This window comes from Talaromyces proteolyticus, assembly GCF_021365285.1.
Source record: "Talaromyces proteolyticus strain PMI_201 chromosome Unknown BGW36scaffold_6, whole genome shotgun sequence".
Classification (NCBI taxonomy): domain Eukaryota; kingdom Fungi; phylum Ascomycota; class Eurotiomycetes; order Eurotiales; family Trichocomaceae; genus Talaromyces; species Talaromyces proteolyticus.
Genome location: NW_025764282.1, coordinates 2,494,191 through 2,565,623, shown reverse-complemented (window position 1 = coordinate 2,565,623; position 71,433 = coordinate 2,494,191). Strand labels below are relative to the sequence as shown.

General features: G+C 32.9%; 13 protein-coding genes across 13 annotated transcripts in view; 6 read left to right on the top strand and 7 right to left on the bottom strand.

Moving 5' to 3' along the window:
- Positions 1-116, bottom strand: part of BGW36DRAFT_342199 (general substrate transporter) — a gene marked incomplete at its 3' end in the record, with an annotated part of 1,705 nt that extends 1,589 nt beyond the window's left edge. Inside the window, exon 1 of the mRNA XM_046213119.1 lies at positions 1-116. This exon is cut by the window's left edge and continues 23 nt beyond it. Coding sequence (XP_046072701.1) covers positions 1-107 — 107 coding nt within the window. The 5' untranslated portion in view covers positions 108-116.
- Positions 117-1,877: 1,761 nt separating this feature from the next.
- BGW36DRAFT_359765 (uncharacterized protein) lies at positions 1,878-3,250 on the top strand (the record flags this gene model as incomplete). The annotated part of the gene is made up of 3 exons (XM_046214111.1): positions 1,878-1,908; positions 1,964-2,267; positions 2,320-3,250. The coding sequence occupies 3 exons, from the start codon at positions 1,878-1,880 to the stop codon at positions 3,248-3,250; spliced, it is 1,266 nt and encodes a 421-aa protein (XP_046072700.1).
- Positions 3,251-4,312: 1,062 nt separating this feature from the next.
- On the top strand, positions 4,313-5,852 carry BGW36DRAFT_379836 (uncharacterized protein). The gene is made up of 5 exons (XM_046216263.1): positions 4,313-4,439; positions 4,504-4,980; positions 5,033-5,236; positions 5,293-5,427; positions 5,484-5,852. The coding sequence occupies exons 1-5, from the start codon at positions 4,371-4,373 to the stop codon at positions 5,571-5,573; spliced, it is 975 nt and encodes a 324-aa protein (XP_046072699.1). The 5' UTR covers positions 4,313-4,370; the 3' UTR covers positions 5,574-5,852.
- A 585-nt stretch (positions 5,853-6,437) lies between these two features.
- Positions 6,438-8,036, top strand: BGW36DRAFT_450812 (putative MFS maltose permease; the record flags this gene model as incomplete). Its single annotated transcript, XM_046221815.1, has 1 exon — positions 6,438-8,036. The coding sequence occupies one exon, from the start codon at positions 6,438-6,440 to the stop codon at positions 8,034-8,036; it is 1,599 nt and encodes a 532-aa protein (XP_046072698.1).
- Positions 8,037-8,620: 584 nt separating this feature from the next.
- Positions 8,621-10,946, bottom strand: BGW36DRAFT_450811 (alpha,alpha-trehalase TreB/Nth1; the record flags this gene model as incomplete). Its single annotated transcript, XM_046221814.1, has 5 exons — positions 8,621-8,735; positions 8,790-10,516; positions 10,569-10,690; positions 10,756-10,828; positions 10,890-10,946. The coding sequence occupies 5 exons, from the start codon at positions 10,944-10,946 to the stop codon at positions 8,621-8,623; spliced, it is 2,094 nt and encodes a 697-aa protein (XP_046072697.1).
- Positions 10,947-12,591: 1,645 nt separating this feature from the next.
- On the bottom strand, positions 12,592-13,480 carry BGW36DRAFT_320562 (uncharacterized protein). The gene is made up of 3 exons (XM_046212634.1): positions 13,281-13,480; positions 13,194-13,218; positions 12,592-13,106 (listed from the first exon to the last, which is right to left on the bottom strand). Exons 1-3 carry the CDS (start codon positions 13,384-13,386, stop codon positions 12,755-12,757), a joined length of 483 nt encoding a protein of 160 aa, XP_046072696.1. The 5' UTR covers positions 13,387-13,480; the 3' UTR covers positions 12,592-12,754.
- Positions 13,481-34,951: 21,471 nt separating this feature from the next.
- BGW36DRAFT_342194 (uncharacterized protein) lies at positions 34,952-36,233 on the bottom strand (the record flags this gene model as incomplete). The annotated part of the gene is given in 4 exon segments (XM_046213118.1): positions 34,952-35,205; positions 35,255-35,974; positions 36,004-36,022; positions 36,036-36,233. 4 exon segments carry the CDS (start codon positions 36,231-36,233, stop codon positions 35,072-35,074), a joined length of 1,071 nt encoding a protein of 356 aa, XP_046072695.1. The 3' UTR covers positions 34,952-35,071.
- A 1,631-nt stretch (positions 36,234-37,864) lies between these two features.
- BGW36DRAFT_359761 (uncharacterized protein) lies at positions 37,865-38,625 on the bottom strand (the record flags this gene model as incomplete). Its single annotated transcript, XM_046214110.1, has 2 exons — positions 37,865-38,227; positions 38,287-38,625. The coding sequence occupies 2 exons, from the start codon at positions 38,623-38,625 to the stop codon at positions 37,865-37,867; spliced, it is 702 nt and encodes a 233-aa protein (XP_046072694.1).
- A 2,883-nt stretch (positions 38,626-41,508) lies between these two features.
- BGW36DRAFT_272295 (uncharacterized protein) lies at positions 41,509-42,462 on the bottom strand (the record flags this gene model as incomplete). The annotated part of the gene is made up of 4 exons (XM_046210155.1): positions 41,509-41,810; positions 41,861-41,999; positions 42,051-42,205; positions 42,414-42,462. Coding segments are annotated over 4 exons (645 nt in total), but the record flags the coding sequence as incomplete, so codon positions are not given.
- A 3,186-nt stretch (positions 42,463-45,648) lies between these two features.
- Positions 45,649-46,738, top strand: BGW36DRAFT_407885 (uncharacterized protein; the record flags this gene model as incomplete). The annotated part of the gene is made up of 2 exons (XM_046219064.1): positions 45,649-45,931; positions 45,990-46,738. The coding sequence occupies 2 exons, from the start codon at positions 45,649-45,651 to the stop codon at positions 46,736-46,738; spliced, it is 1,032 nt and encodes a 343-aa protein (XP_046072692.1).
- A 1,012-nt stretch (positions 46,739-47,750) lies between these two features.
- On the top strand, positions 47,751-49,916 carry BGW36DRAFT_450795 (MFS transporter; the record flags this gene model as incomplete). The annotated part of the gene is made up of 8 exons (XM_046221813.1): positions 47,751-48,064; positions 48,145-48,544; positions 48,603-48,632; positions 48,679-49,069; positions 49,133-49,203; positions 49,259-49,397; positions 49,451-49,728; positions 49,762-49,916. The coding sequence occupies exons 1-8, from the start codon at positions 47,912-47,914 to the stop codon at positions 49,914-49,916; spliced, it is 1,617 nt and encodes a 538-aa protein (XP_046072691.1). The 5' UTR covers positions 47,751-47,911.
- A 92-nt stretch (positions 49,917-50,008) lies between these two features.
- Positions 50,009-51,983, bottom strand: BGW36DRAFT_177599 (uncharacterized protein). The gene is made up of 3 exons (XM_046209695.1): positions 51,291-51,983; positions 50,949-51,229; positions 50,009-50,895 (listed from the first exon to the last, which is right to left on the bottom strand). Exons 1-3 carry the CDS (start codon positions 51,827-51,829, stop codon positions 50,102-50,104), a joined length of 1,614 nt encoding a protein of 537 aa, XP_046072690.1. The 5' UTR covers positions 51,830-51,983; the 3' UTR covers positions 50,009-50,101.
- A 16,612-nt stretch (positions 51,984-68,595) lies between these two features.
- Positions 68,596-70,499, top strand: BGW36DRAFT_397559 (major facilitator superfamily domain-containing protein; the record flags this gene model as incomplete). The annotated part of the gene is made up of 11 exons (XM_046218316.1): positions 68,596-68,622; positions 68,646-68,798; positions 68,849-69,059; positions 69,123-69,177; positions 69,231-69,570; positions 69,724-69,804; positions 69,859-69,969; positions 70,005-70,074; positions 70,160-70,271; positions 70,330-70,413; positions 70,475-70,499. The coding sequence occupies 11 exons, from the start codon at positions 68,596-68,598 to the stop codon at positions 70,497-70,499; spliced, it is 1,269 nt and encodes a 422-aa protein (XP_046072689.1).
- Positions 70,500-71,433: the final 934 nt, after the last annotated feature.

Genomic DNA, 71,433 nt, shown 5'->3' with positions numbered 1-71,433 from the left:
ATACCTATACCTGTCAATACTCTTCCGATCATCATCTGCACTCTCTCAAAGCATGATCCCATCAAAACCGACCCGACGATAATAAAGACTGAACCTAATAATACCATATATTTCCTCCAAGCGATTCCGTTAAAAACGCCGCAAGAAGCGCACCTAACAGAGCACCAAGATCGTATAGTGCTGTGATCGTGCTGACCATGATTGTCGATGGATTACCCATTTGTTCTAGCCAATATTGTGATATGACGATGCCGGACATAACACCCTGATTGTGGCCAAATAGTAGAAAGGAAAAGGAACAGACGGTGATGATGGTGTTGATTAGGACTGGGCCTTTCAGCCGTGCAGCCCCGGTGCGGTTGCTCATGTTGGGCATATTATTATCGGAAACTTAGTGATAGTTCCTCGTGAGGATATATAACCGCTCAATGTACTGCAGATTACGGTACGTGTGGTTGGATGCCGGGATTGATTTGCTGGTTGATCCGACAGCAACCAGGTGAGAATACCTAATGCGCCCAAAAATCCGTGTTATCTACCCGCCGGTTACAAACCCACTATCAGATAATACGGAAATATGCCATACATACCTAACTAATCCTCCTTCCCATATGATTTCACCTAGATAGTAATCTATTGGAAAACCCCGTCAAATTTGGCCATTTTGAAGCTGTTCGTGACTCGTTGACCATTACTGAATACGAGGTAGGACGTTCTTATAGGTGAGCTATACAGCAAATAGCAATATCTAAGCCGATACAGATGCTATTCCTCGCCAACAATTGATCATATCTTTTGCTTAATATCTCACCACTTCCTTGTAATTGCCATCCTATCTCAAGTGGACCATTCAATTCGACACGCAGGAGTCGTGTTGCCGGCCGTGAGCGGCATGACCTTTGCGGGATTACCCTCCTCCCCCCTATGGGATTCGATTAGTCGGAGTGGTTTCTAAGGCTAGCACAATCGCGCCGGCCTGTCCCTTCCCCTCTAGCACGGATCGACAGGCGGCTTCTATTCCTGGACGATAGAGGATATACGTGTTCAATATGGTGACTGACCAAACATTAGCCAAAAGTTAATCAGAAAGTCAATAACACTATCCTTGTCCGGGCTTGTTCGGTCAACAGCAACATTGTGAATTACCTTCCTAATCGGGGCTTAGATTCATCTAACATATGGTCATATCACTCTCACACCTCCGTCATAGTTTCTCGTTCATTGGCATCCAGCCCCTGGTCGCAAGTTGGGCTGTTCATTATGTTCGCCGGTCCTATCTTCAGCAAATTATCGGTGCAGGCTGGCTCGCATGCGCTTACAAGCATACGGTGGACCTAGTCAACAGGGTCTAAGTAGCAGTCTATTGTGGTCCCGCTTGCCGCTGTCACTATTTCTACACGCTGGAAAGGAATGATAACCGTCTATCATTAAACTACGTCATTTTTGCTAGATAGGTTCCTGACACCCCTAGTATTCACATCCTAGTATCTTCGCGGTGTCTTTGATTGTGAAAGACTATTTTAAGTGTCTTCATCAGTGGCTGAACCAGTCCAGGGGGTAGCTACAGGAGACCAAATCTTGACTCCATATTCGAGTTATGGATATAAAAGTGAAACTCATATCTCTTTGCGTATAATATCGTCTGTCACTCACATTTTACCATCCAATCGACTATACAGTTTACATTGTCGATATTATACACGAGCAGATTGTCATCAACTGCGACTAAAGCAGGCGACAATAGCAGACCTTGTTCCACTCGGAATGAACGCCACCTTCACAACAATGGCCGGAGCATGTTTGAATTGCCACCGGAGGAAAACTAAGTGTGAGAGGCATGGTCGGCCTTGCGCCAATTGCGAAAACGTTGGTCGACCATGCATAGTGCGATCAAGAAAGCAGCCGATAGTATGTTGCAGGTGCCGTAGCAAAAAGATGATATGCGACGTACCAATAAACCAAGGAACATGCATCAGTTGCGACGAATTGAATATCACATGCTTGGATAAAAATTTTGCCGGAGAAGCGATTGAATGTCCATTTTGCCACCATTCATTCGAGGGTTCTTTGCTTTCTTATCATGAGCGTACATGCAATTTCAAGCAATCGAAGTATCAGACAGGACAAGGTCCTGATCCCGAGGTCAAGTCACCCGATGGAATAAATACAAAATATCAAATCGACATCGTTCGCAATGTATCCGAATTGATCAGTACGGCATTGTGTTCTCTAAATATCGACGACAAGAGAACGTTAGTTACTAAGAAGTAAGTGTGTTCAAGTATTTTTTTATATCAAACTTCATGTTAACGTAATCAGGCACGAGATTAATGCACAGGTTAAGGGCCTTGGTAAGGCCAAATACTGGTTGTTCTCCTCAATTATAGCTTGGAGACAATCATCTGTCGCAAAAGAGAATTATGATGTCTTCTTGAATCAACCACCGGTTGAGCAGTATCGCACTTTTCTTTTACTATCGCTGGGGTCTGGATCCAGCCGCAATTTAATCCTCTCTATCATTCACTTACTCACCTTGATATGCCTTATTCCGAATCAAGATGATGGTGTGGAGGGCGAAGGACCGCCTAATTGGATAAGCGACATCTCGCTAGTTTATGAAGTACTTGGTGGTAGAGGTTCGTTATTCAAGTCTGATGTGAGTTGCGTTCTCCTCCGCCTTGGCTGGCGAGCGTCGCACGCCTTAAGACATTCGGAATCCCAGGTCCTGCGTGAATGTTTACAGTTACCAAAACTGGATAAGCAACATGACATCTTCGACCGCTACGTGCATATGTGGTTTTACAAGTCACAGTTGCCCGATTACGCGATGGCCGCCGCGCTTTCCCGACCGCAGTCATGCATGATATTCATGGACCATGCAGAGGATATTTTTCAAAATATACTTACCCTACACCAGGGAAGACGTTTCCATGATGAATCGAGAAGCTTGGCTGCAGCTGCACAAGAGACAGTCAAATCTTTCTTCCGCGACGGGTTGAAATGGTCGCTGAAAGAAAGATCTCTCGAAAACATCATTATTTCATTCAATATTAGCCTGGACCAGCTAGAAGTCGAAGAAGCGCTCAAAGCAGCCGTAGCTTTGCTACGCAAGATGCGACTTTTTTTCCAATGTATACCCAGCGACCTGTACGTGGATGAGAATCCAGAGCAATGCATCCTAACATTTGCAGAGCTATTCAGCGAGCTCTCAAAACTATGGCGGAGAATATTCTTTCTCGTTGGAAAATGAGTGATTATTGATAGTCTGTAGTTGGTCTTTAGCCTGGGAATGAATTCTTCATATTTTGTAAAAGTGATGGTGTGACGGTTCGGTTGTAGGTCCGGTGATTGTCACTTAGTTTTCTCACGAGGAGGCACCATAATAATGACTGGTCCCATCTCAGATAGTGATGGAAGGGGTGGCATGCAATGACCAGTATACATTGGACATAATCATCCTTTGGTGCCAGCCAAAAATGATACACGAATTGGGAGGTATATTTATCGAAAGCTTGTCATGCGTGGTGACATGGATTGAGAGACCAATGAATGGTTTGCCTAACAAGCAGTGGTGAGGATTATTGGCCCGAATTCGGATGTAGCCGAGATTAGTAGTAAATTGCGCGAATCGATTCCTGTTTTCCAGCGGTTAAAGCCTATTCGAAGACAAGGTATACTACGTGGCAAATGCCTAGGCACTTAAGATCTCAAACTAAAGTTCGAAGAGAAAGAACTCTAGGCTAGCTCAATTTCAAACAGTGAAGACATTTTTAAGCTAGTCTGATTGTTGACCGAAAAACCACCATGCCAAAAAGTGTTTCCCCTTTTAGTGAGGGTAATTAATTTGGCGCTTATTCTGGCTGACGCTGATCTAGACCAGGGTCTACGCTTTAGCAGAGGCCTGACCGCATTTGGGTCAGTGGCGATGAGTGAGTATTTTCAACGATCGTTCACCGGCGATGCATCCGGCAAGTGGGGCTTTTTACTACGGGGACATTTTTTTGAGAGTGTGACACTGTAATCATTCGACTCGTTATAGTGCAGTTATGTCTTAGTACCGTATCTAATGATAACCGGCAACTATCTTCCACCCCGCCCCAGCCAAACTTCGACACCCCGGAACTAAGGGATTTAGTGCACCATCTAGTTCCATGCGTTTTGTCTGCTCAAAGCCTAAAATGGGTTAACTGATTGGAAACAAGAATAGGTGGACCTTGCCCAATAATTCGGAATAAATGAAACACGTGAAGTGGTTTGCCTTACCCAGTACATTTTAAAAGGATGCATTCATATCCACTTCGCATTTCGCATTTCGCATTTCGAACACTATACTTCGCGGATTACAGATTGTGCAAAACGTATTGATACCGATGTATAGACCGCCTAGGCGACTCTCACAAGTAAGGAAATGCAGGTTTTGTCGCAGAGATAAGCGGAAGGTAGGCATTGCGTGACTAAGCCCCATTTTTACTTGCTAAACTGGTTGTTTCGATTTGAATTTAGTGCATTCCTGCGGATCGAGTATGGCCAGGCCAGAAATGTGACGCTTGTGTGCGATATGGCTATGACTGTTCAGACGGCCTTAGCGCTGTGGACGAGGATATTCTCAACAGACAAAGCCGAATAAGCAATCGCCTCCGACTCAATCAAAATATTGATACATTGCCTTCCATAGTCACTGAGTCTCGACGGCCCGTCCTATCCTTTGGACCTTCCAGCTCAGAAAATGTAAGCACTGGTGCAATTCGCTTGGTAGGAGAATATGAACCAAGGGGAAGTAGCACCGAACCGTTGCCTCATGGTTCCCTCACCAATTATCAACCGTCGGGGCCCAGTGGAAAAACAAGTCTAACCACTCAGCTGGAAGGGAGTTTGTTTCGGATATGGGCCAAGGAAGATATATATCGAGATATCTGTAGCCCACGCCTAGGGACAACAGCGGCGGAAATATTTGTTCACTGCCGACAAATTGCAGAATCGGCAAGCCCCCTTCCCCAGTTTCGTTGATGGGGTCTAATAGAAGAGCAACCAGGACGATATGGTCTTCTCCTCTTTGTTCGCCTTCTGCGCGGCTAACTTGTCCGTCTATGCTAAACCGAAGATCTCCTTGGAGCTCGAAGTAGCCTCGCGAAAGTACCTTGGACGGACGCTGAACTTATTGAAGACGCAGATGAACCTTCGACATGGAAGAATACTTTCTCTACAATATTCACTTTTTCTGTTAGCATGCTATGGGGTACACAATGACGACCACTCCCTGCCAACTAGAGATCCATTGACATTAGAAGATAGACTAGTATTAACGACCCGGATATGATAAACTTTGCGGCCATATTACTCAATATGACTCGAGAAAGGAGCGCATCCTTCCCTTTTGCATTACAGTTACTTATGCCGCCTCCGCGAGGGTGGCGTCTGCGTATTTATGTGAGTGCAAGTTTCAAGGATCGTTCAAGGATGTAGATATTCTAACTATAAGATAGCTTCCGGATGATCTATTCGACCCTGGCGTGATGATTGGGCACGATACCACAGTTTTCAAGTCAGCCATGATTGGTGCTCTTGATATATGAATTGGTATATCTAACACAGTTTATGACCTGCTGTCAAGCTACCGGGAACTTCTGAGATTCAATTCAAGGAGAGAGGCTGGAGAAAGTGAAACTCTTCAGATAATATACTATTCTTAACTCCGTTTGATAAATTCCGTACCCCCAGTCTCACACTTGTCATGTTGATAGGCTATTTAATTTTCGTCCTGGTAGACCGTTAGATAGACGATTATGACACCAGAAAAGCGAGTTGTCCTGAGGCAATAGCTCTATCGATTGCAATAGCCAACCTTCTCTTAACATGATCGCATTTCTCTATGAATTTTAGGCCTCTGAAGCAGGCTTTGGTGCTGTAGATGTACGTAAGGAACATACAATCAATATCAGCTGCTCGTAGAATTAGAGTTCAGCAGACTGACCTCGGTAACGGATTCAGACAGGCCTGGCCTTGCGTTAAGATAATATCCCGAGTGCATAATGTAGAATAAAGTTCCAATGAACATTTCGGCTGACACACTGTGTGAGGGGCGGTTTTCAGACTGTCAGATTTTATTCTCCAGTCTACTTAGCTCCAACAGTGTTGAAACTGGTTTCTGGCAAATGAGAAAAATCCCTCAGTCAACCCCAGGCTGAAAACTCGACATACTAGGTACGTAGAAATGGTACGCTGCGCAATGACCTTTTCGTTAGTCGCTTGGACTAGTTACAGGAATGAGACAGGCAACCGTATGTCCCCAGACCTCGGAGGCAATTAGTCCTACCCTTATCCCTAGTTCCTCGGGCAGCTGCTTTAAAGATGGCCAAACCCGCCCCAGACTAGAATATATCTATCCAGTCTTCTAAATTCATTGATATTCCCTAAAATTCTCTTTTATCCGACTGAACATGGAGAAAGAAGCGTCTACAAACCACCTGGAGGCTAAGACCGCCCAGGTGGAGTTCCTGGAGGAGGCCCGGGCCGCTGCGGAAAGAGAGCGCTCAATGACTCTCATGGCAGCAATCTACCGCTATCCCAAGGCAGTGGGCTGGTCTATTCTTCTATCAACAGCCATTGTAATGGAGGGATATGATCTCGTCTTGCTGCCCAACTTCTTTGCGCATCCTCGGTTTCAACAGCGATATGGGACCCTTCAGTCAGACGGCACTTACGCTATATCAGCTCCGTGGAGGTCCGGCCTCACCAACGGAGCGAATGTGGGTGAAATCATCGGTCTTCAGTTGTCAGGCATTGTGCAAGACCGCTTTGGTTACCGCAAGACTATCCTTGGGGCCTTGACGCTTATTATTGGTTATATCTTCATTGTCTTCTTCGCTATAAATCTCCCCATGCTGTTAGCTGGGGAGATCTTGTGTGGTGTTTGTTGGGGTGTTTTTCAAACGTTGACAACCGCTTATGCTTCGGAAGTTTGCCCTGTGGCCCTGCGGGCCTATCTCACCACATATGTGAACCTTTGCTGGGTGTTTGGCCAATTCATCGCAAGTGGTGTCTTGCGTGGAGTTTTAACACTGGATTCCGAGTGGGCTTATCGCATTCCTTTCGCAATTCAGTGGTTCTGGCCGGTTCCTTTGATCATCGGTTGTTTCTTTGCCCCCGAATCTCCATGGTGGAGTGTCCGACGAGGCAAATTCGAGAAGGCAAAACACGATTTGCGTCGGCTGACCAGTTCATTGGAGACCGATGCGGATCTGAACCAGACCATTGCGATGATGCGATACACCAATGATCTTGAGCTGGACACCGTGGCTGGATGTAGTTATTGGGACTGTTTCAAAGGGGTAAATCTGCGCCGGACGGAACTTGTCTGCATCACCTGGTTAATACAGAACGTCTGCGGGACCACATTGGGGAATTATTCCACCAATTTCTATGAGTCAGCTGGTCTCCCTGCTTCTGATTCCTTTGACTTGACTATGATCCAATATGCCCTCGGTGCGGTAGGTACCATTTGTTCTTGGTTTGTTATGATCTATCTTGGCCGCCGTACCATTTACTTGTATGGCTTGGTCATACTCGGTGCTTTACTTTTCGTCATCGGCTTTTCTTCCCTGGCTCCAGATCACCCGTCTCGAGATTGGGGTATTGGGTCCATGCTCATTGTTTTCACTTTCGTTTATGATTTGAGTGTCGGGCCAGTATGTTATTCCCTGGTGGCAGAGCTATCGTCCACTCGTTTACGGGCCAAAACCATTGTACTGGCGCGGAATGTGTACAATGTCGGTGGCATTATTGTTAATATCCTATCCAACTACCAACTAACGACTACCGCTTGGAACTGGGGAGCCAAGACCGGATTCTTTTGGGGTGTAAGCTGTGTCTTGTGTGTCATCTGGGTATTTTTTCGCCTCCCTGAACCGAAGGGCCGCACCTTCGCCGAGCTAGATATCCTTTTCGAGAAGGGAGTTTCGGCTCGTAAATTCAAGGAGACTACCGTCGATATCACCGAAACCTCCGACCGCGAGTCTGGTCAAAAGGAAACTATATGAGAATATGTTATTTCTTAATATCCAGCGTGGTTATTCTGACGCGTTCACTCTGCAATGAGCATTATTTCTCAACAACCAGCCCCTCAAGAAATGTATAGTTAGTCAGTGACCTGAAATTCACCAGAGTGAGAATTGCCTAGTCGGGAGACTGAATTCAACGCGAATAGTAGAATGTCCGTCCCGGGAGAAGACTCATGTGACGAAGCACCCTAGAGCTAACATCGATAAGTTCTATAAGGACTAATTTTTGCAGAAAACAAGCGAACGGATTGCTCCCAACTAATCCCGTTGAAATTTTTAGTTTCATTTTCTCTCCTAGTTTCAAAATTAATATTTTAGAGAGTGATGCTGCTATTCTAAAAGCTAGTGCCACAATTAATATTTCAATACTTGAGACCCTCCAGAAATTCGGATTTGTGCAGCTTTTTCAGATCGTCAACCCGGTAGATTAACACTCCAGCCTCGTTATTTCTTATTTTTTTGCGTTTTTAGCAAAGGGTTGGTATACTAATGATTGTTGCTCAAAAGACAAAAATATATTTTAGTGTAGGAAAAATAAGTCTACGATACTAATGTACGTTATTCTATTTGAGAGCTTTGCTAAACGTCTCATAAGGTGTAACTGCTCCTAGGGCCCGTCTCTGGTGCGTATTGAGGATCTCTAGCCCGTATACGTAACTGGCATTAACCCAACCGAATCTATGGCAGTCAGTGTTTGTATTTCAGTGGAAGACATCGAATATCAAAGCTTACCCCGTCTCCTTCGAACCCTGATTGCCATACTCCGCTTCAACTCGGTGAGGATCGATCGGTCGTGTGACATCATATTTCTCCACGACCAAACCGCCGAAATCAACGAAGATTTTAGTGATCATATATAGCCACTTATATGCCAGCCTCTCAGCCTCATCTTGATAGCCATACCGCAGAAGACCAGTCCATGCTAAGATTTGATGTGGAGCCCATCCATAAGGGAAGTCCCACTGACGATTGGGACGCGTCAAGCTGATCACTCCACGTGACTCTTCGGTCCCTGAAACTAGGCCACCATCCTTCTCCAGCCGTGGAAGCGCGTTTTTCACCAGTTTCATGGCCTGTTGTGGTGTGGCTACACCCGCCCACATTGTCCAGAACATGGTAGCACTTTCATAAGTTGTGCGTCTCTGTTGAATAGTATCGTAGTCAAAAAACGTGCCCCTTTGCCTATCCCACAGATGTCGATTCATAGCTATTTTTCTGTTCCGAGCCCGACGATTCCACGTAGATGATGTCTCGAATTCCGTATCTTTGCTCTGCGGGGTGCGAAAATCCGGCGGAATTTCCAGCTTGTCGTTAAAATAGATGCAGATGATTCGTGAGATGTCTATTTCGTACTTGTATAGCAAAGAGTTCAGGTCAACAGTTGCCAGATTTGCACAGGTTCTGTCTAAACGATAAGACGTATCATGACCAGACTCTCGTACCGCGCGATCATGTAAGAGGTATTCGTCGAGATCTGGCTCTCGGATTGTCCCATTATTGTAAGCGGTTACGAAATCGGCGACCGTGATCCCGTGTTTCTCCGCATATGGCGTGAGAAGATGAAGGAAGTGTGTGGCTTCTGTTTCCGGAGGAATACCGAACCCGTCTGGACGATATCGCGAGAGACACGTTACAGGGTCGTACCGTGGTTCGCTGGTCCAGACCCCATAGTACTCTTTAATTGCTGCTAGCGTAGCGTTACGTAAAAAGCCAAGCGCGCCTGCCTCTGCCTTGATCTTGTCATATACCTGCATAGCCATATCAGTCAAGAAAGGAGGTTGTGACCGCATCAAATAATATGAGCGATTCGCATTTAGGATTTTTCCATAATGCTGGATGCAGAAGCAGAAATTTATAACCATGGCCTTTGCCAGGTCTATCCGATTGCTGGCAAGAAGACCAAGGCATTCCATATAACTATCCCAGCCGTAGAATTCGTTGAACCGACCCCCAGGGACAACAAAGGGAACTCCCCTTAGTTCAATTTCCCCCGTCTCTGGATTGATCCATTTCTCCATCTCCAGAGCCAGAAGACCAGGTTTTTGATTCAAACTTGCCACATATTCAGCAGTGAGATGTTCGTTTAACTGTTGAACATCCAGCCCTATATCCGGATTTTCATCGGCAATCCGTTTGTAATAGTGTAATTGCTCTGGTGCTCCCTGTGGAATGTAAATGCGAGGTCGGGAATCACCTGTCCAATCTTTTGGGTCCAGGCCGGAAAGCGCAATATTAGAACCATCAATGCGACGAGTCAACGCATCCCAAAACGTGGTTTTGATAAATCGAGATAGACGGTTTACCGGGTCCTCGCGTAACTGTTGCTCATCCACCACAGCTACCTCACAGCCACGCTTTTGTAAAATTCTGAGCTCTTGGAGAAGGTTCGACAACATGTATGTACCACGAATGTCGAATTTGTTGTATCCCCCAGACGCAACCGTTCCAACCCGCAGTACCTATAGCTGTTACCATTCTATTATTTAGAGTGGAGAATTGTGGATTTCCTACCTTTGGGCCGACGCCCTCGATGGTTATCTCCAGGTTTTCGTCGGTATCTTCCGATTCCAGGAGAGACATAATTGTAGAGTTGACGTTGACAAGATACTGGCGGGAAGCAGAGTAAAGTTCATCTATTCGAACAAATTTGAAAATAAGCAAACAGGAAGAGAAAATCAAGAATACCCACCTTACATACCATGGCTGCTTCTTCTCATTGGTAGTTTTCCTGAGACCGCATCGGTATTACACTTTTTAACTGATCTCAAGTCCTAGGTCATTCCGTTAATAAAATTAGATCCATCCAAGCTCACTGCTATTATGGAAACTCACTGTTGAACATGTACGGAGGTGGTTACGACCCCCCCGCATATTGAAGAACGGGACCATTATGGAAAGATCAGTCAGTACGAGGCTTGTTAACTCCCAGTAGTGCGTATTGCTTGCGCGCGCTTCGCTCCTGGGGTGTTCGGTAAGAGCAGAGGGAAAAGTCTGCCTTGGATGTAAGAAAGACATTGCAAGGATCGGGGGGGGGGGGGGGGGGGGGGGTCTACTCTGGTGCAAAATTGGCGCAGTTTGATGACAGGTCGTTATCATGTCTTTCCAGAAAGCAAAGGGGGTAGACCACGCGTGGGAACCAAACTGCGCCAGTAATTGGCCGAAGATAGGATCAGGCAATAGCAGGAACAACTGTAAAATTGGGTACAAGGAACGAGTATTACACTATACAGCCAGCTGAGAAATGAAAAACTTTAATCGTTTTGTCCCAAAATCTGGGTTGTAAACGTCATAGTCAGGCTAGGGTCGGGCTAGTATCAATTGGCGTTGGCGGAGAGGGCAGAATTTCGCTCAATGAGTTTTTAAATTAAACGTATAGGACTTAAAAGGCCTATGCACATCCATAGTTGGAAAGTCAGTCCTCGCGATAGTCAGCACTCAGACGGCCAATCTGCGATCAGCCTGTGACGCATGCTATAAGGCCAAGGTGCGCTGCCAAGGAGGAACACCATGCATGCACTGCAAAACCTACCACCGCAGCTGCCATTACAGCTTGGCGGCACGAATTGGCAAACCCAACGGGAGTCACAACCGTAAGACGATGTTGCGATTGAGAGATGCGGTCTCCGTGACCAGCCATCAGTCCCGCCTGAAATACCTGGCATCTAGCACGTTGCCAACGTCAATCGTCACCAAGTGGAACGCTGTTGGACACTCCGGGACATTATCCGGCCAGGTGCACACCCACATGAAAGCTCCAATATACAATCAGCTCAATCCCACAGCTAATTCCTTAGTGTAGCATGGAAATAGCTCCTCAGCCAATTCCAACACCTTCAGAGAACGTCCATTTAGGCTGCAAGCCACTACCACTCCATTACGATCCCTTGATATCGCAGATTTCCCACACAAAACCCTCACGCTCCTCTCCGCACGCGCATACTGACGATGTCTACCGGACCAGCAGCGGCTTTCCCAGCTATCACGAGTCCTTTCAATCAATGTCTTGCGACTGTTTCCAGTGGCAGATATCGATTGTGGTCTCACTTTAGGCTTTCAAGTCTCCGTCGCAGGCTGACCAACACGACACCCTCGATGAGTCGCTGTAGTACACTACAGCCACCTTAATTGCATGTCAAATAACAGCAGGGTGCTTGTCATGCGAAAAAGACTCGTCACTAGGCCTTATGTATATGCCGAATAATGACACTTAATTAGTAGATCGATGTCGAATTCTGCGGACTGAGCCAGTCAAGACTAGAGAGACATGTGGTTCCCTATAATCCATGTCCTCGCTAGTAATAAATTATATAATATTAGTATCAAATAACGGATTTTCGACGACTAGTCGCCCAACATCCAGGCGGTAAGGTTACACCCTCGTCCTCATGGCTGTTCGGCCAGCCATCTGGGGTCGACTGCTACTTAGAGTGAGACTTCGCTCAGCGAGATGAAGTTGAAGTTGGTAAGACGTATCTGAGATAAATGATGTGTTCTAAGAATTGAAATTGATTCGGGATTTGGTGGCATTGTAACCATCTAGATAATGTTGTAGTAATCTGCATCAGGGTATGTCACAGCTTGACCCGCTCACTTTTTTACAAACGTCATCCGTAAATCTGACAAGAGTTGTTTGTAAATGAAAAAATAAAAGTTGAGAAAGAATACATCGAAAATATTCAACAGGTCGTGAAGATAAATCAAACGATAACCGCTAATGGTCTCCCACTGTGAAACCCCCGTTCGTGGCGCTTCATATTACTGCGAACGTTGAACGCCTTGCCGCAACCCACATGGGTGCAGCGGAACGGCTTTTCACCCGTGTGACTGTACGAGTGAATGCGCAGACCGGATGGCCGCGAGAATGCCTTACGGCAGGTTCGACAGACGTATCGATTAATGGGAGTAGGAGGAGACATGCGCAATTCCTGCGAGACTGAGCCTCGCTCTGAAGGTGGTATTAGGAGAGAAGCTGCAATGGCTGGAAGTGTAACCTGTGATTGTGATTTTTGTATAGATGGCGCATTACTGATTGAGGCCGAGTAAGATTGTCTGCAGAAAGATGAGGATGAAAGATCTTCTGTTAGTTTGGAGTAAGGATGTATGAGTGATGTAGAAGATAGAATGATGTGGCTGTACTTAGTAGAATTGTGATAAGCTTGTTCTAAGGCTGTCTGTTAGCTAAAAGTCCTATGTATTTAATAGAATTGAATAGGTTGGATATACTGGTTATTTGAATACTGTCTGTGTCTTTTAGTAGGCTGAATATCGATGGCTGCGAGCATTTGTGCTGACTCTTGGTGGGAGGAGACAGAGGTAGTTGTGGCGACATTTGAGTGTTGAGTGGCACAAAGTATGAGTGTGAGTATGAGTTTGTGTATGATTGCACCCTCTCCTCATATTCATCGTATTTTCTTGTAGTGTCGGTGATCGGGTTGGGCTGAGAGCCAGACGATGAGCGGCGACGAGTGTCGGACCACTCGGTGGTCATCAGACTGGCGATCTTCATGGCAGGTGTGTTGATTGTATCTGTTCCTGATAGTTGAAAGGAGATAGACTTTGTCACTAGATCAACGCCAATTTGTTCCAGGGTCAATCATTCCATATATTCTGACAGAATAATCTTAAAATCTTACGTATTGTGTTCGGGTGAGCCCTAATCGTGAGCTTGAGTACGCCCCTAATAACGAAGAATCTCTTATCAAATTCTCGAAGCTACAAAGAGCACTTGGCGATACATCGAGGATAGAATGTTGAATAAATTGGTAGAAAGCATATTGATCGCTTAATTCTCGGAAATCGCATGGAAAATAACGCATAATTACCATGGTTTTACATACCGTTTCATGGTGCGGTAGACTCCGCTGATTAGCCGACAATTTTTCTGCAGGACTAGTGGTCAGACTGATCCTTGGGTTGAACCTAAAATCTTCCTACTTGAATGGTAAGTCAACAGAGCATGGACCATGGACCATCTTGCCCCACGTGCAAGGAAATTGTGTGCCTCTACCCCGCAGAATTAATCCGCAGCGAAATTGGGCGTTGGCTTTTTATTGCGAACCATTGCTCTAGTTTCGATTAGACTTCGGAAGGAGGCTGGCTAAGCCATAGCTGGCGTTCGGCAGAGCTGATCAATGGTCTTCTTGGGTTTCCATCAAAATCCACTTCACTATATTTTCAGCGAAACTAGGCTGTCATTCCAGAAAAGATATGACGTGTTTCCGTATCAACTCGTAAAACGAGTGGAGTGCGAAGTGCGAAGTGCGATGAACCAGACAAAAGCTGACTTGGGAAAATTTGCTTAACATTGGATTGGTCATTAAAAACTACGCTAAATTGCTCCACTAGCGAAAGGGTAGGCCTGGAGCAGAATCGACGCCAGAAAATGCATGTAATCTACCCCACTGATGATAATACCAATCCCAGTTTCGCATATGCACCAACTCGCTTTGTGGGTTGATACGGAAATAAACCATACGGACCTAACTATTCCTCTTTTCGTCGTCCTCCTTTTTCACCTGTATAGTAGATATAGTGTAAAGTCTTCGTTAAGTGAGAATAAGCTCTAAAATTTAGCCATTTTGCAGCTGTTCATGACTCGTTGACCATTACTACACATACGGGTAGACAAGCTATCCACTCCAGGCAATAATCTAACACTTACGGTACGTGTTACAGGTAACAGATTAGGGGAAGTGTATCGATTGGATGTACGCATATCTATTGCTTGGTTGTCTCCTAAAGTAGGAGCTAAACACTCTACAGCGCCAAGACGCTAACGAAACGTGCCTTGACACTCTAAGCTTTTACAGGATCCATGGTATCGAGTGTAGTTGTCATAATAGCAACTATTTTTTTGAGTAAACGTGCGATGTTAAGCTTTATAGTTGAAATTCGTTCCCCATCGCATGGCCACAGCCTTGATCAGGGCTGTCACCATGAGATGATATTGGTTTGCCACTGAATTATTCTGCTTAAATGTCGTTGAGTGTCTCAAACTCCAGCCCGCCCGTGGTATTTGTAACGGAGAAGCCTGTATGGTTGCCTAACAATCTAGTCAGCTGTAGTCTTCTAGCCAGAAATAGCAGAGCAAAATCAGCTTTTACCTTTGATACCCATCCTAATTAGTCGGTCTACTAGCCTCACGGAATGTTCAGAGTGGATAAGCACTGCAACTGGACTCTATACATGGACGGGGTCAACATATTTTGCGCAGACCGGTTTCCGTAGCTGGTAATTATTCAACCAAGTCAAATAACGCCGTTACCCACTTTTACTTTTATTTATCTGAACATGAGAAAGGGCTGAGATGGCCCACCTCTAGCCACCAGTTGCAGTAGCTCCACTGTCATATAATGAAGAACACACCTATACTATAATAGTTATTGGTACCTACTACTTAGTACGGCTAGATCCGAGTCCAGGCAGATCATACGCTGCCCGAAGCAAACGACTACATCGTTTACTGGGCACTGATCGACGAACCCTGAAGCGGGTCTTCGGGGACTATCCGGGGACATTGCGTATCTATTAACGCTAATGGGGTTCTCCACCTGGTGGGACGCCACAAAGATTAATTCAGCCGCTGGATGATATGTGATTGATCTAACCGAATGCGGTAATATCTTTCAAAAGTTTATCACTTGCAGCTGTTGCCCATTTGCTTCCGTCTAGTCTTTCTGAGCTCAATTAATTCAGCCGGGTTTTCTATGAGGGCCTCGGCATGGCCTTCAACAGGGGAGATTTAATGGGTATTGCCGGCCGTACTAATGGTGTGGTAACAATGCTATGCGTAAGCCCTTGGAATGAGGCCGATAGCAGACAAAGTCTCCCAGTCTTTCGGTCAACCAAAGAGAGTTGGCTCGGCTGCTAGGACTAGCAAGATACACTTCAGGTGCGGGGTTGAAGCAGCCCAGCATGCCTAGTTGGTGCACATCGCCGTGCAGATGGTTATATCACGATGAAAATATATAATTTTCACGTATCATAAAACAGCGAACTAGCACTTGATTTAATCATGCTAGGAAGTCCATAAATTGCCAGATGAAAATAACTTTTTTCCCCAAGGAATTTCGCAAGTTTCGAATAAGGCCCAAATTATCTCGATATAATTTCTAACTCATGCCTTTTTGAATACATATGCTCACACAATCAATCAGTGCAACTCTACTCCGCCGAGACAACACTAGACTAACCATTTGACAGCCCAGAGGTCTCCTATGTCCCAACTTATAGTTACATAATAAGCTTATTAAATAAACCTAACTTTAGATTATACTCCCTAATTATAGTATCTGATAAAATCTAATTCCTAATCATAAACAGTATATCAGCTTTATTAATTATATAAAGTTAAAAAGAACATATTAATACATAATAATTAAATATCTTTAATAATAATTATCCTTATAAATTATACTAATAATATTATTAATAATATCTCTATCATTATCTTTTTAATTAACATATTAGAGCCTTTATTTTTAATCTTATTTTTAATCGTAAAAACAAAACTAAATAAAGTCTTATACATAGAATTTCTACTAGATTTAGCTATATTATAAATTAGTCAGCTCGACATGCTGTCATAGACTTATATAAAGTTAAATTGAATAAAATAATTATTAGATGAGTTTAAATTCAGAATGAAAATATATTTATTATAATAGGAGACATAAAGAGTTAACAATGATGATACAGCTACAGCCGTAGAAAAGGAGTAGGCAGCGAGGTGTGCTTGGTTGTGTTCATTATTTATGACAACCCATCAGAAATATCAGGCAGCTGTAACAGGGATAGACCCAGAGAGCATGTTCAAGCCTAATCCGGCAGGACTGGGGGGCTCAGGGATACTCTGGAGGCAATTATGATATATCACAATTGATATCATAAGATCTTAGACATGATGTTAGTATCTCTTATCTTACTATATATATCTTTATCTAATTAGATTAAGTATTAATAATCTAAAATAAAGACTTAGATATATAGACTTAATTTCTTATCTAAAGAAAGAAAATTAAGTAATATCTTTTATATAATTTTTAATATAACTTTTAATATAAATTTACTTAACTTTAAATAATCTTTAATTTAAAGTCTTCTTTAATTATATAATTTAAACTGATAATTTCCTTTTTAATAATATTACTCTATAGTATTAATATTAATTAATAAAGCTTTAACTTATTTATATTAAGTCTATCTAGATATTCTTAGATATAGTTCTACTAGATTATATTATATTAGATATTGCTTTCCACTCAAAACTAAATTAATTTTAATAAAATATCTAGAAATAGTATAATTATTAGGTCTTAATAGATAATTACTAAATCTTTTAGCTTTTTAATTTAAGAAGTTTCTAAGACTTAATAATCTAGAATTATTTCTAAATATAATTAATAATTAATTAAAAAGTAAGACTGCTTAGAATAGATCTTAATAGATTAAAATGTTCTAGAAATATTTTTTAATTAACTTTAGTTAAATAAAAAAGAGTTTATTAATAACTAAAAGAAAATTAAAGTTCTTAATTTAATATATTTTATTATTAAGCAGATCTATAACTTTAAGATTTGGATAGAAGATATAAAAAATAATATTTATAATTATTTAAAAGCTTTTTTAATTGAAATTAATAAGATTTGGTATACTATAATTTAGTTTATAGAAAATCATCAGATTTAATAATATGAAAAACAACTTTTAATTAATAAAGAAAATTTTATTTTCTTTTAATTTAAGGTCTAATTAGAGAATTAGATTAAGTCTTTATAAAATTAAGAAATTAATATTATAATTAAGCTTAATGAATTAATTTAAATAAATAATTAAGATTTTAAATCTTTTTATTCTAAATTCTTATTCTTATATAAGAAAGCTAGAGAGAGAATATCTTCTAAAATATAGATTAATTGTTAGGCATAAAGCCTGAGAAATGCATTTGATTTGAGGTTATTAATTGTTCTAAATATATTAAGATGCCGGCAGCGTGCACAATAGCTAAATACCAATAGATGATATAAATGCGGAAAGCTTAATCTGATATAGGTTAATCTAGTAGAATAGTAATGGCGTAATAAAATCCCTTTAAAAAGAAAAACTCAATATTCTTATTGAAAATAGTCTATAAAGATATATTATTAATTCTGTTATCTATATTTATCTTATTATAAAAAATGTTTGTTCAGTAGAATATTTACATTTTTTTCTTAATACTTAACTACAGAATGTAATAGTATTAAGTATTTGATATTAGATCTAAAAATATAAATTTAGATATTAATTTATTAATTTTGTTACTTATAATAAAGACAGACTTTTGAGATTTTTATATTATATTAGAGATTTGTTGATCTTTATCTATTTTGATTTTGTAATTATTGTTAGCGGCTGGCTGCTTTTCATTGGCCTTTGTATGGGGAATATGAGTAGGGATTATGTTAAGGTCTTTGTCTGCTTCGATTTTATAATCATTGTTAGTGGCTGGCTGCTTTTCATTGGTCTTTATATAGGGAATATAAGCAGGGATTATAATACTGTTATTCTTTACTAATTTATAGAACTTCTTATTTTTTATAGAGCAGTGCTATATTATCTTTTATTATTTTATTATAATTTTTTAATGATTATTTACTATAGGCTCTTTTTTGTCTCTAGCTTTCTTATCTTTTTTACTGTATTGATATAGCTTATTATAAATATATTTAAAGATGATTGATAGTAGATTAAATGGTTTTAAATTATTCTTTATATATATTTTATCTATAATTATTTTTTTGTTCCTTATTATATAATGAATATTTTGAATTATTTAATATAGTTTAGTTTTCTTTATTATTATTTTAGTCAGTGTTTTATTTTTTATTGGATAAGATTTGTAATATCAATCTTATTGATAGTAGTGATGATAGCTTTATAGATGTAATTATAATGATGTCTTAGTTTACTCTTAATTATATATTTCTTTTTAGAGTTTGGTATGTTAATTAAAGGAAGCTTTATAATATATTAATAGATATATGTATTTTTTTATATTATAATAGAATTATTATAAATGCTAATATAAAATTTATTTATGTAGTAGAGTAGTAGATAAAAAAGTAAGAAAAGAAGAAATAAAGTGTAATAATAGAAGTGAAATACAATAAATAATGTATAATAAAATGAAGTGTAATAAATAATATATGATGCTATATAATAATTATAAGATTATATAGAATCTTATAAATATTTTACTTCAGCTTACTATAGATTAAATTTTCTTATATTTACGTAATAAGATATATGTAAAGCGATTTAGAAAATCTATAATATAATAGATAGTAGGATTTCTATTAATATATTATAGTTTAAAGCATTATGTAATCTTAGCTGATTATAGAGATAAAATTATATTTAGATAAAGAGATAAATAATCAGTCTATAATAAAGAAAATAGTTTAGATAATAAGAATAGCTTTATTAAAAGCTTTTAGCTATAATAATAGCAAAGCAATATAAGATTTATAATCAGAATAATAGATACATATTATTAAATATTTTAAAGTAATAGCTTTAGTTATTTAGATTATTAAGAAATTATTATTAAAAATTTTTTAACTTTCTTAGTAGCTATAATAATATTAATAGAAGAAAAGCTGTATATTTAGTATTTCTTTAATATAAGATATATAAAGTATTAAATTTTATAATAATATTAATACAGTGTTATTAATCATTAAATAGAGTAATATACTGCTTTAATAGCTTTTTTAAAAATTTTATTATATCTATGAGTATATATAAATATATAATGATATAATGATATATTAGCTAGAAGATCTAAGATATTAATATATATATTAGATATAGTGTAGTACTTAATACACTCTAATAGAGAGTATTTATAATATGGTATAATATTTTTTTATTTTTAATTAAAGTCTTCACTAAGAGTTTTGTTCTATAAAGAATCATTTTTAGCTTTAATAATACTTTTAAAGATATTTATATTACTCTAAGTAGTATCTAGATAAAGTTTATTATATTCTATAATATCTTTTTAAATCTTCTTTTTTTTCTTTTTTTTAAGACTAGTTATTCTAGAATAAATTTTTATTTTTATTCTTTAATATTTTATATATTTTATTTATAATCATCTATTATTTTTTTAATATCCTGGAATTAAGCTAAAGAAAACTAGTTATTAGTCTTTTATAAATAGTTTTTTTATCTAATATAATATTTTATTATTAATATTAAGTTCTGATTAAGATACTTAACTTTTTTATTAACTATTTTTTTAATCTTTTATTATAGAATATTATTATTATTTATATTAACTTTATTATTTTATATCTATATATAATTATATAGATCATCTTTTGAATAAAGAATTAAGATGGTGATTAGAAAAATTCAATATATATGTTATATCTTTAGAATATCTACTTTATATATTAAATAATCAACTTATTTAATAATATAGAATAGATCAGTATATTGTTAAGATAGTTTTGTTAATAGCTATTGTTTATTATATAGAGTCTTTTTTGATATTCAATCTGCTAGAATAGTATAGCTATTGTAAAGTTTAATAAAAATTTAATTTTTAGATATATAAGTAATCTATATATATTTTTTATTATAAGCTTGCTTTATATTAATTACTGTTAGATAGAAAGTTTTAGTTACTTTAAATTATAATAAGAAATCCTAACTTAATATATTTAGGTTTAAAAGTAATAAATAATTATTAAATTTCTTTCTATATATTATTTTATATAAAGATAAATTAGATAGCTATATTACTATAGAATTTAATATATAAATAAAAAGTGGTAGAACTTTCTTTTATTATAATAGATCTAATATATTGTAAAGTAGATAATAAAATTTGATTTTTATAGTTTGATTTATTTATTTAGATTATCTATCTATTTATAGATGATATACTATTAAATATAATAATTTTATATTAAGCTTTTTAAATATTACTATTTATAGCTTCTTAATGAATTTTTTATTTCTATTTAATATAATCTAACAGAGTATCTTCTAATTTAATTTAAAAAGTTTTATATATAATACTTTATTTCAGTACTATATATTCTAATCTTTTATCTTTTTTAAGATAAAGATTTTAGCTTTTAAGTATTTATATATAATAATTATTAAATAATTATCATTATTAGATATAGTCAGTAGTGTTAAAATAAAGTCAATAATTATTGTATGAAAGATTATATTAAAGGTTAAGATTAGCTAGCTATTCTTTAGTAGAACTTTTTGTTATATTTTAATATATAAGTATTTAGAGTAATATTAAATATAGTTTTTTACTTTCTTTATAATTTTTTAGATTATAAAGTTTAATAATTAGCTAATTAATATCTTAATATCTCTATAATCTATTTAATTATATATAGCTTTTAGAATATTCTATAAAACTATTTAAAAAATATAAAGCTTTTAAATATTATTAAGATCTATCTAATTAATAGAAAAAATTAGTTTATTTATAATATATATATATAATAGAATTATAGATCTATTATTATTTCTATTTTTTTAATCTATAGTTATTATATAACTTTCTTAAACTTAAAATCTAATCTATAGCTATTTATAAGCTTTCTTTTGAATTCTGTAAACATTAATATTAAAATCATAATATAGATTGGATAAAGATTAATATCTAGATAATTAGAGTTATTAACTTCTTTATATATATTAATTAAGTTTATAATATCAATATAATAGATATAAATAAGATTTAATAAGTTTAAATCTTCAGCCTATAATTTAAAATTCTATAATAGTAGATATAATAAAGTATTAACTATAATATTATTATATTTAAACTTATAAATTAATATAATATTAAAGTATTATATATATTATAAGATAAATATTAATTATAAATTTATTTTTTTCAATATTATTATTTATAAAGAGGTCTATTTTATAATATTTAAAGTTATTAAATAATCTATATAGAAAATTAATAGCTATTTAATAATCTTAATCTAGTAATATAACTTTCTAAAAATCTATATAAGATAAACTATCTTTTGCTTTATAGATTAATAATTCTTTTTAGCCGCATTTATCATCCAGTTTAAAAAGAATATTAGTTATACTTTATATCTATCTAGATTAGTCTTTACTCTAAGAGCAAGGCTTGACAGATCAGATCTCTACTTTTTTTCAGCTAACCTTATATCTTCCCATAGATAATATATATATACTAAAAAGCCTTTTTTATATATATTAATATCAACATATAATTATCTTTCTAAAATAAAATAATAAAGAAATATCATCTTTAAAAAATATTATCTAATTATATAAAATACTTTTAATTTTTCTAAACTTAGATATTCAATCATAATTTTTCTAATAAACTTTTTTATAGTACTCTAGTAACTAACATAGACTTAAATAGTTTAGTTTTTCATTTTTATAGTAATTTAATAATAGATATATATATTGATATATAACTATAAAATTATCTAATCATATTAAATCAATATTCTAGTTATTATAATATTTTTAAAAAAGATAAACTAAAGATTATTACTATTCTTTCTTATAATATGCTATAATCTAAAGAATTAACATACCAGCTAAATAATATAATAGATAAAAAGCCTATAAAAGTTTTAATCAGATTAAAAGATATATTTTAGTTCTATAATAAGAAAAAGACACTCTATAGATGCTAGATATATTTATTAATTAAGTATAAATAAATAACAATATTATCAATATAAATTCGATAGAACTATCAATATAGATATAATAGATTATCTATAATATACTGCATATATGCTAAACTATTAATATAGTTTATTAAGACTATCTTATAGAATTCTTATTCATAATAAGATATAACAGTCAATCTATTTTAATATTTTTCTTTATTCTTTATTAATAAAATATATTGACGGTATTAATAATAGTAATAAAATTATATCTAACTATTATATTAATAATGTCTTCTTATTATAATATTAGATAGATATCTTTAATTGATATTTTATTAATTCTTTATAAGTTTAATACTATATAGCCTTTCTATTATAGTCTATTCAGTTTATCAATCTATCTCTAAACTATAAATATAGAAAAACTTAGAGGCGATGGGTTTTATAAAATCCATTCTATCTTTTATGTATAAAATGTTATATATATCATTAATGATTTTCTTATTTTTAAAAGCTGTTAGATATATCTAGCTAGTATAATTAATAATCTTTTTTCAGTTACTATGTAAAGAGATCTCTATTCAGTTACTTTTAAGGATATTAGTAAAGCCTTTATCTTATTAGATATTATAAATATTTGCTATTACTATTAAGCATCTAACTATATTAGATCTATTATTATAGATTTTATTCTATTATTTAGAATATATAATGTATCTATCATATTAGGAATAAAAGAAATAATATATCTTTTATTCTATAAATCTTATAATAGCTGGCTTATTAATAATTATAATAATATATTATTAGAAGATCTAAATTAGTATACATATATGTTTTTGAACTCTGAAATTTATCCTAAATAGGTTTATTATAGAATAACCTATTTACAATCAGTAGAATTATATACTATGATATATAAAAACTTATAGTCTATAATATAATTAGTTAATATTACTTTAATATATTTAGATTAAAAGAGATAGTCCTAATTTTCTTATAAAATATAATCAAAATATATCAGCATTATAACTAATAAATAGATTAGAATCACTATTTTCACTTTTATAAAAATATTTTTTAATATAATTTTATATTTTCTATTTTTAATATAAATTATTACTGATATTTCTATTTCTTTATAAATCTCTATATATAAATATAAATATTTAGATATTAAAAGTAAATCTATCTTATTAGATATAAATATATTAACTTTAATTAGTATATTTATATATAGATTATTTACTAAATATACTTTATATAAAATCAATATTACTATTTATATATCTTGGATGATGGTAGCTATAAAAATATTTAATTAAATAATTTCAATAGTTTTATATTTATTATTATCAATATTTAAAACTATAATTGGATTCTTAATTTTAATAACTTCAATATCTGAATTTTGATTAATTAAAAATGTTCAGTCTAGAATTATTAATATATATTCTATATTAATATATATATTTATAGATTTAGAATCTTTAGTTAGAGCTATCTTAGCTATAGTATAATGTTAGTTATAGAATATTTAGCTAGTTAACTTATTAGAGATATAATCTATAAATATATAAATAAATTATAGTATAGTTTTTTTAGAAGGATTATATAAAGTATTCATAAAATAAGTTATAGATATAAGATTGACATTCTTTTATATTCTATTCACTATAAGAACAGCTGATTATTTTATTATTAAAAATATAGTAAAATATATAATAAGATGCTTATATAAGCCATTATTTAAAATAAAACTCTTAAGATATTTAAAGTATTTAAAAGAAGAATTAATAAATATATAATATATAAATCTATTTATTATATAATTTTTATTATTTTTTAGATAGTAATTATCAAAAGATAAATTATATAAACTACTGTTATTTTTAATTATAAAGAATATTATAACTATATAATTATAGCTTTTATTAAATTTAATAATATAATCAGTAGCTTTTATTAAAAGCTAATTATTTATATCTGATATTAGTATAGTATAAGATTCCTTATTAATATTATAATCAGTATATTCTTAATGATTGATATAATAGATTTTCTATAATATACTAAATAATTAATACTGATTAATTATAAAATATGCTGAATAGCTAGGATAGTATTACTAATTAAAATTAAATTGATTTTTAAAATATCTATATTTAATAGTGAGCTAGGGTACAGCTTATAATAGAAACTGATTAAAATATAGAATTGATAATGACTGCTAAAGATAGATCTGAGCGGCCAGCTATTATTAAGTATATAATATATTGGGAGATTGATAAGATTGAATCTCTAAGAATAAACTAGAAATATTATAGTATATTAATTATAGATTAATAATAAAATAATATCTATAAAAATTTAATATCTTTATATAATCTAATTAAGCTAGCTGATAGCTAGATCAATATTTAATATAATTATTTTTAAAGAGATCTTAGTATATTCTATTTACTCTTTAACTATATACTTTTTATTATTATATATAATATTCTTTCTAAATAATATATTACTTCTTTAAAATCTTTATTTATTCTATAATCTCAGTAAACTCTGTTAATTATAAGATATTAAATTTAAATATAAAATTGAATTTATTTTAAGCTTAAATTAGTTAAGTTATTCTATTATTTATTTTTATAGCTTTATATATATAGATAACATTTTAGATATATATTATAAAAGTCTAATCTTTAAATACTTTATCTAGTCTATATTTTAATATATTTAAAGTAACTATTATCTAAATAAGACTTTACTTAAAATATTTCAATAAAAGTATTAATTATTCTATTTTTAAAGAGTATTTATAAAGAGTTTCCTTCTTAAAATCAATTAATTCTATAATATATTAATAAAATATAGTATTATAAAGAAATCTTTATAATTAAACTTTTATAATCTTTTCTTTTAGAATTTTATAATTAAACAAACATTGTTAATAAAAAGATTTATATTATAATAATAGATTTAATTATTTATATTTATAATTAATCTATATTTAATACAATCCTTATCACTAATATTAGAATAAAAAAATCTAAGCTCTTTCTATTTCTAAAGGATTTTTATCATTAGTAATACTCTATTTATGAGACTTTTATGCTTGTCAGTAATATAATTATTATAATAAGATATTAAATATTCTTATTAGTTTAGGTATTTAGCTGTTTTAAGATGCTTAATTATTTATTACTATATTAATAAGATATTTTGATTAGAGATATTTTGAATCTATTCTTTTATATAATCTAGCTACACTATTAATTATTTAAATATATTTATAGTCTAATTATATAGAATATTAAAAGAATTGGTCTATATATAGATGTTATATTCAGGTTAAACTATTATATAAATAGGCTCTTTATCTTTATAATATTAATTAATATTTAAGATAGGGTTAAAAGATATTTTATTAATAGATTCTATAATAATATTAGATAATTAAGATTAATCTATATTTATAATATTAGCTTCTTAGATATTTACTAATTTTAATTAAATTAATTAAGATCTATAATTATTAATATTAAAGGCTCTATCTATTTAGAATATATAATTAGTTAGAGAAAATTAAATATCTATTTAGATACTATAGTAATTATTATCTTTAATACTTTTTATAACTTTAATAAATTTTTTAATAGTATTATGAAATAAGCCTTTATCAATAAGTTAATTAGATAGATAGAAAATGACTTTATTTTTATAATAGAATTATATTTAGAAACCTGTTAAATACTATATAAAAATAAAAAATCATTTAATATTTATTTAGCTTTTATTTAAAAGATATTATAGTTATTATAAATTACTTTATAGATGATAAAGTTAAAGATATTGATAATATCAAGCTAGATATATGTATAATATAGAGAATATATTAGATAGATAATATCAATTTATATAATAAATTTGATAGTATTAACTAAAAGATCTGATTTACTAGTAGATAGAAAGATAGATGTTATTATTATATTTAATATAGATTGTTTTCTTCTATTATTAAATAACTGCCTTTAGACTAGTTAATAAATAGTGATAGAAGATCAGTAAGTGTGTAGTTAATATAAGAATATTTAAAATATAAAGCATAGTTAATAAGATATTAATAACTTATTTATTAAAATAATTTTGATAAAAGCTTATAAGGTGTATATTATTTTAATATTGAAAAATCTTAATATAAAACTAAAAGAGAGATCTATAATTAGATAATAAGTATACTTCTAGCTGCTATTTTATTTAGAAGAATATCTAGATATTGATGTCTTAATATAATATAGTTAGGATGCATAATTATATACAGATTTTATGTCTTAATAAAGATAAATAGTAGAGAGTACTAATACATTAAAATCAGCTAAAACATATTATTAATTTGTTAGGCATAAAGCTTAAGAAATACATTTAATTTAAGATTATTGCTTATTCTAAATATATTAAGGTGTTAGCAGTATACATGATAGTTAAATATCAATAGGCAGTATAAATGTGGGAAGCCTAACCCGATGTGGGTTGATCCAGCAGAATAGCAATGGCGTAACATTAATAATATTTTAAAATATTATTTATTTTAGTTAAGCTATTATCTAGAATTAGAAAAGAATTAATTAGAATAATTTATCTTTTTAATAAGCTTTTAGATTTAATATTAATAGTTTAATATTTATATCAAATTAATAGATAGAAATATATAAAGAAATAAAAATATAATTTTAATATTTAAAATTAAAAAAAATTTTTAAATTATTTAATATTAAATTAAAGCTGAATTAGCTTTAAATTAAATCTAAATTAAAAGTAAAAATACTTTTTAAATAATTTTATAGAGTTAGAGTCTAGAAAGGTTTTATAATAAAAAATATATTTAATAAAGTTTTTTAGAAATAGAATATATATTATAAATATAATAGATTAAGTTACTATTTTTTAGAATACTATGTAATTAAGAATAAGGATGATAAATCTTTATTAAAAGATAAATTTAATGTTACTAAAGTTCTAAAAGAATCTAATTTTAAGGGAATCTCTTTAAATTAAATCTAATAGAAAAGTGTGATAATAGTCAGTATATAAGAAAAATATGATTTAAAAGAATTTATTATATTAATCAGTTTAGAGATATATTTTTAAATTAAAATAAGAAGACTATTATAATATTTAATATTAATATTAATAAGAATTTTATCTTTTATTAACTTCTATTTAAAGCTAGTTTAAAGCTAAATATTAGTTTATAATATCTAATTAAATTTATTAATAATAAAATAATAATATTATATATAATTCTAAAGCTATTTACTACTATTATTGATTTTAATAGAAAGAAAAAAATCTTAGAAATAGAATATTATATAATTAATATAGCTAGATTTAATATCTTACTAAGAAAATTATAAATAATTAAAAAAGAATTTATAATTAAGAGCTTTTAATATTAAATTTAATATTTCTAAAATAAAATATCTTTAATAAAGATTTATATTGAATTTTCTTAATATTTTAAAATTATAATCTGAATGCTTACTATATATATATTGATAATAGAATATCTTTTTATAATAAAAGACTATTTACTTAATATCTATTAAGAATATATTAATATATTTTCTGAATCTAAGACTAATATATTATTTCTAAAGAATATAATTCACAAGATTCTATTAAAGAATAGATTAAAAGAATTCTTATAAGATCCTTTTTATATGTGTTCTAAAATTAAATTAGACTATCTATATAAATATCTTAAAGAAATATAATAAAAAAGATAAATCTATGTATTTATAAGCTCTGTAGATATATTAATTTTTTTATTAGAAAGATCAACGATTCACTTTGAATCTATATTGATTATTAAGATCTAAATAATCTAATGATTAAGAATTATTATTTGTTATTATAGATTGATAAGATATTAAACTACTTAATAAAATTAAAATTCTTTATTAAGATGGATCTCTGAGATACTTATCATTAAATAAGAATAAAGTATAGAGATAAATAAAAAATAGTATTCTAGATATATTATAACTATTTTAAATATCTAATTATATTATTTAAATTAATTAATATTTTAATTATATTTTAATCTTATATTTATCAAACTATATATAGTCTAATTAATAACTTTATTATTATTTATTTAAATGATATTCTTATCTTTTCTAAGATTAAGAATAAATATATAGAATATATTAAAATTATATTATAATAACTTTAAAATAATTATCTCTATATTAAAGTTTTTAAGTATAGCTTTTATTAATAGAAAATTAAATTTCTTAGCTATATAGTTAATAAAAATAATATTTTAATAGATATAGATTAGATAAAAATAATTTATAGTTAACTTAAATTAAAATTGATTTATAAGATATAAATCTTTTTTAGATTTATTAGCTTTTTTAGATATTTTATATATAGTTTTTTTATAATCTTTACTTCTTTAATAAAGATATTAAAAGCTAATAAAATAATATCTAAATAAAATTTTAAACTAATCTTAAAGATAAAAGAAGTCTTTAATAAACTTAAATAAATCTTTAAAAATCTTTTAGTGATATAGCATTTTAATTTTAAAAAGAAGATTAAAATTATTATAAATATATTGATTATTAAGACTATAGCTATATTATTTTAATCTAAAGCTGAATTGATTTTAATTTAAAGTTAATATATCTAGTATCTAATAGTATTTTTATTATAGAAATATACTAAAGTTAAATATCAATAAAGAATTTATAATTAGAAATTTAGAATAATAGTATTTATCTTTAAAAAGTAATATTATTATCTAGAGAATAATAAGTATATTATTTATATATAAATAGATTATAATAATTTATAATATTTCTTTATTATTAAGATTTTCAATATTAAGTAGATAAGATAGATATAATTATTAATAATTTATAATTTTTAAATTGAATATAAGTTTAGAATTATGAATTTAGTTGATGCTCTATTTTAATATTTAGATTTCTTTAAAATTAAGATTAAGAAGTTAAAAATAGATTTATTATCTATTTTATAATAAAAATTAGAAGTATAAGCTAATAAGCTTATATTAATAGGATTAGTATATCTTTAGAAGATATAGATATTAAAGTTTATAATAATAGGATTAATATATCTCTATAAAGTGTAGATTAGAGAACTTATAATAGTGGAATTAATATATCTTAAAGTATTAGATAAAAGGGTTTTTAAAGTTTATCTATTTAAAAGATTTATATAAAGAGTAATATAAGCTAAGAATATCTTTAATAATATAAGTTTATTAATATTAGAGTTTATTATTTATTTATAAAAAAGAGATGTCTTTTTTAAAAAAAAAAAAGCTAGTTTAAATAAGACTACTATTTTCATATTAATTAACTTAAAAGAGACTTAAAGTCAACTTAAAGATAATTCTTTTAAGATAGTATAAAGCTTTAAAAAAGATCTTCTATAATATAAAAACTATATTTATATTTCTAAAGATCTAGCTTTATAGATTAAATTTATAAAATTATATTATAACTATCTATATATAGATTATTTTGGTGTTATTAGAATTGAAGATTTATTTAATTAAAACTATTTTTAATTAGATATAAGCTAAGATATTAAGAATTATATTTAGATATATAAAATTTATCAATTAATAAAGATATATTAATATTAGTTATATAGATAATTATAATCTCTTTCTATTTCTAATTAATCTGAATAAAGTCTAATAATAGATTTTATAATAGATTTACTATTTAGTAGATAGAAATCTAAAGTTTATAATTCTATTTTAATTATAATAAATTAATATACTAAATTTATAATCTTTATTCCTTTAAGAAAGAATATAAATACTAAAGAATTTATAAATATAGTTATTGAATATATATTTAACTAGATTAGCTACTTTAATAACATTATATTAGATTAGAGAAGTGTATTTATTAGCTAATTTTAAAAGGAAATCTATTTTTAATTTAGAATTAGATATTAACTTAGTACAGCTTTTTATTTATAAATTAATAATCAGACTAAATATTTAAATTAAATCTTAAAGTATTATTTATATTATTTTTTAAATTAGTAATAAAATAATTAGATTATTCATCTAATAGCTATTCAATTTATATATAATAATTTAAAGTATTTAAATATTAAAATATTATTATATTAAGTTTTAATTAGCTTTAATTTAAAAGCTTTCTTTAATAAGTATATTAAAGAATTAAAAAATTAAATAGTATAAGAAAGAATTAAGATATTTAAAGAGATCTATAAAAAATTAAAAATAAATCTAGATTAAGTATTAAAAGTCTAAACTAAAATATATAATAGCTGTTATAAACTGTAAAAATATATAATTAGAGATTAAATTCTTTTAAATTTAAAGAATATATATATTTATAAATCTAGTAAAAAGTTAAACCAAAATTTTAAAAAATTTTTTAAGATTATTAAAAGAATCAGTAAGTAAATTTATTAACTTTAATTTTCTATCTAATAGTATAGAATTCATTTAATATTCTATATTTCTTTTCTAGAACTATATTATTCACGTTAGAGAGCTAAAGTAAAGGAAATCTAATCAATTCTAATTAATAAAAAAGAAGAATAAGAAATTAAAATCATTATTATTTATTAAAAATAGAGAAACTATACTAAATATCTAATTAAATAGCTTAATTATTCTTTCTATAAGAATATATAGATTGATAAAACTAGATTAGAATATACTTAAGAACTTCTATAAGAATATAAACAGTTCTTAATATATAAAATAATAAAAAAATAATATTAAAAAATAATTTAATATATTTTTTTTCTATTAAATTCATTTATAATTATATAGTCTTATTTCTTATATCTAAAAAATAGATATTTATTATAATTTTTATTAATTAAATACTAAAAGAATAATAGAACTTAAAATATTTTTTTAACTTTAAAATAATACTAAAAAGAAAAATCTAATAAATTTTTTTTTATTAAAGATTTTTATAATATTAGATCTCTATCTTAAAGCTAATCTAAAGCTAACTTAAAAATAGTAAAAATTCTATAAAAATAAAATCTTATCTAATATTATAATATTTTAAAGCCTTATATATAGATTAACTTAATATTAATTTAAAACTAAATTAAAGTCTTAATATATCTATCTAATTAAAAATTACTCTTCTTATTTCTTCTATAAAGTTTTCAGATTTAATAAGAATCTAATAAATATATATAAAAAAAGAAAACAATAATATTATTAAATATATTAAAAAACTAAAATAAATCCTTAAAAAAGACTTTAAATAGTACTTCTATGATATTTAATAGTATTCTTTTTCTTTATCTTTTTTTTTAAATTAATTCTAAGCTTTTCTATCTATATTCTATATTAATATTTATATATATTATTATTTATTTATATATCTATACAATTATAAAAATACTTATAATATATTCTAATAATCTAAAAGATTATAATACTTTCTTATCTAATTAAACAATTTAATATTTAAGTGTTATTATTTAGTTAATAGATTTATACTAAGGCTTAATATTTTTATAATAAATGAAGATTAAAGAAATATCCTTTTAGCTAGTATTCTCTATAGATCAAATTTACTTATTTAAAGCCTGATATTCTATAATAATATTCTTAGATTAATAAAGATTCTATATATAGTAAAAACTAAATAAAAATATTTTAAAGATAAAGTTATAATATATTATTAAATTAATATAATAATAATATTTTTTATCTAAATAGCTATATATATAAAAATATTATTTAAAATTAACTTTTTTAATATAGTATAAGTATAATTATTCTATCTAAATAACTAAATATCTATCTCTTCTAAGAAGGACCTCTAAGTAATATAGCTAAACAAAGCTAAATTATTTATTCTTTATAGTAGAGAACTTATATAAATATTAAATATTAAATATAGATAATTTAGTTTTAATATTTAGATTAATAAGCTTAAAATTCTTAAAAAAATAGTTTTATTAGTTATTATAATATTAGATTAAGTTGATTTAAACATCTTAATAGCAGTCTAAATAGATATTTTAATAGTGATCTATTACTATAGAGTAATTAGTTAAACATTCTCTATTGGAATTTATATATTAGAAATCTTAAAGACATTCTAGATAATATTATAGATAGATATTTTAATTTAAGTAATAATAACTATCTTTTAATTTTATTAAATTAATAAAATATTTAATTTTATAAATATATATTTATATTTTCTTAGTTAGAATATTCTTAATTATAGCTATAAAGTGGTCTTTTTAGTTTCTATTAGAAGCTAATTAAAAAAGAAAAAGCTATATAATAAAGCTTTAATATTTATAGAAGAGTTCTTTAATAAAGATATATTAGCAGAGTTAAATAAGAGATGATTGACTGTTATCTATTGATAATTAGATGATAGGGGAGCAGGTTTAGATAAAGAGATAAAGATAGAAATAGAGAGATTATTATTAGATTATATAATATTAGTATTAAATCTTTTTATTTAAAGCTAATTTAAGGTTAATTTAAAGTTAATATAAAGCTATATTAGTATAATATAATTTCTTAGATTTATATTATTAATAACTTATTTAAGCGTTGATTTAAAGCTATAATAGCTTTAATAGAAAAAAGATTATTTATTTTAAATATATCTATTTCTATTTTATAAATAAAGGCTTTATTCAGTTTTTAGTTATAAAGATTAATCTTTTATAAAGATTTCTAAATGTAAGTATTATATCTAATATATAAAGATCTAGATAGAGTTAGAATTTTTTATATTAAATAGCTATATTAGTGTTATATATCTATATATCTTTAATAATATATATATAGATTTATAAGATATTATCTTAAAAAATAATAAAAAAGAATAATAGAAAAATTAAGATTATTATAAATATATATATATTTATTAGTTAGATATTTTTATAGATTTTAAATCTTATCTATATATATTAGAATTAGAGGGTAACTTATCTAGTTATATTCTTTATTTAGAGAAGAAGAAGAGATAAAAATTTTGAATATTTAAATATATATTTATATATATATATAAAAGTATTAATCTATATTTAATACTATTATTTAAAAGAATATCTTTAAAGTTAATATTAATATTTTTATTCTAGAATCTCTATATTCTTAATATAAGATTATTTATATCTATTAAGAACTTAATTTAAGACTAAATCTTTCTAGAAAAAGAAATCTATAATAAGAATAGATTTAGAAAATATGTTTAAGTCTAATCTGATAGAATTAAGAGACTTAGAAATATCTTAAAAACAATTATAATATATTATAATTAATATTATAAGATTCTAGATATAATATTAATATTCTTTATCTTACTATATATATCTTTATCTAGTTAGATTAGATATTAATAATCTAAAATAAGGACTTAGATATATAGGCTTAATTTCTTACTTAAAGAGAGGAAATTAAGTAATATTTTTTATATAATTTTTGATATAACTTTCAATATAAATCTACTCAGCTTTGAATAGCTTTCAGCTTAAAGCCTTTCTTAACTATATAATCTAAACTGATAATTTTTTCTCTAGTAGCATTGCTCTATAGCATCGATATCAATTGGTGAAGCTTTAACTCACCCACATCGAGTCTATCCAGACACCCCCGGACACGGTCCTGCCAGACCGTGTTACAGCAGCAACCAGAAATAGCGGATCATTAATATCAGTACCTGATGATATGAAACTGGGATTGGCAAACGCTGGCCGCCGGAAGACACTTCTCAATTTAGTGTGCACTGATCATCCAAGCCAGCTAGTGTTAACTTGAATGAGGCATTTTTATTATCACTAAAAAGATAATCATTAGCAGTCAAGAAAACAGCTTTTAAAATAAAAATTAATATAATTAATAACTTTAATTAAACTAAGTACCTATAGAAGGAATTGAATTATGGACGCTTATGAGCTCTGGTTTGATATCTCTTTCGGAACAGTAAAAGTTCCGTCATTCCAGTACCGCCTCGTGCTTTTCAACATGCGTCTTTATTCGCTTTCCGAAACCTAGGAACTAGGATTAGTCGTCAAACAGGGGTGACGGCTGTAATTCCCTACTCTGTCCCATACCCTACAACCTCCCACATAAGCTAGCATATAACGATCTTATAAGCTACTGTTGGCCAAGTAACTGATCAGATATCTCGAATAAAAGTAACGAATGATCGTAATGGTAATCGGATAGTAGTACATGCAAATGTCCTTATATACTCCAGTTCCCAAGAATCGTCCGCTGTGATCTATTCGTAGTGTCCGTTATGATTAGTCACAACCACGAAGTCTCACACTTTCAGCGTAAAGTTCATAGGTATCCGCGTTTTTCACTGCCTCCTCCGCATTCAACTGTAAGCAATTGTCTCGTCCATATGCGTAGTCAGTGGTCCCATTCAAATGTGCTATACAAGGTTAGCGGCGTCTTGTGGCTGAAGGGAGTTCGGTGCTGACTCATTTCGTGCAGGATGCTGCCAGCACGGTCATAGTCGCTATTAGCACAATTGGCTGCAAATTCAGGAAAACCCCAATAACCATTGTTGGGGCACGGCACGATGGTTTTGTCGCTCACAACGGTATACAGAAGATGATTGCTGTTTGAACAATCGCCGTAAATGTCAGTACATGATATTCTGAGGTTGTTTGACAGTACGTAAGCTACGTCATAGTAGATATTTTTCGTTGTCGATAACCCTCCAGTATCTTTGAACCACGTGGTCCAATAGTCAGCCTCGGTGTCAGCCGCTTTCAACGCTGCAGTGGCCAGTGAGATGGCATCCGACACAGTATTTTCCAGCGACTGTTCTTGAGAGGGAGAGCAATTGACGTAGGTCACACCACGTTTCTGGATCCGAGAAATGCTTGTATCACGTCTCGAGATGTGTTGGGACACAACCGTGCTTTGATCCGGAATCATGGTTACCGTATTGGAGGTCACCTCCGTACAAAGGGACATGTTATGGAGGGATGTAGGCACCAGCTGACCAACCACATATTGAAAATTTTGGATAGCGGTGACGTTGACCGTAGCAATACCCTCAAGTTTGTAAGAGACTGCAGCATTCACCATGGTAGTGACAGTCTCACCGGGCTGGAGAGTATGGAACATTGATGACGGCAGGTCAGCTCGTCTGTAGTTGATGTACATGCCATTGAACGGTAAATCTGTTCCCGCTGCGCAGAGTTAGTTTACCAATGTTAACCGATGATCATGGCAATCACCTTCATCCTAGACCCGCAGGTTCTTCGTTGCGCGCCCATGCAATACAGTATTTCCCCGGAAAAACGTGACATTGTTCTCTCCAATATTGGAAATGGCAATCTGAATAGAATGGCCAGTAGTACTAGATATGTCAACTGATAAAGGGCAGGACGAGAAAGACATCACAACAGCGGCGCAATATGAGGCCATGAGGATTGTGGACAAAATCATTTTGATGTGGTGTTGCACACGATAATTGGGGGTAAACGGTGTAATAATTCAGTTGGGATGGGGTGGTATCCAAAATGACGACTGTGGTCAACAAATTGTTCGGATATGATACTCAATCAGCAAATCTGTAGGCTTTTATATCCCAGGACTAGCAGAACAGTTCAATGAGAGTGGGGGCATAGTCTCAATAATGTGAGCACGTGTGAAGGTAATTAGCGGTCATTTGCTCACCAGTGAGGTCGTCACATAATTGAGCGATGTGAGCCCCGTTGATTTGGGTAAAGTGTCAAGTGCGAAGTGCGGAGTGGGGAGGGAAATAATTACGCTCCGGTCGAAGATATAACTCAAGCCATTCGCCGATATAAAAATTGGACTGCGAAATAGAGCATTTCACCTTCCTAATATGACTGTAGCGCCGACCACGGAGAATTTCGTATCGTTAATTTCAAGGCTATTCCACCGTAGAGAATAAAATAACTCACTCATATCCACCGAAAAGCAAAATACGGTTGGTGCTTTAACCACTATACCCAACGATTTTGACTCGGATGGTCGCGCCAATGAACGAAATAGCTGAAACTGAGTTGAGAATAATGGTTAGTGTCGGTTGCGTACCGTACTATACTAAAGAAAAGCGCAGAAAACCGTAGATCTTCTAACCCTGGCGTGGGGTCAATTCTTGAAATTTTCTATAGGGGGAGATAAATGCCAGTCCTGCGAAGACCCTAGGCTGGGTTACCAGTGCGCAAGAATAAAGCCAGTCCAGTCGTTGGTAGCTAAACTTACACTGAACAGTGTCTTGAACCCAAGTTCATATCATCACCCTAACTTCCGTTTACCACTGTGAAAACTCCAGTGAAATTCATACGTTTGGCCTCTCGTCGGTGCTAAACCTCCTTGGTTTATTATGGCACTTATCAATACAACTCTCAGGACAGCTGCCACAATGAACAACGGCCGTTAAAAATAACAGTTCCATCCTTCAAACATTCACACCATTGACACACACCATCATAACTTGTCGCGAGGTCTCAGGATAACGCATATGGCAGTCAACGTAGACGGAATGGAAAACAACTGCCTTGCAGATCTTGGCCGATTACCAGTGCAATGTGAAATTCCTGTACTTTAAGGACCGAAATTCATATCGAGGACGCTCCCACTATTCTGATGGGGATGGAGGAATATTTTCACAACCCGACTCTTCCCATAGATTGGAGTTGAGCACCATATCCAATGAATGAAATACCGCGATAGACTAGTGATGAGCGCCGGTCACTGGTACTACTTTTGTTGGAAATGAATCCAAGCTCGATAAGCTAGGGATGGAGATAATAATGCCTACGTTAGGGGTTCCTTGGTGAAACTCTCTTTGAACTATGGAAAATACTAGTCCTAGTGTCGATGAAAAGTACAATTTGACATTCGTATAGATAACCTATATCCGTGAAAATACGCATCTACACCAGCCGCAATAAAATATACACGGAACTTTTTAACTTGAATACCTACTGAGTGTACTGTCCAACGTATCAATACCCCTTTGTAATCTATCTACTACATGCCTAAGATATTCAAGGTCGTTCCGGTCGTTTCCAAGAAAGGGTATGTCGAAACGTTCCTTGGCTTTTTCAATAGCTTCCCGTAAGTCTGGCAGGATGTTGTTGGCTCTGAACATCATATGGCATAGCTGCGTAAAATGCACCGTACTCTAGCTGCCGGGGGTAAACGGGGAGACACCCAGCATTCTGCTCACTTGTGAAGGAGTAACAAGGAATCGACTGAAAGGACGCATGATAGGTCGGGAAGCCGCTGCTGGTTGAGTAGAGGTCGTCAGCATGCGCTTGCGGAGGGGAACTTGTGGTTTCGGTATGGGAAATCTGCGATATCAAAGGTTTGGGATGGAGCAGTAGCCCCTTGTAACCCAAATCGATGCTCTCTGGAGGCGTTGGGATCGGCCTAGGAGCCACCCAGGTGTAGGTGCTATTTCCATGCTAGACCAAAGGATTAGATATGAGCTGGGGCAGATTGTATCTTTCATGCGGGTACGTACCTGGCAGGACGATGTCATGGGGTACTCAACGGCGTTCCACTCAACGACGGTCGACGCTGGCAACATGCTGAGCGAACTAGATGTCGGATAATTCAGGTGGCAAGCGAGAGGCTGCTGGCTGGTCGCGGCTGCCGCATTGAGTGCTGGCTCTCTCAATCGCCTCAGCGTCTTGTAGTTACGACTCCCCTTGGGTTTTCCAATGCGTGTCGCAAAGCTATAATGGCAGCTATTGTGGTGCCTTTCGCAGTACATGCATGGTGTTCCTCCTTTGCAGCGCACCTTGGCCTTACGGCATGCGTCACAAGCTGATCGAAGCTTGGGCATCTGAGTGTTAGCCATCGCGAGTAACCTCAGCAGTCAGTCTGGTATATCTGCGAATTGACTTTTCAACAAACCTCTGGCTGTCCATGGAGACTTTAAAGTAAGGCCCATAATTTTATTTATAAGCTCATCGAGCGAAATCTAATCAATTCTAGCCTAATCCCGGTGGCTGAGTACGGTGCTTTGCTTCGTTCCACACCGTTATCAGTGAACGACCCAACTTTTAAAACGAAGGGATCCACGTTTTTCATTTCCCGTCTCGCGAAGGGATCCCCGCAACCAATTTTACAGCTCCTAGTGTTGGCACCTATCTTCGGCCAATTACCGGCGTAATGGCCTGTCAGCAAAACCACGCCATTGTTACCAGACAAGAGTCGGAGTGTAGGGCGTAAAGTATGGCCATTTTTATTGTCTCAACACAAAATTATATATAAGCCACGGTTCAAAATCTAGTATACTGATTAAAATTAACATAAATACAATGTGATTTATTCTATTTCTATATATCCTTCTGAATATTAATATGTAGCTAATTATTTTCTTTCATAATTTTGTTGAGATTAAGAGAAAATTAAATGGCCTTTTTTTAGTGTTAGATAAAGCGCCTCGTCGGCGAGGTGGGATTTAATAACCCTCGCACATCCAGAAGATCATTTTGATGCAACGTTATTTTCCACTCCGAGGCTCCCTGTTGAATCTCGTCCATCCCGCCCTTATGCGAAACAATATAATTTTACAAAAGGCAACTAGAGATGCGAAATCAAAGTACGCAGCGAGAGCTGCCTCTAGGGTGCTGATAATCACGCCAGAGTTGAATAGATCATCTAGAAGCTATCTTATAGTCAGAATATCTATATCCTTGAACGATTCTTGGAACTTGCACTCACATAAAATACGCAGACACCTCCCTCGCGGATAGTCCTGTAGTGAAGAGCTAACTTTGGCAAGACTGGGTGAGAAAAACGATCAGGCTAGTAATACTTCTCTAGTTCTAGGTTCCTAGATCAATAGAACCAATCAGGGCTAGTACCGATAGTGAAACTAATCGCGGTGCTGGGGACCAGTACTCAGGCTGCACGCCTTTGTGACTGTCGCTTGAGGAAGCTAAGTCCTGCCAAGTCGATCGCGCCAATATAGAGACACCTATACTCCGTACACGTGTCGCCCGAGACATACAGGAGCCGACGTCGTGGCTGATGTCGGCCGGGGAATAGCATCTTGGATATCGGTTCTTGCCCTGATTCCCGAAACTATTACTACACACGGCACTGATCAGCGAATCTGAAGTGGAGACTTCGGACAGTACATAGCACGGAGTACCTAGACATTATTCTAGTTGGCGTAACGCCACAAAACTTAATGCAACGAGCTCGGCCTCAGCAGGGGCTTTTGGCTTCAAATGGATACTCGGCTTATGCGGCTTCGGGGTGGGAGCTGGGGGTAATAGTCAGTTCCTCAATCTTGAATTTTGGGAATGAGGGATTTTTCTCATTGCTAGAAACCGGTTCTGGGACTCGTGATACCAAGTGTGGGATTACAACCTTATGGTCTTTTGAAAGTCGCTTCTCAAAATAGTTCAACTTACCCGTCTGCCACAAACTTGTTTGACGGCGCCTTAAAATGACAAGTCTCCCTATGCTTCGATCCAGTCTAATGATGTTCACCAGATGTGCAAAGCATAATCTGCTCCCCGGACTTATGAAATGGGCACTTTGACGCGCTACTGAAACGGGAATTGCCGTACTTTTTGAGGGAAAATAGAATTTATCTATTTCATGACATCATGATCATGAATTTACCATCAATCGGGCTTTCCATGCTTGACCCTTTAGTCAGAATGTATGGTATATCAGCGACTATTCGATACAACACCGAGGCCTACTCCAGAGGCCTATATTTATCAGATGACAAATTACTGAGAGAAGGATGGCTGTTTATGGCGAAATAGAGTGCGGTCGATGTCAAGCCCTATCCTGGAGTGACGATTCATAAGTGGTTTTTTAACAACATTCATTCAGAGAAAGCTCATGTGTCAAGCCTCCCTAATTTATTGAAGCCTGATTTCCAGATGAGACATACCAATACGAAACTATTCGCATAATTAGACTACACAAATAAACTTAAGAATAACAATCTGCATTGTGCTGATGCTTATTGTCGAAATCCATCCATAGAGTAATAAAGGAGCGGTGTAGTATTATTTTGAATTCACCACGATTGTAAGATTGTGAATTTCCACCACATGGACTTGGTTGATTCTGAAACGCCGTCCGAAATCATCGCCTTCCTATTCGGGAAATTTTAACTATCACCCCTTTGTATTTGAGTTGCCTCTGGTTCGCTTCATCTAAACAAGCTTCACATCACCCTCATCGACTCTAAAGTCAAAATTGTCTAAGGCCACCACCTCGCTCTCATTAAACTGACGAGATTGTTTGATGTAATTAGTCCAGCCGCGGTACATTCGAAGACGAGACGAAATAATCGTGCCAGGCACTCCGCTGAGCTGATAGAGGTTGACAAATGGCATTAGTTGAACGGGCTTCAAACCTCTGTGATCGGAGAATAGCTTACTGCTAACATTGTCATCGCCACCAGAAATTGCGATTGATCCGGGCCTATGCCGTCAGCTAAAGGCATGCAGAATTGCTTGTCTCCATTCGATGAGCTTAAGCACGAGAACCACGCTTGAATAGCAACTGGGTCGTACTCGACGAATGGTTTCTGGCGCATCAAGACGGATGCCAAATAGATGGAATAAATCAAGATGATGACGACGATCACGGTAGGATGCCACTGCATCTGGACAATATTTTTAACTCGCATGGAAGCTTGTTTCATTTCGACCATATACTGTCGTTGCAATAATGTTAAGGAGCCTTGAATATCTGTTCTACAGAGGTTTCTGTCCTGTAGTAAAGACTTGACCACAATATAGCTGCAGTACGTCATCGTAATGAGTTGTAAGAACAGTGCAGAGACACTGATTGCTAATACAGGTACCCAAAGAGTCTCTCGATCATGGTTAGGTAGCAAGTAGCAAATCTTGCCATATTCATAAGCTAAGCCCGTCATAGTAAGAGCAATTGCAACGAATGCGACTGAGCCGACAAATATTACCGTCAAGGAGATAATTCGGAATAGCCTCCCAGGTTTAACCTCCCAGCAGACGAAGATATGGAGGGCGACTGATCGAAAGAAGCCTAGGCACCATAGATTAGCCTATTTGGTAGAATACAGAGGATGAACTTACAGCTGATGAGTAAGATGAAACATCCCAAGAGAAGCAAGCTCATACTAGGCCCACAGAAAGAGTCGGAACTTATGTCGCCTGGGGTGATCGGGTCTTGACAGTATTTTTGTGATGAAGAAAACGTCATAAGCCATGCCAACTAGCAAGGAGTCAATTAGAAGGGATTTCTTGTGCCTTGGAGGTCGCTTACATTGATGATGATAATGGCAAGTATTGGAATAGTGGTGAGGTAGTGACGGTCAGTCGTTTCCTTCGGAAGCACCATAAAGGTGATAAGCAGCAGGATCATAAATGGCATAACTCCAAGCGCACACCAGGCAAGTAGATGCTTGCTGTCAACTAGATCTGAATGAAGAAATGGATATTAGTTTTGGCTTCCTTCGCACTCTACCAACTGGATCTTCCCACCTGTCATGCGGGGGTAGCGCCAATCACTAATTGGGCAAGGCAAACAACAGGAAGAATTTCCTATAGTCTGGCAGAAACGTGCCAGTGAAGCTGTAGTGACTTAACAATTCTAGCTTACTTTGAAGCTTGGCTGTGAGACACTAACCGCGATTATTATTGGGATAAAGAGACTCGTCAAGAAGGGGTGTGGGACATTTCTGAGCCATTGGAACTTTGGCACCGTACTTTCGATGCCTTGGGCAAAGTTTTTTGCTGTTAACTAGGAAGCCTGTTACGAGATATAAATACACACTCTTTGACAATGCCGATAGAACCAAGAATTTCGATGAAAATGAACAAACCACTTTCTCCGAAAAGATTGACCTTGCAATACCGGAGACCCATCATCCAGAAAATGGGCTCTATTAGTCCTACCAAAAAAAGGAGATAGTCTGGAGTGACTTCTGCCGGTGTGATGTGTGATCACCTGTACGAAAATCACAAACTTAATCGTATCCGAGTACTCCGTACGTGATAGAACTCGGGCCCATGATGGGCGACGATCCTTGGTCAATCCTTAACCTTTACTTTTCTGATGAAACATGTGAAATTTGGTGCTGCGTACCACTCCAAACTTTGACGCATTGAAAACCAATTAATTTCAAAATTTCCAATCCATTGCCTTCTTCATTAGCCATACCTAAGTCTTCCTGGCGATTTCGATGGGTTGTCTAAAGGGCATGGTTCCTCGGTGAATGATCGGATTCTGTAGAACCCAAAACTTATTTTCGAGACCAATTCAAACAGAGCTATCCCTGTAAAGTCAATTTGCTCCAGCAGGGCTATTCATTGAAAATTCATTTTTTCGACACACCCTTTGTGTATCGCAAGTACTTCATGCACGGGGAACAGTCAGTGGGAGGTGTGCTTAGCCATCAGGGTAGATGGTTGAACAATAGCAATCTAGTCAGCTGTAGTCTTCTAGCCAGAAATGGCAGAGCAGAATCAGCTTTTACCTTCGATACCCGACCTGATTAGTCGGTCTACTAGCCTCGCGGAATGATCAGAGTGGATATGCGCCGCAACTGGACTCCATACATGGATGGGACCTCAGTATATTTTGCGTAAACTGGTTTCCGTAGCTGGTAATTATTCAACCAAGTCAAACAACGCCATTATCTACTTTTACTTCTATTTATCTAAACATGAGAAAGAGCTAAGATGACTGGCCCCCTCCGGCTACCGGAACACGCCCGCATTATACCAGGGATACTTTAGTACGACTAGATCCGAGTTCAGGCAGATCATGCTTCCGGGCACTGATCGTCAGCATGCGATTGCGAAAGAGAACTTGTGGTTTCAGTGTGAGAAATCTTTCGCACTCGATCGGATAGTAACGGCCGGTGAAGAAAAATGGGTTACACTTATCGGTTTGAATTTGTGCTGTCGACACGACTCGCCAAAACCCCCTTCACCATCAGGACCGTCAAGCATTATGACTGCATCAAACAAGGGCCACGCTTCTTACATATGCTGTCCAGTCTGGACCCTTGAACGGGCCCATCACATGCATGAAAGCTAAAGGGGATGGAGAAAGCAGTCACATCGTGGACAAGGGTCACCGTGCGTACGAATCAGGCTGGCTGCGCCTTCACCTCCATTGTTTAGCACGCAGCGAGACGTGAAATGAAAAATATTAGTCGATTTTCTATAACCACAATATCCGCAGCTGGACAACGGAGTTGTTATGCTCGGTGTATCGGAGTCGAGGTTGTTGTGCACCATGCTCGCGCACAAACCCAACTCTCGTCCGGGGCACTCAATTAGGAAACTCGCGAGGCCCGAGGCTGGGACAATATTTACAGAAGGCTGAACTAAACCTTTTTGTGTGTACCTGGTTCTGTCCATATTTTTTACGATCATATCAGGTATCCTGCACCAGGTGACATGGTGGGCTAACCCGTCCAATTTATGGGGAGAAGGGAATTGTCGTCATCTCATGATCGAGCCAGTGATGATTCGAAGAGCTTTACAACAATTTTGATTATCACCGGACCGGGTTAGAGTGTATCGCTGTGAGCCATCACTTACTCGCTCAAGAAAGGACAGGACAGTTATGGCAGGAACAAACATCTGACGATCTATGGTCGACTTAATTTCCCGCGGTGATTTTATTTTTAGCCTGAGAAGGTTGCAGATTGACTATATTTGTTTAAGTTAAGCTGATACGATTGAAGATATCTACATTGATTGATTATGTCTGGCTTTTGATTTCGCATCTCTTCAACCCCTATTTCGAAATAACAAACGCGAGGACAGTAACTCGTCATCATCGCCACCTCGGTTAATTAATTACTTGTGTGGCCTAAAAGATGAACCAATAGTAGTGCTTTGATATCTGCGTCCCAATAGCTTGGGTTACTCCGGGTGGCGTGCTGCTCGAGCGACAGCTCCCGCTGTCAACATTGCGATAGAACCCAATTAGCGGGAGAGATGGAAAATTGAGAATTGAAAATGCTAGAAAAAAGAAAAAAAGGACACTCGGATCTACTGAATACGCTAATTGTGCCGCCCACCGCTAAGCTTCGATTGATGTATAGGGCATAACGCAGCTTTTCCAAGCTGCATTGGCTGAGGATCCCGGTCCTATCTACGGATTGATCGGTTCATTTCGCTCCCAAACCATCTTGAACAGGGATCCATGAAATTTGCAGCCTTTCGATTGGGCTATAGATAACCGAGAGAGTAGTCACCTATTCGGGAAATAGAAAGCAATAGATCCCAGGGCTAATGGTTAACAGTTACACATCGAACTAGGCCCTCTCGATAATAGGTCGATAGAGATGAAGACATGACCTCCCTTGTCAGAATACCAATGATGTCTTACATCACGATGTAGCATGCCACTGATGAGATAACCAGCCCTGATCAAACACTCACCCCGGGGATCGCATGAAGATAAAACGCAAATATTGGGACGTAGTCGGGGTGGAGACTAGAAAGCCACCATAACTGCTGCCCACCACCATCCAGACACATATATGACGCCACGCCCGACATTCGTTTCTTTTGGACATCATCTTTGGCGCTCTTATTGAAACTCAGGACGACCTCTGACTCAACCGACGGTAAAAATTCGCATAAAGAGTCTGTATTTTCTTAAGAACATTAACACCCTCGAAGGAGTTCACAATCCCCAAATGAACCAACAACCGCGTCGCTTTGCTTGCGATCGTTGCCGGAGGCAAAAGCTCCGTTGTGAGAGAGATATTCGGAGCCCGTTTTTCATGCCATGCAAGCGTTGCCGCAAAGCACGCACAGTGTGTACGATTCTCTCGGAAGGTCGCACCGTCAGTAAGAGGCCCAAAGAAAAAATTGTGGCTTCCCCCAAAGTTAGCAAAATGATCATAGACCCTAGACAGCCGCAAATAACAGCACTTGGCTTGGAACTGCCCGAGCAATCTCCTGAGGAAGTTGCAATCGTGTACCAGAACAAAATGAAGACTGGCGGACTGACTATACCAGTTTCATTGCAAATGGCTCTGGACAACTTACAACCCGAAGACTGTTCTTCAATGAATGGGAGCTCTATTGGTTATACGGTGCCCGTTTCCTCCCAGTTGGTCACGGCTCCCTCAATAGGAAGTGAGCGTGAATCCCAGATGCCGCTTCAATATGAAGATAGTAAACTTTCTCACTCATTGTTCCAAACTATACAATACAAGGCTCACATTTGTTATAGGGCCTCCTTGTTTAGATGATCAAGAACAGCATTGGGACGGAGAGGAATTGAGAAGACTGCTGGATATGAATGTTCATCTATTGAACTGCCAGCAGATAGTCTCCCAGAAGCTGATTATGCTGGACAAAATGTTTCCTACCATCGCGGTGAACAACCTAGAGACGGCCCTTCAAAGCCTCTTGGATTACTCACAACAATTTCTCGAGGTCGTGACGTTCTCTATTCTGAGAGAGATTACTTTTACAACAAATGGCGCCACATCCAGACCTGAAACAGTATTTGTTTCGCAAGCGTGGTTCGACATCCATATATCATTAGTACTGGCTATCATCAATTGCTATGCTTGCTTGATGGGGAGCTATCATTTAATCTTCTCATACCTTTTAAAAGAGCTAATAGCATGCTCACCTCAACCATCGCCGACCTTTCCAAATTTTACCTTTCCCACCCTTCTTACTGATGGCGAGCCCAGTCGTAAGTTACAGTTGCGATTAATTTTCAATAACGGCATTCGCATGCTAGCACGCCTGGAGGCGGGTTTGGGTCTACCAGAACAGTACTCAGTTGCCTGTTTGCCAGGGCAATCACGTCACCACGATGGGATTTTACGCAGCCCGTCTGCTATGGTCTTTCTGGACAACCTTACAAGCCAAGGATTCAGACTGTACGTTAATGGACCTGCAACGGGAAAGAAGTCGTCCAAAGAAATTGTGCAGGCTATACATCAATTTCTAGGCCCTGCAGCCTGACATACTTTCCATTGTATCTTTTTATTGTTTTAGTTCGCTGCATCTCATTCTGGAAAGACGGTCAAATAAAGGGAAGGGGGGGGGGGGAAAGACATTATTTGGTCTGACGTTCGGATTATGTATAATAATACGTGAATGTTAGGGTTAGGGTTATATTTGCTTACTGCTGCTCTCTAAGCAGCCCCACTTAGTATTCTATTATTCACATATGTATACTCTATATATATATTCTTATTAGATACTTATATAATAGCGTCTGCTATGACATTTATTGATTATAGTTTATCGATTCTTATGAAAATTAAAAGTATTATTAGAAAGCTAGATAGATCTAATTCATATAGAATAAGCTCTATCAGACTCCATGCAGCTAAAATCTTATTATAAAAACTGCAGACTGGCTAGATAATAGGCGGAAAAGAGCAATCTTGAGATATATACATAGATAGAAATAACTATTTCATAGATAATTAATCTTATTCAAGATTTAGATCTTTATTAGCTATAAATGCCATCTATACATCAGATCTTTTCGAATCTATTTATATTACAGATATCACATATTAACAATGGGCATTACACATTACATATGCTTGGAGAAGTTTTTATTTGTCTCTAAGAATGGCAGTAGATTTGACCCAGATTTATAATATTACCAACTCTAGGTGCTGTAAACCCACCACTCAAGCTTTCCCTGTTATGGAATTTCGAGATAGCGCTAGCTAAGTTTTGCGTTCTACCACAAAATTTGGAATAATCTGTCCAGATTAAAAATATTCCAGCTTTCTCGCTAGAGCGAACTGCGTGGGTTTCGTACCTAAGGGCTATCGCCAGATTAGGCAAGTAAAGAGCCAATCAGTGCCTATCAGGGCCCACCCTAGTCCCGAAAAGGATAATTATCAACCAATCATAGGTCTGTTACTCCGTCCAGCCAAACTCGTCAATAATAATAGCTCATTAAAGCCCAACTTTCAAGTTTGAACTAAAACCTATATCTTCTTTTTAACCCTACAAAATCGTCTGTATCTCACAAGTCTCCCATTCCAATTCATCGATTTTTGTTCCGCTGATCGCTACTCGACAGTCTCTCTACCACACCACAACTAAATAATTCACCTCACCTCCCGAATGAGACCGAAGAAATAGAATACATCAGAAAGACAAGACACGGAAATGTCATTGAACTGCAAGAATCGGGATACTGGCAACGATTTTGATGGAAATACAAGAGAAACTTCGGAGTCTGAAACATCCAATTATCCCTCAGGCCTAAAATTGATTTTCATCTTTGTGGCTCTCTGCTTGACGGTCTTCTTGGTCGCCTTGGTTTGTATATCAACAGTCCCTGCGCCTCCTTGGACCACTTGATGATATCAAAACTGGCTAATGAGCGAAAATACGAACAGGATCAAACAATTATAGCTACCGCCATCCCAACCATCACCTCTCAATTCCATAGCGTGGAAGATATTGGATGGTGGGGTAGTGCTTTTCTGCTCACGACTTGTAGCTTCCAACTCTTCTTCGGCAAGCTTTACTCTCTATTATCCATCAAGTGGACTTTCATTGGTGCCGTCTTAATCTTCGAAATCGGTTCGGCTATTTGCGGCGCCAGCCCCAATTCCGTTGTCCTTATCGTTGGTCGAGCTGTTGCTGGTATTGGAGGCGCAGGCATCTTTTCTGGAGCACTGATAATCATCGCGAAATCAGTACCCCTTTCGAAGCGACCAGCCTTTGCAGGAGTTATAGGAGCTGTGTGGGGCATAGCGAGTGTAGTTAGCCCTTTATTAGGAGGCGCGTTTACAAGTGAGGTCTTCTTGCCTAGAACTATCGTGTCACAATGTGTTACGTCTAATTATCCTAGGTCATGTCTCTTGGCGCTGGTGCTTCTACAGTACGATACTTCTAGCTTCTGGTGAACTCGAGCTAACAATTTCCAGTCAATCTCCCTATCGGTGCCCTAGCCCTCCCGTTCATCATTGTTTTCCTCCCCTCACAAGGTCCACAAATGCAACCGAAACAAAAAGGCTGGGCTATCTTAAGCCAGTTCGATCCCGTTGGAACAATTCTATTCGTGGCAAGCATCATTTGTCTTTTGATCGCACTCCAATGGGGGGGCACCCAGTATCAGTGGAGTGACAGCCGCATGATTGCTCTGCTGACTGTCTTCAGTGTACTTCTTGTCGCTTGGGTCGTAGTGCAATGGCGACGAGGTGACCATGCTACGGTACCGCTCCGGATCTTACGGCAACGCACAGTTGCATGCTCAACCTTTTATATCTTCCTAGGAAGTGCTTCATTTGTTCTGCTCATTTACTATCTACCAATATGGTAAGCTCCGATATCCCATCGCTACCGCAAGTGTCAAATTGTTTAACATCGGCAATACAACAGGTTCCAGGCAATTAAAGGGGACTCTGCAGACCAGTCGGGAATTCATAGCCTACCAACGGTGTTGAGTGTTGGTAAGTACATCGTGTCCACGCCACTGAATCACAGAGCAACTAACAAGATTATCAGTGGTATTTGCCATCTCAGGTGGATTTAGCGTTACTTTTGTGGGATATTACACCCCATTCATGATAGCAGGGTCGATGATAATGGCGATCGGTGCGGGTTTACTTCTCTTGTTTAGAGTGCACACTTCCCTCGTCATGTGGTACGTAAATTTCAAATGGCGCCTGATACTGCCCTATTGCTAATGTATTTTAGGCTGGGGTTCCAAATTGTTTTCGGTGCGGGGGCTGGGATGGGGCTTGAGCTTCCAAATATTGCTGTCCAGACAGTTCTTCCCGAGAAGGACGCCTCCATCGGGACATCATTGGTGGTGTTCGCTCGTTCTCTTGGGGGTGCTATTTTCGTCTCGGTGGGACAGAATATTTTCAGCAGTCGCATTGTCTCTGGTATCCAGGCTCGTGTTTCTGAGCTAGATACCTCTGTTCTCCTTCAGGCCGGAGCAACAGAGGTGCAAGAAACAGTGGAACAAGCTGGTTTGGGAGAAGCTGACGAAGTAGTCGCTTTAGTCCTGGAGATATACAACGAAGCCATCGTTCAGACCTTTGTACTCGCCTTAGCTTTGGCCTGTATGTCGATTCTGGGTGCAATTGGCGCTGAATGGCGAACAGTGAAACGCCTCCAGCAGAGGGACAGCACCGAGCAGAATGTTGGATGCGAGTGATTTTGGAGAACCAAAATTTGTGCATTTACGCGATAGCGAGCTCTCCCAAGGCCAACGTACGAAAGCGCCTATCAGTCACAATGTCGACTTGATTAGAAACTTAGTATGATAATAAAGAAGCTCTCCTCTCTAGTAAACAGTGGCTTGCCGAAACTTTTAGTTTAAAAAGATGTCAGAAAGACAGACTAATGCAGCATGTCTACATTAAAGAATTCCCAGAACCACGAATCTGAAGCTAACTCGCGGCTGAATGTTTGAACTTCCTTTACGGGATCCCTGTCTTGTAAAGAAGGGTGATCATGCTGAGATCCAAGATCGCTTACGAGCTTGGAGTGGCCGGGGCGCGTCTGGATTTGCTCATCTCTAGCGGCTAGTAGACTCTGTACTATATCCGCTCCGTTGGCAGCTCTTGGTACCGACGGCCCAGCACAGTATTCACTGCGAGTCTCCTGTTCTACTGAAGCTTCATCTAGCCCGAAAGTAGACTTTGATATGTGACCACGAAGCCACTCATTTAGTTGAGGCATTATTAGGAACGCCCTACTTAGGGAACTGCCTCCATCTTCCGCGTTGAGGTTCTTCGAAATGAGCAAGAGCCGCTCAACGTAAGCCTCCAGACGTAATTGGTCAACGGAGATGATTTGACCCAATGTGCCTAAGCACGCAGAAAGGGCCTTGTGCAGTTTCATCAGCAGGATTACCGCGTATATCACGCGGCCCGCATAAATATGTGGTGGCAGGGCAAGCATGTCGGATGTAGATAAGCCGATAAAGGTGTCCAGCAACCCTTGCGCAGCCATAATGATAGTTTGAATCATCGAAAAATATACCCTACTTGGAGCCTGTGCTTCGACAAACCTGGATGATTTGAGGGAATTTGCGGAAAAGGGTGCCTTGAATTCATCAATGTTGTGATTGATATGCAAGGCTAGCTCGTGCGCATATAGTGAACTGACGAGTCTCCCGAATTCGATGAGAGCTGATACAATCAATCATCCAAGACTGTGAAAACTTAGACTTCGAGACACATACATTTTTCGAGTAGATTATGTTGACTAAGATGCAGTCCTTCAACCCGATTTTGTAGACCTTCGATATTGCTAAGCGTATTGGGCTCCAATAAAGTCACCGATCTGCTGGGATCACTCAAGAACATTTCTTTATCCGCAACGTGACAAAAATGCTCCGTCGTCAGAAGTTCGCCAAGGAAGGCGTCGGTGGCAGATAACCTGGACTGCTTCAAATTGTCAATGTACTCCTCGAATCGTGGAGTCCACATTATGGGATTTGGACGTCGCATTATCAAGGAAAGACTATGTGACTGTCAGTCATGGAGTCCGTAATAAGGTGAATCAGTGAAGGCGTTCGACGTACCTTGCACATAAGAGAAAACAGCCCAGCCAGGCTCGCTGTGCCTCTGCTCTGTTCCACATGTCATCAATCCTATCAGCAGACTTTGATTCTTCAATTCGGTCCAGCCCAAGATCTATGCCTATAGACAAAGCCAGAGAGGCAAGTTGATTCTGATTCGTCCGTGCGTAATTCTCTGGTGCCCTGTACCAGAACGATACAACAAGCAGTGACTGAATAAGCTCAAGTGACTTCTCTCCTTTGAAGATGGCAATATCTGTCAGGAAGTTTCTTGCTTCGAATGCAAATTGTCTCTGTTGATCAAGAGTACAGAACCCAGCGGATGCGACACTCAGTATCGACATGAATAGCAGCGGCTTGGTCTTTCGCACATGTCTTGCTGCTATGCCGGGTGGGAATACAACAACAGGACATGCCGTAACATATTTGTCAGTGTACCGGTGGAAGATTTGTTCGGCTATCCTTGGACAGAAGTAAATGTCGACCATATAGTCCAGCCTGCGTCCCCAAGAAGGGCTTGGCCGGGAATGAACTGTCTTCATTGATTAACGAGGGGATGAAAAAGGAAAAGAGTTGCAGAAAAGACAGCGTTGCGGCAGAATCCATTGTACTATAGACTCACATTTGCCAGGATCATCAGAGCACGTCAGGATGGCTTCAGGCGATTTCGTTTTGAGGCCGAGTTTGCTTTCATGCGTCTTCGATGCTACTTCGCTGGTCGCTGCATTCCGTATTCCAGGGTCTCGGCTACTATCCCAGTCTAATATTAGATCTTATAATATTGCTAAAGGGATTGGGATACACCTGTTGCTGCAGCGAAATCTTTGGTCTCTGGTGGGACCTAATAGATCATGGGCCCTCTCGAACTCGGGGAATTCATGCTGTACATATTCATTGTTTTGCATAGATGGTGGCCGAGGGATAGCAGCAGCTATAGGAACCGTGGTGGTGCGTTGGCCACTTTTGCTCAGCTTAAATTTAGAGAAAGCCATTGTGGGCTTATGAGGTCATTGAATGTTGTACTGCTGCCCGGTGCCGTCACCGTGAGTAGGTTCGAAAATACGAGGTACAGCAGAAAGTCTGTCGGAATATTTGGCACTAAGCACATTGGGAAAGGATTAAAAACACCCAAAATTACGATCAATAACGCCAAAACGCCATGCCAAAAATCGACATTACTCAATTTTCAATACCTTACCCCTGATGACAAATATTAGTGTAAATTCGCATATAAATACGTCTAGATAGATGAGTTCTTTGCAACTCGGGCTTGTATCTCAATCCAATCGAATTTTGGCACTAGACTCAATTTGTTCTAACGCGTAAAAAGTCCGACAAAAGTAGGGAATGGTCATGTCAGGGTGGGTCTCTGACATGACACAAATTTTTGTCAGGCTTGACAAAATTTTCAAGGGCTTGACGTCAATCCATTTTTATTAACAAATTACAGAGGGAGCTATACTGTTTTCAGTAATAACATATTCTCAAATATTTCATATGACTTAATTATTATTAAATCTAGCTAATAAATGATGATCTTTATTAACTAAGTTATTGCCAAGAAATATTATAAATTTCTATTGGTTTATTTTAAAAATTAGTCAATAATATTGCTTTATTTATACCCACTTTACCCCACTATAAATTTCACAAAAATTGTCAGATTTGACAATGACAAGCCTTGTCATGTCACGTTTGACAATGACAAAGCTGGTCAGGCTTTTGACCAGTCCCTAGACAAAAGTAGGGAGTGGTATTGTCAGGACCCACTTCTGACATGACAAGATTTTTTGTCAGGTTTGACAAATTTTTAGGAGTCTAACACAGACTCCATTTTATTAATAAATTACTAAAGGTAAAAAGTATTTTTAAGAAAATATAAAAATTTTTAAATTCTTTATAAAATAATTTTAAACTCATCTATTCCATATATAAATACTAAAAATATATTAAATCTAATAAAGAAATAGATACTAATTTATTTTTATTATATTTTTAAATAATTTAATTTTTAGATATAGCGTTGTAATACTATATTAATAAACTATATAATTAGGATTAATAAGGCTTCCTTTAATAAATTAATAAATTCACTTAAATTATTCAAAATTTGAGATATTTCATCTTAAATAGTAAAAAGCTTATCTTTTTTAACAAATTATATAGCTTTTTTTTTATCTTTTAATATTTTTTTTAGTGATTATATATTCAAATAGATAAATATAACTATATTAATATTATCTATACTTATATAATTTCTGAATAGTATTAACTGTCAATTTTAAACTAAAAAAATATGTTTTAAAGATATAAAGATAACAATTATATAAAAAATATATAAAGCGAAATTAGCTAATTCAAAGAAAAACTAACTAATTAATTTCTATATAAATTTATTGTGAGGCCTGGCAGCAGCAAGAGCGCTGCAGGCTCACAGAGGCTTATAAGCGTGCCAACCCTGGAATTGGGCAATAGCCCAATTACCTCAGTATTACTTTTTGACATTTAGAGGTTGGCAGTGCTAAGGAGCCTTACAGTGTAATTGGGCCATTAGGGACGTTAGAGGCCCCTGATTTGATTCCCGCAGGTGTAGAACTACGCGACAGAGTTATTAAAGCCTAATCTTACTCGGCAAGTCTGACACTCCTGTCCTCTATAAAAGACGGTTCCAAAGAGTCTTTTAAGTATAAGCTTATAAGGCCTTTAGTCCCCAGGAAGCTCCGAAGCGTGGTTCACTTTGTGGAAGCAGTCCCTAGAAAGCGTGCAAAGCAGCGCCCCTAGAGAGAGGCGCCCCTTAAGAGAAGGGCCTTTTAAAGAGGGTAGAATGTGAGGCCTGGCAGCAGCAAGAGCGCTACAGGCTCACAGAGGCTTATAAGCGTGCCAATCCTGGGATTGGGCAATAGCCCAATTACCTCAGTATTACTTTTTGGCATTTAGAGGTTGGCAGTGCTAAGGAGCTGTCAAAAAGTTGTCAACAACTCGTCTCAAGATCGGAGATCTTAGAGGATATTCTGCTAACACAAGATAAAAGAGTCGTATAAGATCAATACCGGAGGGCTATCTATCAAGAATGATAGTAATAGTAAGAAGATTGTTGAATACTAAATAGTAATATGCTATTTGAGATGAAGATAAAAGACGATCAACTAGATATATAATGGTAAACGAGTGTCTATATATATTAATTAGAATATATCCATGAGTATGCCCCTTTAGAGCCCTTGATACGGAATATCATATCGAAGGGTATGATCATGTCGTATCCTAGCTCTGATGGGTCACGTGCTGGGTGTATGCTGGAATAAGGTAACAATATATAATACTCGTATTGCTGCATCAATAGCTGTGGCTAGACAGAAAGCGTAGCCGTTTTCAGCATTGTTCCCACAATACGAAATTGTACTCAATAACAATTTCGTTCATTAAATCTTATTGGGTGCTTATGTAATAGCGTCCGCTAACGTAATCCACCCCCGAACCGCCACTACCCCCAAACCGCCACTTCCACCCGAAAACATAATCTATAGCGATTTCAAATCTCAATTTCTAACCCAAAATAATAATTATATACAAAAAATTAATTACTAGTACGATTAGGGCATTAAGGTCTTCTATACCCAAGAATACCACACTCACTACACTGAAATTAGCGGCGTACACGCACCTAAGAGACTAGAAGCTCAGGCTCAACCAGAACAGTAGTAGCACTTTAAGATACCTCAATCTGACTTTGGATAAGCACCTAAGCTTCCTCTCTAGTAAGGCCTTGTTCGTAAGATATCTGCTTTTTAGACCATTGACGTTTTTGCTTCTCTTTCTCATATGCAGCCCATAAATCATGAGCTTCTTTTCATACAATTAGAAGCTCATTTATACTTATTTCATAAGCCCTAGACATCCGATCAATTGCTTGATCAATAGCTTCTAATAAGCTTGATTTGCGCTGGTTAATTCGCCTTTTAATTGTACTTAATTAACGCTTGAATTGACGAGGATTTTGAGGTATTTGTAAGCAAAATGATTATGAATTGCTTGATCGACTTGGAGGAGGAGTTAGAATCTTTAATTGGATAATAAACTATTGATAGACTCGATCTGGATCAAATAACACTAATCCAGTTGCTATAAAACTATTCCGAATAGTCTCAGCTTTATATACCATCATACGCGCCTTTAGAAATACAGTAAAAAAGTCAATTTTGTCAATATAGTTAAATCCAAGCCTCATCCATTATTCAACAAGCTATCCATATTGCCGTTTTAAAACAGCAAAACAGCCGACATCAAAAGGTTGCAAGAGATGAGAAGAATGCAAAGGCATACAGATTGGAATAATATTATTCTCAGTGCATGTACGGTCAAATTCAGCAGTTAAATGACTTCCATGACCATCAAGAATAAGCATTCAATATCTTCCCATTACACAGCCATTCGTACGAGGAATGAAGTGATTAATGAGCCAATCCATACCAAGCTTATTTGTTGTCCATCCATTATCACTAATACCGATTTTCCAACCATCTGGAAGAGTCTCAAACCAGACTTCTTGTAAGTATTTTATTACTTTAAAAATCACATATGGAGGTAGAACCCATCCAGTAGAATTAACTATTTCAATTGCAGTCACCCATTCTCAATTACCAGGCTGTAATAGATATGGTCTACTATATCAATCACTTCCAGTTATGACTTTTGCAGTGGCACAGAGCCCCATAGCAAAGCCAGTCTCATCAAAGTTGTAGATATCTTCCTATAAGATGCCATATTCTAATATAGCCTCTCATACGCGGTCAAAATGCTCTTGGATTATCTTTCAATCTTCGCATTTAGCACGTTCGTAGTTATATCTTCATGAAAATCACGATTTAATCTCTGAACGGCATTGAACTAGTTTATATACCCAGTTTATTCCAACTTATTGATTTCCATACTGTGAAAGAAAATAATTAGCCATTTCTTATACAAGAAATGGCCGGGGAAATAATCCTCGCTTATCTAGATTCAATATCCATTTAACAAGCGATTCCTCCTCAGATTCAGTCAATTTATGCCCATTAGCGCGTATTTAAGATCTTTATTGGGTGCCATTTAGTCGATCTCGGAGAATTGTTCGAGGAACATTATAAATCTTTGCAGCTCGTCCAATATTAGGAATTCTTTTATTTTTTAAATCGGAAATGGCTAATAAGATTCGACCTTCTTGTTCCTCAGAATTTTTATAGTTTTTATTGCGAATTGGTGGCATATTAACGCGTTGAATTATATAGAATTGTTATGGGACGCGTTTTTGGGTGGAAGTGGCGGTTCGGGGGTAGTGGCGGTTCGGGGGTGGATTACGTTATAGCATTCATTGGCTGTGACTTATCGATTCTTGTGACAGGAGCCTTACATTTATTAGAATTTTAAAGAATAAGATTATTCTTAATTTATCTATATCTTCTAAAACACTTTTAAATTAGATTTATATTACCAATAACTAATCTAAAAAAATTCATCTGCATTGATTTGATATTAAATAAATTATAATACTATCTAATAAAGATTTTTAAAATAATAGCGCTATATAATATAAAGAACTTTTTCTTATAAATAAAATGCTATTTCTTTATCTTTTATAAAAAGATTTAAATAGTATACTGTTTAGTATAAATCTTATATCTAATAATGTATTCAATTATATTATTTTAATTCTATATAATTACTTATCTTACTACTAAATGATATTATCTTTTTAAAGCTATTAAAATGATTTATAATTTAGAATCATCTTAGAAAAATAAAACCAACATGTGATATTACTAATTTAAAAGAAATTATATATTTATAAATTAGCTTTAAAATTTAAAGTAATTAACTAATCTTATCTTAAAAATCTATAGAATATAGAATTGTCTTTATCTTACCCTTATAATAATTATCTTATATATATTGGATAAGCATTTTTTTATTATTTTTAAAGCTTAATAATATATAATATTAAGTATCTTAATAAATAATTATTAAATTTAATAAAATATATTCTTATCTATATTTCTATAATTAGATTTAATACAAAATTGTAAGCTATAATAATACAATATTAAAATAATTTATAATTATTTAAACATTTTTAAAGATTTAACTAATAGTGAATAATATAAAAATATTTTTTATTAAAAATTATAATTTATATAAATCATATTTTAATAAAAAGATATTCTTAATATTATTTTTTAAAACTAAAATTATTTATAAAGAGTACATTATATTACAAATATCAGTTATAATTAAATTAATTTATAAAAAATCACTATTAATAAGATTATAAAGCTATTCAAATTAATAAAAATTAATAATATATTTTTAACAAGAATAAATACTTATTTTTTAAATAATTTAATCTATTAAATTCTTTACTATTATAGCTTTATCCTCTATATTATATAAAATAATAAAATATAAGCATTCTAAGTCTAATATTAAAATATTTATAATATAGTATTTTCTATTATTTTTATTCTCATTAATTGTGATATTGGTGGATTTCCCCTGTGGTGCCTAAGGCAGCCACTAGTTAGTTAGTCTTAGTCCTTCTATATAATAGGAACTCCAATTAACTAATTCTTCTTCTATATAATCCTGTACCAAATAGTAGCATATCTAGATTTTATCCAGAAATCTCTTAAAGTTAAGTATGGTATTTCTAATATAAAGAAGCACTGTTTAATCATTTCTTTATATATTGTTAAAGTCTTCTAGTTATTGAAAAGAAATAATTTAATCAATCACTATATAATTTATAAATATTATATTGATCTTTATTCTTTTAGTATTAATCTATAATATCCATTTACTAATTATAAGACGATTTTATTAGATCATAGAAATATTAGATATAAAGAATTTAAATTTATAATCTATTAATTGATATTATATATAGTAAGTAAACTACTATTATATAATATAATTCTCTTTTATTAATAATTGCTAATCTCTTAATATTAAAGAATAGACAGTTTTAACTAAGAAAGAAGCTTGTTTAAGTTAGAGATTTCTATCTATTGATAATAGAGTTTTTATTTATTCTTTTATAAACTATAATTATGTTAAGCTTCTATCTTTATGCTTTTTACACTATTATAGAAAATCTTTTTTTATATTTCTTTAATCTTAATATTATTAATCATTTTAATTTCATTATATATCATTATTAGGATTTCTTAAAATAAGAAATTAAGAATCTTTCTCTATTATTAATCTTAGAAATTCTAAGAATATTTTTAAGAAATAGATTAATAACTATTAAAAGCTTTAATTATTTAATAGATTAGATACTTAATAAAAGTATATTTAATAAAGCTACTAAAGAATTCCTAATAATCATTAAAATTATTATAGTTTACAGCTATTATATAGTTTAAACTTAAGAATAGATAATCTTTAATAATTATTAACATCCTTTTAAACCTCTAGAGAAACCCATTACACAATCTAAATATATAATATCTATATTATTCTCTTATCTTAAGCCTTTTACTTCTAATATTTTTATATATCTAACATTAATTCAGAATACTTTAATATATTCAATATAGATTCAAGATATTCCTTTTATTCTATTAAAAGAATAAGCTAAATTATTAAATTTTCCATTTATTACCACTTCACTTTCTATAGTTAACCAGTTAGCAGTAAGAAGAGTATAGATTAAAGCATCTATATCTTTATCTATATCATTATTAGTAAATATATTTTTTCCAGAAATTCTAAACTATATATCTCAGTTACCAAAGCTATTAAAAGATCTTTTTATCATTTTTATTCTAAATATTCTATTACTAATCTATTTATTAAATCTATTCTTATTAAATCCTTTATTAGATATTAAGGATATTTCTAACATAAAGATAAAGAAATCTCCAGTCATGAATATTAATATACAGAATACAGCTTTCTCCTTAGAATAAAATACAGCTTCTAAAAATATTACTATAGAAATTCTATCCAAATAGACTATAGAATAGGTTAATCTATTATAGATTATTCTAATATAGATAGATAAAATCATTAATATTCTTCAGAACTATAAAAACTACATTAAGGAACTCATCAGAAATTAATCAATATTAGAAAAAGTTATAAAGTCTCATTCTACTAATAATAATAATAACTTCTTTATTAATAAAGACCTAGCTAGAGAACATAATAATAGACAGTATCATAAGAATTTGAATAATAATAAAGATAATAGAATACTCAATATACTATAAAAGTAAGATAAGTTAAGCTACTTCTATTCAGATTTATAAAATAAAGATTATACTAATATAAACATTGTTATCACAATAGGATATTCTATCTATTACTAAGATATTAATATATTTTGCTTTACTATATATAATATTATTTATATAAAAAATAAAGAGAAAGTCTATTATCATCTTTATATTTCTTTTTATAGATTAGCTATAGAATAATATATAATAAAATTTATTAATTTTAAAAAAAAAGCTTTTTAGAATATTTCTATTAAGATAGATTAGATTTCTTTTCTTATATAGTAATTCTAGTTTAATCTAGTCAAAGCTATAGTAGACTTAGAAAATCTATAATATAGAAAAGTAAATATTAGAAAAGATAAGACTTTAATAATTTATATTTAAAATATTATCTAAATAGTAAATACTATAGAAATTATTATAAAATAGAGCTAGCTTCTATTAATCTAAAATTATTTAAATCTAGACTATAAGAAAGACATTCTAAAGTCTATATAAAAAACTTAGTTATCAGAATGAATAAATACTATAAAAGAGCATTATACTATATAATAAAAAATTAAGAAAAATATAAAAAAAGATAAATCTATCTTTAATAGATATTTAAATTTTCTTAAAAGCATACATTATTATAATAAATATAATCATTATAATTATTTTAATCAATGAAGCTATAATTATTAAAAGAATTAATATAATGATAAAAAAGATAATCATTAAAGTTAGAATATATTTAAAAGATTTAATAATAAAGAAAATCCTAAATAATATAAAAAAAAAATTAAAATTAATTAAAATATAATAAAGACATTAAATATAAGAAGATTCTTAAAGAATTAAGAAACTATAAAAATAAAAACTATAGATTATTAAAATATAACTTAAAAATATACTATATTAATACTAATAACAAAAATAATAATCAAAATAAAAAAAAATTTCTTTTAATATTCTTATCAACTCTTCTAGTAAAGAATCTAATAATTCTGCTGATAAATATTATATAAATATTTAAGCAATAGTATTATATCTTTATAATATAGCTTTTATATCTAATAATACACTATATGATCATAGAGAATCCTGCTCTATAGTAATATAGCCCCCATCTGCATTCTTAGTAATAAATAGCCATCGTATTGTTCACTCCATAGCAATGTATCTACAGAATATTTCTCTTAAATACATATTCAGAGGCTAACATTACACTAAATTGTTAATCTTTATTAGAAATTCCTTAAAAATAGTTAATATCTACATCGATTCAGGCTTTATAATCACTATGGTTGACAAAGATTTTCTAGCTTAAATATTGTCTAACACTTAAAGTATTAATATTAGATCTCTTTCTATTAAGGGAATTAGCGCTAACCCAGATACACCAAAAAGCATCATTAGATTCGACATCAATATCCCAGTAATTGTTAAGAAAAAAAAGATTATTATTACTATAACTATTAAAGTCTATATTATAATCAGACTTTTCATCTATATATTAATTAAGATTAACATATTTAGACCTAATAAGATTAATCTTCTACTCATAACTGTAAATCTCAGTATAACCATAGGCTGCTATAAGGATATAGAAGCCTTAATAAAGATTATTATAAAATTATCTAAAATCACTCTATAAGCAATTCATATCAAACAATGATTAATGATATTAACTAAAATAATAGTTTATATTTCTATTTACTTTATATATAAATATTTTTCTAAGAATTAGAATTTTCTATTCTAATTATTATTCTTAGAAATTTGTTTTTTCTTTTATATAACTGATTATGGATTATTTTAGATTTAAATAATGAACACCTTCTAGAGTAATATTATTATTTCTAGCTAATTATATTTTAGGAAACTCTAAGATTTAGATAATATAGAATGTTTTTATATTAGATCTACTAAAAATTATGATTTAGCTGATATTATATGAACTATCAATATCTTTTTAAAAAGTTCTTAGAGATAGCTAAGACTGGATATAATAAAATAATTCTATCTAATAGGATTACTATCTATAGCCTTAAGGATACAATTGCTGCTTTTAAGAAGCTTCTTTTTAGATATAATGTTTAAAGAGATTATAGATTTATAAATATCTTAGAAAATCAGTGAATGCGAATTTCTATAAAGTAAGAATAAAAAAATTATATAAAATAAAATAATACTGTTTACAGTCAGAGCTTAAAGAATCATAAAGTTATAAATAGAATCTATAGTGATATATATAATATTAAATGAATAGAATAACTGCTAAAATATTTATTAATTATATATTCTATCTTTATAATATAGTAATATATCACATAAAGAGTAGAATTAGAATCTTTATATAAGGATTCTAACTTAGATTTATCTATAAAATCAAAGGATATTGCAGTCTACCATAAAAAATAATTAAATATTAATAAAAGAGATATCTAGATAATTAAACTAAAAAACTATATAGTCATAGATCTATAGAATCTCAATAGAGAAGTTATTAAAAACTACTATCTAATATCTAGATAGAAAGATATTTTGAATATAATTACTAGAAAGTCTTTTATCTTAATCTTTAATATTATATTATTCTTTTTTTAATAGAAAGTCTATAAAGATAATAGAAAGCATCTTTATATAATATCTTATTATAGATAGAAAAAATATATAGTTATATTTATAGATTTTATCAATAGTTTTACCTATATTTAAAGAATTATAAATAATCTTCTTCAGGATGTTTATAAATTCTATCACATTTATATTAATAACATCATTATTATATTATAAATTATGAAAGAATATCTAGAATATATTAGGATTTTTTTTAATATTATTAATAATTATAATATTGTACTAAATTTAATAAAAATATTTATAGATTTCTTATCAGTTATACTATTTAGCTGCTATATTAATAGCTTAAGACTAAGCACTCCACAGAAAAGAGTCACAGCTATTATAGAAATTCTATTTTCTATCATTATAGCGAAGCTAGAAAAATAGATTGATCTAATTAATTAATTTAAATATTATATCCTAATGTTTATAAAATAATGGATTCTCTTTAAATAATAAAAACAAATCTTTTAAAAGATTCTTTAAAGATTAATAAGATAAAAAAGACTTTTATAGTAAAGATATAATTAAAACTAGATCTAAAAATATAAGCAATATTTAAGAAAATCTAATAATACTTTCTAAATATTTTCTTTCTATATTATTATAACCTAAAATCTTAGCTATATATAGATTTTAATATATTAAAAGAAGATATTAGTCTTATTCTTTATTATCTAAAGAATTCTTTAGATAATAAGTCTAGTCTTATAGAGCTTATAAAATCTATAAAGACTATTAAAGATCATTATTTAATAAAGTCTATTCTCTTTCTTAATAGAAAACTTAGTAAAATAGAAATAAAATACTGATTAATAGAACTAAAGACTGTAAAATTTATCTAAAGCCTTAGTAAAATCTAATATATTATTAAAGTAATAAAAAATTCTTCTATCTTTTTTACTAATTACTTTACAATTATTATACTAGCATCATAGATTTCTCTAAAAACATTATCAATTAATTAGTTGAATTTTCGACTCATACTCATATTATAGTTTGTTTAATGTTTTAATATTAAGCTTATTTATAAATCTAGAAAATTCAATATTATTATAGATATGTTATTATGTCTTCCTGTGAATAATATCTTAGCTGATATTCTACTTTTTAAAGATATTGATTTCTTATATATACTTGTTCATACATTCTTAACATAGAAAAATCCTAATTAGCCAATAGAATCAGATGAATCAATATATAGTATCACAATAGTAGAAATATTTAATAATTTTTTTAAGAAAATTATTGAAGAATATCAGAAAGATAAGAAGTGATAATATATCTTAAAGCAGCTAAAAAATGAAGCAGATCTAAATAAAATAACACTAGAAAACTCAAGACCCACCAAATTACCATTTATAGTAGATAAGAAAAGACTGCTTTACTCTATCAACGAAGGATCGTATCAGAAGCGTCTATGCAATTCCCCAAAGGATAATAAAGAAGGTATTGAAGATTGCACATAATGACTACAGACATGGTGGTATACAGAAGCTCATCTACCATCTTAACAGCTATTACATACAGAATATCCAGAAGTATATAACCAAATTTATCCAAATGTGCAGTATTTATAAAAAGTGGACGAAGCCTAGACATCCTAACTATAGTTGCCTACAGCCCATTCTTCACCCAGCGATTCTCTTTTATATTATATCTATAGATTTCATCTTATGCCTACTAGAGTCTCTAGATAGATTTAATGAAGCTATATCTATCACATATAAATTCATAAAGAGATGTACATTTATTATAGAAAAGAAATTTTAAAATATAAAATATTGAAAAAAAGCCCTTACTAAGGCCTTAATAAAGAAAGATATGGAATTTTTTAAAGAAATTATTTATAACTGTGATGCGAAATTTTTTATAACACTATTTAGAGTTCTATTCATCATAGTAGACTCAAGACTCCAAGTCAGTACTGTATAGCACCCTTAGATGAATAAACAATCTAAATTTATAAATCAAATGACAGAGATAATTTTATAATATATCTTAATATTAATAAAAAATTCTAAGTAGTAATTAGATATTCTTCTATAGATCTAAATAATATTAAATTTAGTAATTTCTTTAATAATTAATATATTAATATATAAACTAATATATAAAGTAGAACTAGAAAATCTTATAATATTATTAGATCTATAGTCTAAAAAAATCTGATAAGATTTCTTATATTGATTAAAAGTTTAGAAATTGATTAAGCTAGCTATTATAGATATTAAATAAATTTATAATTAAAAATATAAATAGATATTTTTTATTTTAGAAAATAAGATACTTATTTATTTTTATAAAAAATATTTTATCTCTATAGATTATAGCTATAAACTTTTTTTAAAACTAAGATAGTAATTTGTGAGTTTATATTAAATATTAAAGAAGATCAGATGATTAATATATAAGCTAGATATTTCAATTAATTAAAAGATTCATAATATCTTTTTATTAGCCTATCTTAAGAAATATTTAAAAGATTATCAGAGCTTAGATCAACTAGAAGAAATTTATATCAATGAATATAATAATAAATATTATAAAATAAAGTACATTATAGATAAAAGGATTATTTATAAAGAATAATATAGAACTCCAATGACAGAGTATTATATTCAATAGATAAACTATAATACTGATAACAATTAGTGGCTTCCTAAAGCAGATATATAGGACGCATAGGAAGTCTTAAAAGAATAGAAAAGTTATGAAAATATCTTACAGTAAAATAAGCTATAATCATAGAATGAAAATTATTACTATATAAATAATCTATATTGTTATATTATCTTAATTAAGCACCACTCTAGTGATAGAAATAAATAAAAATTAAAATATATTTTCTTTCTCTATATTTTATTTATCTTATTTATTCATTTCTTCTTATTTTTTATTATATTCTTATAATCTCTATTAACTAGATTCTTTTTTTTTTTATATCTTATCACATTCTATTATTTAAATTCATTATAGATAATCTATTTAGATAATTTTAAGACTAACTTATAGATAATAAAATTAATTATATAAATTAGATAACTATAATCAAAGTATCTTTAGAAATGATAGAAAATTCTCTATATTTTTTAGATATTAATAAATTTAAAAAGATTATTAAGAATAAGAATATTACTAAGAATAATCTATTTTTTAAAAGATTCTAGAAAGATAATCTTAAAGTGCTCTTCTATAATATATATAGCCTTATAGAATAAAGAATATATACTAAATTTATAATTATTTTAAGATATTTTAAACTAGAATAATAAGTAGAAAGAATAAATAATAAAATCATTAAATAAAATAGATAGATATTAATTATATAAAAAATCTAAAATATTAAAGATACTTTAATAATAATAGTTTTATAGTATAACTTAGTAATCTCTAATCTATATAATATATAAGATTAAATAAGATAAATAAAAAATTTAATTCCTTTATAATTACTTAATGATATTATAATAGAGTAAAAATATCTTTATAAGAAAGCTACTGATATATTTATAAATAAAAAGAATAATTTCTATATTATTAAAGATATCACTGATATAATAAATATTATAGCAGATATAAAGCTAAAAATAAAAATACCTAAAAATATATTATAAGTACATATTATACTCTAGATATTAAAAATCTTTTTAGATTATTTATATATATTAATAATTCTAATCTAATTCTATATAAATCTTAAAGCACATTATAATCAAGATAGATTATATATTAAAAAAATAATTAATAAAAAAAAGAATATCTTATTATATAGATAATTCTAATACTTCATTAAAGATAAATATACTTTTTTTATCTTTTTAAAAATTCTATTTAAAGTTAAAAATATACCTAAAATAGAATCTTTTTAAAATATTCCTTTTTAAAGTAAGCTATTATATTATAATGATATTATAATAGATTAGATTATTCTAATCAGTAATAACAGCTTTTTATTAAGATAAGCTAAAAAACTAAGCAAGCTTTAAATATATATTAACTTCTTTTTTAAATAATAATATCCTTCTTTAATCAATATTTTAAAAAAAAGAATTCAAAGCTTTATATAGAATAGATTCTTTAGATAGATTAAGAAATACTAATTAATAATTTTATAAAGATTATTTAAAAAAGAAAATAAAATAATAATAATAATTTAAAGTATAAAAAATCTAGAAAAAAGAATATAAATAGTAATTATAGCTTTAAGATCATTAAAAGATATAGAAAATTATCTAATCAGTAATAATGAAAATTAATAATATACTGAATATAATAAAGAAAATAATAATAAAAAAAGATTTTAGAAAAGAATCTATATATAATATATTAAAATTATACTTTTAATAGACTTAAATTTTTCTATAAATTAGAAAAGATCTAATTAATTTTTTTTTATTAATCATATTATCTATTTATTACTTAATTTTTATCTTATCTTAATTAATACTTTTTAATAAAGATTCTTAAATCTTTTATCTTAATAATCTTTTTTAGTTAGCTATTATAATTTATATTTAAAAAAAACTAAAATATATATCTATAAGCTAATATCTTTAAAAGAAAATTCATATTAAATAGATAATTTTTATTAAGAATAATAACCTTTTTAATTATAAAAGATTTAATAGATTTTCTCTATGATATCTAAAGTAGCCACTAGTTAGTTAGTCTTAGTCCTCCCATATGACAGGAACTCCAATCAACTAACTCTTCTTCCGCATAATCCTGCACCAGATATTAAGATATTAAGATTTAATAAGCTTTTAATTAATCTATTTCTATATTATAAAGTAATATTTAGTAAAATAGATTTAATAATTTTATTAATTTTAAGGATATAATAATTAGGATCTAATATATTTATAAATTATCTTATTTTTTTAGTCTTAAATATTAAAAAAAGCTTTACTCTAATAAAAATCATTATATTAAATAATTTATTAATTTTTTTATATATTTTTTTATCTTTTAACACCATATCTAATAGCATTATTTAAAAAGCAGATTATTAAGATATTTAAGCTTAAAATTTATTAAAAAATAATTACTTAAATTTATAATAATTAATAAAATACTTTTTTTGATATAATAAATATTCAGTGAAATCATTATAATAAATATAAAAATAGTATTTAATCTTTTTTAATAAATTTAGATTAATAAGATAGCAAAAGAGGTCTATAGATATTAGATATCTTATTTTTTCTTTAGAAATATATAAATTAAAAGATTTTCTTAATAAATTAATATTAATATTAGAAATGAAAAGTTTTATATATTAATTTACTATTTTTTAAAGAAATTTAAAGTATTAAAGAATAATTTATTTAAAAATGATAAATAAATTAGTAAATATATATATTTAATATATATAAATTAAGATATTTCTACAGAATTATATAGTAACTAATAATAATATAATATTATTGATTAGATTTAGTTTTTAGCTAATAATATTGCTTTCTAAGCCTTATTTGGGATCCACTGAGGAATTTACACAAAATTGTCAGATTTTATCTGACAAGACCTTGTCATGTCAGGTTTTACAATGACACGCTAGGTTGGTAATTTTACAAAACACTAGACAAAAGTCATCTAGTCACGTGCCCCAGCACCTCTCAACTTCCAGGACCTTCAAGGCGTAATTAATAGTTAATATAACAAACAATATTCTAATATCTAGTTTTTTAGATAATAGTATTCTTATAGTTGAAGTTTAAGACATTTTTATTTATATTAAGATTCTAGAAAATAAAAAAATATAAAGTAGAACTATATTAAATGTGAGAACCGGTGCACTCCAAGGACTACCGCTGTCACGAACCTAGATCCCGCTTGCTCGTGATCGGCTCGTAGACGTTAGTGTGGTGGTACTCAAAGAAGTTTATGAAATAATGTTGAAAATGAGAGCCACCCAACCTAGTTCGGATAAGCGCAAAACCTTTAGAAATTGGATTATCGAACGTGACAAATACCGGTTTGGATCAATTAACCCCTGATGACTAATGACAGTGTAGATTCGCATATAAATTAGGCTAGATAGACAAGTGATGGAGAACTCAGGCTTGTATTCCTAATCGAATTTGAATTTGCTTCTATTTTCCAATTTGTTGCTGAGTAAGCGCACTAGTTCGCCATAAAGTCCAACATCCTATTACACTCGCATTACTACTCCTACGGTATACCTGATACGCTGCCATAGGAAAGGTGTAGAAAGATGTGATTAGGCTGTCGTTTGGTTCGGTTCTGGTCCTATATACAGTGAACTGAAGTGGTTCAGTTTATCAAATCCAGAATCATATGGTTTTTTGAGGCCTATTTGGATCTGGTTTGATTTGGATTTTTGGTTTGGTTTTATCTGAATATCTTAATACTAGTGGATTTCATTTAAAAATACAAATAGATTTAGGCTGCTGAGAAACAAGCTACCGTGCAGGTATATGTTGATCAAGAATCACCAGATACGAGTATTGAAAGTGACGTGGAGAAGAAAGGGTCTCAAACTCATCAATACCAAGCAGGAGCCTTTGAGACAAGGGAAGGTCACCGTCATTATCGACCAATTGACAGTTATAAAGGACTTCATCGATGGGACCCGGAGTTTGAATTGACAGAAGAAGAAGAGAAGAAGATCGTCAAGAAGGTAAGTATCTCTTGAACTCGACACTGTATAGACACTCACTTAATTCATAGATCGACGTTCGTGTCTTGACCTTTGCCCGTCTGACATTCTTCGCATTACAGCTTGACCGAGGAAACATTGGCCAGGCACTATCGAGTACATTTCTCCAAAATCTGAATATGACTAGTAACGATTACAATCTAAGCCAAACCGTCTTTTATATATGCTTCTTGTTATCTGAGATGCCTTCTCAGCTCCTATCTAAGAGAATTGGCCCGGACCGTTGAATCCCCGCTCAGATTTTTTTGTGGAGTCTAATTTCCGCCTGTCATGCGTTTCTGAAAGGGCGAGGTGCCTATTTGGCTCTTCGAGCTTTGCTGGGGATTATAGAGGGTGGATTGTACGTATTATTTCCCCTCTTTTACGTCGGCTGAAACTCACAACATATGAAAGTATCCCCGATACAATCCTTTTCTTGTCCTTCTTCTACAAATATGGTGAGCTTCCCAAAAGACTTACTTGGTTTTGGATCTCTTACATCATTGCAGGAATCATCGGAGCATTCATGGCATTTGGTTTACTCCACATTACCGGCTCCCATGGAGGATCCTGGCGATACCTTTCTGCGCATGAGGGTTTGGTGACCGGTGTTATTGGAATTATCGCCGGGTTTTGGATGCCTGCGTCGCCCGTACAAACGAAAGGATGGTTGCGCGAAAAGCACGGATGGTTCACTGAGCATGAAGAGAAAATTGTCGTCATCGAGTCATTCGAGACGACCCTAGCAAGGGAAGTATGCATAGTCGACAAGCGGTGACACCAAAGCGTTTATGGGTGTCGCTGAAGGATTACCATATGTGGCCGATTTACTCCCTGGGACTTATTTGGTCGATTCCATTCACCCCAGCGGGGGATTGATCACTTAACGCTACAACTATGATCGCAGGTGTTTACCACTTTCGAGACAAATCTATTGGTGATTCCTTCATCTATCATTGGCATTCTTACTATGGCAGCCATCACTTGGGTCACGGAGTGCACTAATCAGCGCTTACTCTGGGGCGCTGCTGTTAAGTTGTAGTGCTTAGTTCTGCTAATGGCGTTGGAGTTCCTCCCCGAGCGAAGTATGCCATGGCAGCGATGGATAGTGTTTACACTTATCGTTGGGACCCCGAGTATTCATCCGGTCGTGGTGGCTTTGGCTCCAGAAATGCCGGTTCCGCACAGACAAGAATTGTTGCTACGGCGTTGTATTACATGTCTGTGCAGCTCAGCAGCATTGCGAGTTCTAATGTGAGTGCTATTCAGAGCTGCATCGTTCTGCATTCTAAAGAACGCAGTCCGCATTGCATATATTAATTATCCTACAAAGGTATACTAAGTCAAAGATGCTCCATACTACAGACACGGGAACAAAGTTTTGATCGCCTTAGCTGTGGTCAGTATGACCCTTTTCGTGTTTGCAAAGCTCTTCTACGACTTCTTCTGGAATAGGTATGTTCCTGGCCTTGCCATGAGTCAAGAAGGGGTATTCTTGCTGACAGCTAGGTAGGAAAAATGCCGCAATATGGGATGCAATGACCAGCGAGCAACGCGAAATCTACCTACGTGAGAACCCAGGCTTAAAGAATAAGAGGTAAAACGCCATGCCATCAGCACAATCACAAAATTGTCAATTTGCTAACCGCTTTCTACAGACTTGATTTTCGCTTCGCCGTTTAGTCATAGACGCTCTTGGAGGCCTTGTGACAATCAAATAGACGGGAACTCAGGGTCCCATTTCTCTTAGACTACTGTACAACCCTTGTGATGTACTTAGACAAAGTGGACTCCTCGCAAGCTAACTCAGCCCGCGGGCTAAGTTTGTGAATAAGATAACTTCCTTATAAGGCTATTATTAGACTTGTTCACCGGCGGGTTGGGGTGGGTTCTAGGTTGAGTTATAATCTTTACAACTCACCCATAGCTTTTTTAAAAAAAAAATTGAAAATTGAAAACCCACCGATATACTCCAAAAGCCTTAAAGTGGACTCAGTTCATGGCCACCAAAACAACCCGACGAGCGCTGTTCAATTTCGAGGCCCTGAACCAGGCCAGTCGAAGCCCCTGTGGTGCAGTCGCGATGCTCTAGCGGATGACCCCGAGCATCGCGACAGTAGGCGCCATCATAATGATCCTCGCGGTGGCTATCAACCCCTTCACATAATAATTGCTACACTATCCGTCCCGGGAGTCCCTTGCACTGAACAAAACCGACTCGATTCAGCGGGTGCCGGCGTACAAACCTCAGTGGAGGGGTTTGATGGACAAATTGCCTTACGATTCATACTACAACATCCAGCAATTAGACCCGTCGATGCAATTCGCGATGCTGAGCGGATTATACCAGTGAACATGCCCCTGATCCCGGTCTGTCCGACAAAAAATTGCGAGTACCCCGATTTTACTGGCTTGGGATTCTGCTCCACCTGTCTCGACGTCAAACGTAGCTCCAAACAAGAATGTTCGCCCCTCAAGAAAGATCCAAATATGCTTCCACAGGGTCTGTCCATCTGGGGCCGTATCCCAGCCAATCGCACGTATACCACCCCGTCAGGGTTTAAGCTACACCAGGACCTAGAGGTCTTGTCCTTCAGTATCGCCGACGAGCCTAAGA

Excerpts from the sequence above, each read along its gene's own strand:
- BGW36DRAFT_379836 (XM_046216263.1), top strand. The coding sequence starts at position 4,371 with ATGTATAGACCGCCTAGGCGACTCTCACAAGTAAGGAAATGCAGGTTT. Across the intron at positions 4,440-4,503 it reads GTCGCAGAGATAAGCGGAAG|TGCATTCCTGCGGATCGAGT; the intron begins GTAGGCATTGCG and ends ATTTGAATTTAG. Across the intron at positions 5,237-5,292 it reads TTCTGTTAGCATGCTATGGG|ACTAGTATTAACGACCCGGA; the intron begins GTACACAATGAC and ends ATTAGAAGATAG.
- BGW36DRAFT_320562 (XM_046212634.1), bottom strand. The coding sequence starts at position 13,386 with ATGTCGCCACAACTACCTCTGTCTCCTCCCACCAAGAGTCAGCACAAA. Across the intron at positions 13,219-13,280 it reads AGACAGTATTCAAATAACCA|AACAAGCTTATCACAATTCT; the intron begins GTATATCCAACC and ends AGACAGCCTTAG. Across the intron at positions 13,107-13,193 it reads GCTTATCACAATTCTACTAA|ACAATCTTACTCGGCCTCAA; the intron begins GTACAGCCACAT and ends ATCTTTCTGCAG.
- BGW36DRAFT_177599 (XM_046209695.1), bottom strand. The coding sequence starts at position 51,829 with ATGAAGACAGTTCATTCCCGGCCAAGCCCTTCTTGGGGACGCAGGCTG. Across the intron at positions 51,230-51,290 it reads TGTTTTCTCTTATGTGCAAG|TCTTTCCTTGATAATGCGAC; the intron begins GTACGTCGAACG and ends ACAGTCACATAG. Across the intron at positions 50,896-50,948 it reads ACATAATCTACTCGAAAAAT|CTCTCATCGAATTCGGGAGA; the intron begins GTATGTGTCTCG and ends TGATTGTATCAG.